This window comes from Miscanthus floridulus, chromosome 11, assembly GCF_019320115.1.
Source record: "Miscanthus floridulus cultivar M001 chromosome 11, ASM1932011v1, whole genome shotgun sequence".
NCBI classification, from domain to species: Eukaryota; Viridiplantae; Streptophyta; class Magnoliopsida; order Poales; family Poaceae; genus Miscanthus; species Miscanthus floridulus.
Genome location: NC_089590.1, coordinates 77,212,399 through 77,273,393, shown reverse-complemented (window position 1 = coordinate 77,273,393; position 60,995 = coordinate 77,212,399). Strand labels below are relative to the sequence as shown.

Here is a 60,995-nt window from a genome sequence, read left to right as displayed (position 1 = left end):
GTCAATATTTATACCCTAGACAAAATGTGAGTCCTAGAGGACTATGATTTACAAAGGAACTTCTAAACAAACTTGGAAACTTATGATTCCTTACCCTAAACTTATAGATTCCTTTATTATTACAACTCTCATCTTTCCGATCGGTCCTGCCTGCCATCTTCTGTTTTCCCGAATGGAGTTACCGCCTTCTAGAGTAACCGACCGCACAAGCATTTAGCCGACCGCTTGTTTTGTTTGCCGAACACCCTTCTTCCCGCATGTGGGTCTACCTGTCATCTTCCAGAATCGACCAAAATCTAGTGTTAACACTTTTGCTGCGCATCATCACGCTCATGGTAGGCCTGGTCGTGCTCTTGAAAAGCCTGGTCACGCTCCTCGCGAGCCGTGCCATGTTCCGAGCGAAGCCTCTCCATGGTTTGGAGCAGCTCATCCCACTCCTTGCGTAGCTAAGCGACCGTTGCGGCATCTAGGCTCACCCTCTTCTCCAGGGCCACGAGTTTCTCCTCGGACCCTAGCTTTAGATCTCTTTCCTTCTCAACCTCGCCTAGAAGGTCAAGGATCTGCTGGCGGGTCTTGGAGTCCCTCTAGAGCAGCTCATCCTGCTCCTTCCTAAACCTGGTGGCTTCTTCTTCATCCTTTCACAACCTCACTGATAGGGCCTCGAACGCCTTCTCGGCCTCATCAGCAACCCGATGGGCCTCGACCACCCACGACTAAAGATTGGCCACCTCCTCGGCGAGGGGAGTTAGCTCGGCCACCCTCTGCTAGGCGACAACAAGCTGAGTGGCCACCTCCTCGTGTAGCTATGTCTTCTCGACAAGGCGGTCCTAGGTCTCCTTCTATTGACGAAGGAACTGAGACTTCCCCCAGCTATGAGCTATGAGAGACTACGGAAGACGATGATCAGGATACAAAAAAATAGAAAAAGGAATATAATGGCAAGAAGCATGATGAAACAATACCCCGCTAGAGGGAACAACAACATCATGCAATGCACCCATGGCGTGGTTCAGGGCCTTGAGCACGGACGTGATCCCCATGTTGAGGCTCTCCCGCTCTATGCTCTCGGCGGTGGCATCAAGGGTGAAAAGCATCGATGCCAGATCCTATGGATTTGTCCACAAGAGCAAGGGCTCACCCCACACAGGCGAGCCACTGCCCACCAATGTCAGGGCCAGGGACGACTCTCCACCGGCTCTAAGCGCCGCCGACCCCTATCGTCGTAAACTCCCTGTCGGGACGATATCCGCTCTAGTGATGGAAGGGGTCAGCGATGCGGATGCCGACCCCTCTCCTAGCACCACGACTCCTGGGGACCCCTCGGCCGTGTCCCCCCTTCATTTAGTCCATGCTAGGCGCCATCGCTTGGGCCGCCGATGGCACAGGTCATGTCGGTGCCTCAGGCACCGCTGCGGTTGCGCCCGGCTGTGACCCATCTGTCACGGCCACCGCCACCTCCACCTGCATCGATGGGGTCATAACTAGCTATGCCACACCCACCATGGTTGGCAGCCCCATATGTCTCACCGTCGGTAGCAGTATCACGGCCGTCATCGGCTGCTCTACGACCTTTGAAGGCGCCCCTTGAGCCCCTGCGTCCACCCGTCCTGCCGAGGGCACGGGTGCCACCATGGGCAGCGCCTGTCCGGTCGGCGACATGGTCACACTAGCGCCATTCCCACCCGAAATGGGCTCGGCACCAGCCGACGGCTGCCACCTCAATTGGAGGGCGACACTTTTCTTCGACGCCAGCGCCAAAGGATTACGCTATCTGCCGACGCTGCAAGGGACAAAAAGCATAAGTCATGATAAAATCTGACTAAAATAGGAAAAACCGAGGAACTGATAACTCAACTCAGCGCCATCAGGCGACATATGTGTTTGGGGGTGAACCCCCTGACCCTCGCTCTGCCTCGTCAGAACGAGGCTATTTTGAACCCGTCCTCGGCTCTAGGGCAGAGGGACTCGCTCCCCTTGGCTCTTGGGGCACGACAGCGGAGCCGCCCACCTCTGTTGGCACCTCAGGCGTGATGGTAGAGCTGCCAAACTCCCTTGGCTCCTAGGGTAGGCCGACGGTATGGTCCACCTCTGTCGGCTCCCTAGACGTACCCTCCCCTCCGTGGAATGGGAAGGGTCTCGACGTCTGCAAGGATGAACTGATACCTGTTAGTGCATCCTCGTTCTCTAGGTTATCCCACTCGATATCATCGGCTACCTCATCATCGTCTCCTTCGTCATCATCGTTGTCAGTGTCCTCCCCTTGTTCTTGTGCCTATAGATTCCGCTGCTTCTTCCTCTTCTTGTCCTCCTTCTCCTTCCTTAGGCACTCACCCTCAGCGTGATTCGCCGTCCTCATGGCCGAATCCCTCGGCAACGGTGCTAGGTGATCCATGAGGATGAGATCCCTCGGCTGGTCCCGACCCTCTCAAGGTTAGTATCAGGGGTCAAGAAATCAATAGAAGGAAAGTCAAGGAAAAGAAGAACTTACAAAGATGATGTAGCCCGACTCTGGCCGCATTAGAGGATGCCCCAGCACCAGGTAGACAAAGTCGAGGGAGGCACCCGCGTCATCCCACAAAGGCTCCATCGCCTCCTTGATGCGTTGTGCAATCTCGGAGTTGGGGAGCGTCCCCTTGGCGAACGCCGTTCCATCGAACGATTCCTCAGGCGCCATCGCATATAGTAGGAGCACACGCGTCATCAATGGTGCCACCCTCCTTGCGTGGTAAGTCCCGATGACGCCCGACCCCTTCAAGCCATTCTCCTTAAAGATTTGGATAGCGGCGATGTGGTCTCGGATCTTCTTCTTGTCCTTCTCTGGGATGCTCCACTTCCTCCACGACTCCAGGGTCTCTTCGATCCAGCGCCCGATGAACTCCGATAGAGGGGCAACGGCATTGTTCTTGAGGTAGAATTACTGCGAATGCCACCCCTTGTTGGACGTCGAAAGCCACATGGACCGGTACTCATCGACCCGATTATTCCAAAGTTGGATGCCAGCGCACCTCATCGGCATGTGCAGCTCTGGCCTGCCGCTTTTCTCCCTCTTCTTCTAGAGGTCGACGGTGAAGAAGTGCCTCCACAAGTCGAAGTGAGGGCTGATTCCTAGGAATCCCTCGCACAGCGCGACGAACGCCGCGATGTGCTGGATCCCATTGGGATTGAGATGCTGCAACTAGATCTTGTAGTAGTGCAGCAGCCCTCGAAGAAATTTATGTGCGGGAGTCGTGAGCCCATGCTCGTGGAAGTGGGCGAACGACACCACATAGCCGTCGAGCAGCGACGACAAATGCTCGTCACCGGGCAGCAGCCACTCCTCAGCCGAGGTCCACGTGTGGAGAAGACCGCGATGGATGAGGCCCTCCATGCGTTGGGAGGTGATGTCGGAACAGCACCATGGATCCATTAGAGATGGGAGCGAATGGATGCGAGCTCAACGGCGGCGGAGATGCAGAGGCAGGAAACCTAAGCGATGGCGGTGGCGGCAAGGATGCAAGTGTGCGTATAAAATCCGGAGGGCTAGCCCTTTGGTTTTATAGGGGCGACGGGTGTGAGGAAACCAACCGTCCGCCTAGATCTCCACGCCTGCCATGACCTACCACCACGTCTCAAGTGTGGCCTTGTGGGGAACTGCGAATCAAGTGTCTTCTACGGAAATCATCCTTATTGTGATACCATATCCCAATTGACGATATGGGTATATATACATAATAGTATAAAACCCTTTATAAACCCTAGAGAACTTCAGTTTTTTACGAAAGTGGGACGATAACCATTCTGAGGGGACGATAACCATTCTGAATAGACCTTCAGGTACACTGTAAACAACATATATTTTTCCACCAGCAATTTTTTGTGCTTTACATTAGATCTCTTATCTCTAACTCCGTGCACACAACTTAGTAACTTACAATCACACGATAGCAAAATAACATCTGCATCGAGGCATGGATTGTTGTCATTGCATCTCCCGCTGGTTCCACTCGAGTATCGCTGAACGAAGGGCCCTGTTCGGCACGAGAAGGCTGTGCTCGAGCTTGAGGTTCGTCATAGGTGATGTGTTATGCCCACTGTCAAGCCAGCCTCTAATAGCCTCACCCTCATAAGTGAATCCATCTGCGGCAATGTAAGGATCGTTCATGGTCTCCTGGCCACCATCACATTACAGCTGGTAAGTTTAGACATTTCGTTTTAAGTGTTACTATGTGGCAATGACAATTCTTTATATTTAAAAGGGCATGCATTGAAAGCATCACAATTTTGACACCGCAACCGTGCCATGTTTCCAATTCAGTATATTTAATTGTTAATCTTTTGCTTCTTTTTTTATAGTTTAATTAGCTAACACTAAAACTAGTATATGCTATAGGATGACTAAAGTATTTTCATGGACCATATGGTCAACAGATCATGCATTTGATACTTGGTGATTGGATATCGGTTGAAGATATGTTATGCCTATTGTTTACCTGCAAGATTGGACATATGAAGTATGATGGGATGCAAGTGTCATCTGATGGAGCTGTGCATGACAGTGGTCGTGCTGTCATTGAAGCTGCCTTCATTAGGGGCTCAACCACTTTCCACACATCCACTGTTAGATTTGGCCTTCGCCTCCTACTTAACTCAGCACATCTCAAGGCAATATGCGCAAGTTGGTTAGCTTGTATGAAAGGCCAACTTCCAGCAGTAGTATCAATGATGGAATGCAGGTTTTCTTTCTCAATGGCATCTTCCACTATTTCGGCAATCCTTTGAGGTTGTTTCCCTGTCAATAGACGCATGATGATAATGCCAAGGGAGTACACATCAGATAGCGGTGTCAGTTCACCAGTGGTCAGAAATTCAGGATCCATATAAGAGAAGGTTCCTCTTGGGTTTGTTGTTCGGTAAAGAGTTGTGCTGCAGGTGTTTGTCTGTATCAACAGTCGAGAAATTCCAAAATCTCCTAATTTGCTGGAATAATTGGCATCAAGAAGAATGTTGTCTGGCTTTAGGTCACCGTGAACCACAGGGTGAGGTTTGTTTGAATGAAGGAAAATGAGAGCAGAACACATCTCTCCAATTATTCGAGTGCGGGTCTGCCATGTGAGTGGTGGCGTGTTGTTCTTGCATGCTAAGCAATCTTCAAGGCTTCCATTTGGAAAGAACTCATATACTAGACCAAAAGCTTCTGGGCATGTACCAATCAGCGTGACAAGGTTTGGATGCCTTACTGTGCTGAGAACAGAAGCCTGCAAGGAATCAGTTAGAAGATTATCATACCAATGCAAGTCACACTTCCTTGTAACAGAAAATGTAGTTTTCATACAAAAATGATTACTTACCTCTTGATGGAATTCTGATTGCCCCTGCATGCTTTCTGGATGTAGCAACTTTATAGCTACTGTTGTATTGCGGAGGAAACCTTTATAGACACTTCCAAAACCACCTTCACCAACCTTGAGCATTGGATCGAAGTCTTGTGTTGCTTGCTGCAGCTCAATAAGAGAGAACTTGGTGTTTAGTGCTTCAGATGGTGCAAAAACTCCCTGCCGATTCTTTTCATGTAGTTCAGCGGCTTCCCTTATGGCAACATCTCTTTCCTGTTGTATCCTGTCACAATCTGCTTGGAGCGCTTCTAGTTGGTGTTTGTTTCTTGCTAGCTTATCTTCATTATCTTTAACATACAGCTCGATCTCACTTATTTGTTGTTCTAGTGTGACCTTCTGTTCATTTGCATTGTATAGTGCAGCATATGCTTCTTCTTGCTGTCTTCTCATTACATCAATTTCTTGCCTCTGTCTTTCATGCATTTCCTTGAGTGCCTTCTGCTGCCTTAATTCATTCATATAAGATTTTTCCAATTCTTTGGTCTGCAAGAACACATATTATTTCATTAATAAACAAACATTCAATCTGGATTCTGGACTAGCATAGTGAATGAGCAAAGCCTGTACCTTTTGAAGAGCTGATTGCAGTTCTCTTTCAGCATTTCGCCGTTTATTGCATTCTTCTTGCACTTCTTTTTTCAAAAGCTGTATTTCAGTGAGAGTTTCCTTAAGTTTATCCTGGGCCATTAAATTTGATGTATCAGAACCTATATGCCCCATTTAGGACTATGAGATAACCCCCACTTTATATCTCAACAGTAGCACACAGAACATACCAGGTCATGTGGTGTTGGTGAAATATGGTCGTATGAGTTGTCAGTTGAAAGATGCATATTTGATCCAACTTCACTTATGTCATCGTGCTCAACCACTGCTGTTCTAGAGATACTGGATGCCCCATCATTTGGTGAAGAACTGGGATCAGAGTTCTGCGATCTGCCTGAGTCAACAGAGAAGTCCTCTAAACTCCATGGTCTCCTTGGCTTGCAATTGAAAGTGGACTCAACATCTTCAAATGATTGAAGCAGTGTATCACCAGTTTTTTCGGATAGAGAGCAAGGTACATCTGCTCTTGATCCTCCCATATCATTCGCCATACTTACATTTGAGCTTGACGCTTTGTTCTTTGAATCGTGGATCATCATTGATCTCATTTGGCTAGAAATGTTGAATACTGGTAGTGGTGCTGTGTTTTGTGATGCTGGTGCTGCAGGTGCGTCTGCATTGCTGCCCCTGTCAAATTGACAGTTAACAATAACAACGAGGTACTATACTTGTCTGAAAAAGAGAGTTGATAGCACACTGTAATATGCTGATGTAGATTAATGATGAATCACTATATATATCCTAAACGGCTAGACACAGATAGACAGCACAAGAGATAAAGAGTAACTTAATTTAGGTGGCTTACTACCAACCCATCTCAACCTTACCTGATAACAATTAGAGATCCTTTGCAAGTAAACCATATCTTGCATGGTGAATCTGCTCTCTCCATTATCTTCAGTGCTGTTTTGGATGTTGGTGCTTTCATTGTCCTAGGATTAGATAACATTTGTTAGGTTGGCAATTAAAGGAACTATAATCTCTTAGCGAACCTTTTCTTATTCTTTGCACTCAAAGTTCATAAGATGGGTTTTTAAAACAAATGGGAACCTTCACATCAGTTTTCAGCTTTTGTATCCATAGAACTTTTGGAGTACATTAAATGCTAGATTTTAAACTATGAGCTATCAGGGAACTGCCTGCCCATCCACATTTCTATAGTTGACAAATCGTTCTTTACTAGATGGGAAGCTACTCTTGCAGTTTTGGTTACTCAACTGCTAGATTTTAAGAAGCTTATCATAATTTGGATAAACATCATACCTGGATCCTTTAATGGCTAGAGTCCTCTATTGTGGACAAATGGCAGATGCTAGAACTGATGGAACTAAAAATTTGAGACCCTACAGATGCTTGAGCCTTACTTTGAATATTTTTTGTCTGATGCGGCTCCGACGACAAGCTTTTTGATCCCATGTAAAGAAATAAGCTCGATGACCCCATTAGCTATGTCATCATTTTGAATAGCTACTATGTCGCAATTAACCTGGTACAGGAAAAATTTTATGAGCATTATGCAATATGTTCCTCAGCTCTTAAGATTCCATTCCGGTTCTTGTTCTCAAAAAAGAAAAAAAAAATTTAGATTCAGTTAACAATGACAAATAAGAGAACGTAAACAAACACCTCCAATCGCCTGCACATCAAAACATATTCGTTTAGTTTTTTCTCCATCTTTTCTCTCTCATGCTGTCTGTATGCACGGAGTTCTTGTGGTCTCATTGTGCTGTAATGAACACTTGCCCCTAGCCCCACTGGAAAAACATGAAATATGTTTAAGCAGGAAATATATGAAGTATTGCAATAATAATAGACTATGAAAGTTCTATCAACCATGAAAAAAAAAGCTTTAGTGTAGGAAGGTGTTTTTTTTTTACTTGAAGGTGTTTTGGCGTTTCATAGTGTAGGGAGGAAGTATTTACAGGGCAGTTACATGAGGCCAAGGCCCGAGTGAGAAAAAGAAGCACAAGATGAATTAAGGCACTTTCAAAATAAGCTGGAGAATTCGCCGTTTACTTTGGGCGACGTTCCTAGTTCAGATACTTACTGGTTATCATTTGGGCAGGAACGTGGACGTGAGCAATGACAATCCGGGACCTGGAGGCGTCCCTGGCCAAGTTCTGCAGCGCCCACACCAAGTTGCTCTTGCCGTGCTTGAGTTCTTGGGGGAGAGCAACGAAAATCTTGTCCTCGACTGCGACAAGCTGGCTCTCCGCGGCCTCGCCGGTGTTGCACGCAAATCTGCTCGCCGCCGTGCTGAACCTGTGCTGATGTGCCCTCTCCGGTGTCGTCTGTCCCCTCCCGGTCCTGGCATTCTCCATTTCGGAGCTTGCTCTGAGCAGGAAAGGTTTGCAGTCACGCGGTGCGCTGCATGGATTATAATGCTGCTCTCCAGGACCCGAAATTAAATTCACTGCGAAGACTCAGACGTTACAAACAAAGGCGAGGTTGTAGCATCACTAAAAATCTTCTGTCATAAGAGATCACTTTGGTATCTTGGTGACCGTATCTTCCTTGATGACCGGATATTCATGGCCTTTGGTACACTCTTCTGGCTGCGAAGTGAAACTACTGGGAACGTGCATAGGTGAAACCACCGAGTACTCTTCTAGAAGTTGTCGTCTAACGCGATTGTTTCGATGTAAAAATGCTCAGCATATTCTGAGGTTGCATTTGCTCCGGCTGCTCCTTCCTCTGCTGCAACTTTTTATATATCAAGAACTTGAACAATCACGAGATTCTTGGTCGTTTCTTTTTATCAGGTCTGCCTGAAATTCATCTAAAAAGGAGGCCAGTCTGACATGGAACCGGTAGCAAGAGGCATGAGCCTTGCCTAGGCCCACTTCTCTTGCTAGGCCGGCCCAGGTCACAACTCAAGCCCATGCTAGATGTGAGGCCCATTCCCTTGCATGGACCACCTTCCAGTCCGTGCCGTGGCCCACAGAACCGTTCCGTTCAGTGAACACAATGGCCGCCGCCCCCGCCGCCGGTTTTGCATATGCTCTCGTTCAAATTACACACCGTACCCACCGTCACCGACATGGTGTACCCGAGTGCCCCGTGCCCCACTCTTCATGCACTGGACGCTAGCGTAGGCCCGGCCTCCGGTCTCCTCGGCGTCGGAGAGTACGACTCGACAAATCGGCAATAGACGCAGACGCAGGCGACCAATCACCAATGGCAACGCGCCGGCGGCTCGACGGCGTCGAACAATTCGGGCAATCGCGCGATTCCAACTTCCAACAGCCGCCGTGGCTGCGCGCGCCGCGCGAGTCTACTTTGCCATCCGGTCATCCGCACCGAACCTGCCAGTGAACTGCAAACCTACCTACCCCTGGTCACCGGCCTCAGGTCTCCGCCCAGGCTACAAATGGAGCTCCACAACTGCGCGGCCCGCAGTTCTGCGTCCCCCTCTTCTGGCCACGGCGCGGTGCCATCCCCGCACCTCCTCTCCCGTCACGTGAGTTACTTTGCTTAAGATCATGAGTTTTTGGCTGCACGCTGTTAGGTTGATCTCCACCTTGTTGACCCAATGGCTATTTAAGTCCTTAATCCGCGTTCTGATCGGAGACGTACAATCGGTCTCCTGGCTGATGGCCCCTGTCGTGGAGCGCTATTAATAGGAGGTGGGGGCTAGGACTCGAGTTACGAGGTTCACCGCAGCCGTCAGCGCTCCACCATGTCCTAACCCTAGTCTGATCGTGAGGGTGTGCTTGAAAGGTTCTAATATAGCTAGAGGGGGTGGATAACATATTTAAAAAATCTACAAACCAACTAGAGCAATTTGATTAGTATAACAAATAGCGAAAAGTAAACTTACTCTAGCTCTACAAGAGTTGCAAGCCACCTATCCAATAATTCTAGTTACTATGATCATTAGACACATAATTTACTAAGTCACTACTTACTAAGAGCCCTCACACTTGTTACACTAAAGAGCTCAGCTAAATGAACTTAAGCTACAAAGCAAGCTCTTAATTCTAGCTACACTAAAGAGTTTACTACAACTAGTTTACGGGTATGTAAATGAGTAAGGTAATTATACCGCCGCGTAGAGGAGTGAACCACTCACAAGATGAATACTAACTCAATCATCGGGAGAATACCAAAGGACAAGAGACAACCAATTTTCTCCTGAAATTCACGTGCTTGCCAACACGCTACATCCCTGTTGTGTTAACAAACACTTGGTGTTTCGGCGGCTAAGAGGTGTTGTACGAACCTCATCCACACAATTAGACACTGCAAGAACCTATCCACTGAAAGGTCCTAATATGGCTAGAGGGGGGGTGAATAGCCTATTTAAAAATCTACAAATCAACTAGAGCAATTTGATTAGTATGACAAATAGCGTAATGCAAACTTGCTCTAGCTCTACAAGGGTTGCAAGCCACCTATCCAACAATTCTAGTTGCAATGATTACTTAGGCACACAAACTTGCTATGTAATTACTCACTAAGAGCTCTCAACCTTGCTACTCTAAAGAGCTCAACTAGATGAATATAAATAATAAAGCAAGCTCTTAATTCTAATTACACTAAAGAGCTTGTGTCAACTAGTTTGCAAGAATGTAAATAAGTGAGTAGAGTGATTATACCGACGTGTAGGGGATGAACCAATCACAAGATGAATATATAGCCAATCACCGGGAGAATGCCAAAGACAAGAGACAATCGATTTTCTCCCGAGGTTCACGTGCTTGCCAACACGCTACGTCCCCGTTGTGTCGACCAACACTTGGTGGTTCGATGGCTAAGAGGTGTTTCACAAACCTCGTCCACACGATTGGACACCGCAAGAACCGACCCACAAGTGAGGTAACTCAATGACACGAGCAATTTACTAGAGTTACCTTTTGGCGCTCCGCCGGGGAAGGTACAACTCCCCTCACAATCACCGAAGGCAGCCACGAACAATCACCAACTCGTGCCGATCCTTCACCGCTGCTCCAACCGTCTAGGTGGTGGCAACCACCAAGAGAAACAAGCGAAATCCGCAGTGCAACACGAATGCCAAGTGCCACTAGATGAAATCACTCAAGCAATGCACTTGGATTCTCTCCCAATCTCACAATGATAATGGATCAATGATGGAGATGAGTGGGAGGGCTTTGGCTAAGCTCACAAGGATGTTATGTCAATGAAAATGTGCAAGAGATATCCCTTGAGCCGGCCATGGGGCTATAAATAGAGCCCCCATCAAATAGAGCCGTTGTACCCCTTCACTGGGCAAAACACGCTCTGATCGGACGCTCCGGTCATACCGACCGGACGCTGGCCCTCAGCGTCCGGTCACCCGATGGACGCCACGCGTCACCAGCTTCAAACGCTGTTCGTCAGATTTCAACGGCTACGAAGTTGACCGGACGCTCCGGTCAAAACTGACCGGACGCTGAAGCCCCAGCGTCCGGTCGTTTCCAGTAAGCTCCCCGAGGCATATTTTTTCGACCTGACGCGTCCGGTCCACCTTGACCGGACACAGACCAGCGTCCGGTGCTCAACCCTAGCGACTGTGCCGTCTGACAGCTCGACCGGACGCAGCCCTTCAGCGTTCGGTCGCTGAGTGACCCAACGTCCGGTCAGTAGACCGACGCCAGCATCATTTCGACCAACTCCATTTCAACTCTAACTACTTCACCCTTACTCAAATGTGCCAACCACCAAGAATTTTGCATCCGGCACAATAGAAAATAGACATTTTGCATCCGGGACCCAAACCCATCTCAACCCTGCAAACACCTTGCGCACATGTGTTAGCCTTTTTTCACAAATATTTTCAAGGGTGTTAGCACTCCACTAGATCCTAAATACATATGCAATGAGTTAGAGCATCTAGTGGCACTTTGATAACCGTATTCCGATACGAGTTTCACTCCTCTTAATAGTACGGCTATCTATCCTAAATGTGATCACACTCACTAAGTGTCTTGATCACTAAAACAAAATGGCTCCTACATTTTATACCTTTGCCTTGAGCCTTTTGTTTTTCTCTTTCTTCTTTTCCAAGTTCAAGCATTTGATCATCACCATGCTATCACCATTGTCATGATCTTCGTCATTGCTTCATCACTTGGAGTAGTGCTACCTATCTCATAATCACTTTGATAAACTAGGTTAGCACTTAGGGTTTCATCAATTAACCAAAACCAAACTAGAGCTTTCACCCACAAGTGAGGTAACTCAATGACACGAGCAATCCACTAGGGTTACCTTTCGGCGCTCCGCCGGGGAAGACACAAGTCCCCTCACAATCACCGGGAGATGGCCACGAACAATCATCAACTCATGCCAATCCTCCTCCACTGCACCAAGCCGTCTAGGTGGTGACAACCACCAAGCGCAACAAAGCGAATCCCATAGCAAAACATGAACACCAAGTGCCTCTAGATACAATCACTCAAGCAATGCACTTGGATTCTCTCCCAATCTTACAAAGATGATGAATCAATGATGGAGATGAGTGGGAGGGCTTTGGCTAAGCTCACAAGGTTGCTATATCAATACAAATGGTCAAGAGAATGAGCTTGAGCCGGTCATAAGGCTTAAATAGAGAGCCCCCATGAATAGAGTCGTTGGCTCTCTGTTCACTAAAAATTCAAGGCGACCGGACGCGCTGGTCAGATCGATCGGACGTAGGACCCCAACGTCCGATCGCGCGATGTACTCCACGTGCCCCCTGCTTCAAACATTGATCACCCGATCTCAACGGTCATCAGTGCATTTAAGTTGTGACTGGACGCGTTGCTTGAAAGTGACCGGATGTAGGACCCCAGCGTCCGGTCGTTTCCAGTAAGGTTCTACTCGTGATCGGACGCGTTCGGTCATCACCGATCGGACTCACTCAGCATTCGGTCATTCTCCCTCTTCTCTGTGCGCCGCCACATCAGCATGACCGAACGTTGAACAGTGTTCAGCCTGTGTTCGGTCACATGTGTCCGGTCAAAAGACCGAGGGCGGCCTTCATTGTGCGCCACTGACCGGACATAGACCCCAGCGTCCGGTCACTGCATGACCAGCGTCTGGTGCACTCTGTGAAACCCTATCTTTTCTATATAGGGCGTCGGTGGCACCGTCGGACTGTCCGCACTCTATGGGCGGACACTCCGCTGGTGAAGTTTTGAACCCTTGCTCCTAAGTGCTAAACACAATGTGTATCACCTTTGTGCATGTGTGTTAGCATATTTTCACAAATATTTTCAAGGGTGTTAGCACTCCACTAGGTTCTAAATGCATATGCAATGAGTTAGAGCATCTAGTGGCACTTTGATAACCACATTTTGATACGAGTTTCACCCCTCTTAATAGTACAGCTATCAAATCTAAATGTAATAACACTCTCTAAGTGTCTCGATCACTAAATCAAAAAGCTTCTAACAATTTAACTTTGCCTTGAGCTTTTTGTTTTTCTTTCTTCTTTTCTAAGTTCAAGCATTTGATCATCACCATGCCATCACCATCATCATGTCATGATCTTCATTTGCTTCACCACTTGAAATGTGCCACCTATCTCATAATCACTTTGATAAACTAGGTTAGCACTTATGGTTTTATCAATTTACTAAAACCAAACTAGAGCTTTCAGTGCTATGAGCGACGGAAAGCTCCACCGCCTTCACCGCTGCCTCCAGACCGCACCTACACTCTTGCCTTCTACGAGACCCTAGCGAGCGCATCAAGCTATTGCTACTTCCTCACCGGTGCCATGGCATGACTTTACTAGGCGAGGTACATCATCAAGTTCCCTATCTAAGTTAAGTCTTTACCCGCTAGATCTGCACCTAGAGGTCCTTCAAATCCTATCAATGGTATCAGAGCGAGGTTGGTGTGCAGATCTATTTTGGGTAGTCTAAGTTTTAGCATTTAGAAGAAGATGAATCAGAACGAACGAATCCAGTCGAGTTAAACCCTAACCCTAGAATATGAGAAAGGAAAGGAAGGGGTTTTCCTACCTAGGAACCGCCCACAACATCACCACCATCGGACGTCGCCTCGACGCCGTGTGGGAAGTCACCCTGAGCCGCGGTGGGCATGAGGATTCACCGCCGTGCGGTCTTCGCCTTAGGCTCAGGCCAAGGAAACCGCCCAAGGGTCGCTCGACGGTGACACGAGCGCGCGCGCCGGCGAGGGGCCCCGCGGCAGCGCCGCTTTCCCATCGCCATAGCATGGGAAGATCACCCAAGCCTCCACCGAGCCATGCACATGTGCTCAGGGCGTCGTCGCTAGACCGCTCAGCGGTGACATGCTCACCTTATGGTGGGCGCGCGCACCGATGAGGGGACCGGCGGTGGCGCCGTCATCTCCGACCATCATGGTTTTTTAGAGAGAAGGGAGAGAGAGAGAGCAGCATGGCGAAGAGAGAGAGAGAGAGGCAGGAGAAGAGAATGAGCTCTAGGGTTCAGGGGAGCAGTGGATGGTGTTTTTGTTCTTTCAATCTGGGCGGATAGCTGTCGATCACGATGAACGACTGTGAATGCACGAGCTACTTTCGGCCTAGGCGGGTTGGAAGAATCCTGGCCCAGGCCCAGGTTGCGATGTTGGGCCACGGTAGAGGGTGGCAGCGCACTAGGTCGTGTGCGCGCGGGTGGGCTGGCGAATGGGCCGTTGGGCCAATTTTCGCTGATAACACAGAATTGTAGCAAAGCTTTGGTTTTATATTTTCAGAAGCAAATTTTTTGATGATTTTTGTCTAGTTTAAATCTCTATCAAAATTTGAACCAATGTGATAATTTTTTGGAGAGTAGATTAGTACAGTAAAATACTTCTGAAAAGTAGATAAAGAAATTTTCCATGTTTTCGCTGCAAAAGTTTAATGTTTATTATCTTCTAATTAAATTCGAACCAACGAATTTAATTTGAAGAGCAGTTATATTTATTCAGTAAATTATGATTATGTTTACCCTCTAATTAAATTAGAACCAACAGAAAAAATTAAATTAGAGGAGTAGTCCGATTTGTTTATGTTAAATTATGGTATTGTTATTTTTTCTAACCAACGTTGATGATAATAATATTATAATAAGTTTAAAGTAGAAGTTTAAATCTCTGATAAATTTTACACCAACATGGTCAATTTTCAGAGAGTAGACAAAGACCAAGAAATGCTTCTGAACTAATAGAATGTATTTTATTATCGTGTTTTCGCTGCAATAAAGTTGATTATCTTCTAATTAAATTTGAACCAACGAGAAAATTTAATTTTAAAGAGTAGTTATATGTCTTTCAAATTAATTTATGGGTTTTATGCATTAATTCTATTTTCTGTCCAACGGTGATATAGAATTGATGCAGAAGTACCTTGTGTGTTTTAATTTTAACCGAGATCACTCGGCTGCAATGCTAGGCTATGTGAATGAAAAGGCTTGAGTCAAACCAGTTCATGACTATTTTTGGGTTGTTAGTTTACTAATTTTTTTATTAAATTAAAACCAACGGGAAGATTTAATTGGAAAATGAAGTATAAGTGAATGTTTTATGATAAGAGTTGCAATAAGTAACATGCATGTCTAATTTGACCAACGTTGGATTAAGCATGCGTATTTGTATATAGATTTATCCCGCATGGTGAGATGTTTGGCATAGTACTTATGCTAGTCCATCCTGCATGGCGGGAGAAGTTTTTATGATGACTCATATGTTATTGTATCCCGTATAGCGAGAGAAGTTTGGGTAGCTCTTATGCTATCATAGTATTGACTATGGCACAATAGAAATGTACCTTCATGGTCAATACTAACCAAAGGATAAGAAAACGATGCAAGCGTGACTTGCAAAAGTACTGCTAATAAAAGACCTCGATGAGTTCTTGAAGTGAAATGAAGAAAGTGTACTCCTATACGGATCAAGAAATAACTTTGTTTGCATGACGTAATCATGTGAATAAAGTAAGTTATAAGTGTCGTCTCGTTCACAGTTTTTCTAAATAGTTCTCGAAATTATGGTAGCAAAGTTCATGCCATATTTCGAGTGAGAGGAATAGTAAGATCAATTAAGAAAGATACTCTTTATTAAGAGTGAGATAAAGATTAATTAAGATGAATGTGACTGTCGAAGGAGTACAACGGTCACAATAATGATACCCCTAAGCAAAAAACAGCTAAATTCCTGGATTTTTTAAAGTTTCAAGAGGAAGATAGCGTAGTCATCATCAAAGATATTAAAGCGGTGTTTAAAGTGCCACATAAGATTTTAACAGATTAAACCTAAATAAAAAATTAGAAGATACACTATCTTTATAAAAGATGGGATGATCTGGGACAACACGATATATAGAGACCTATGACTTGAAGAGAAGCGGGACTACATGCCAACTTCAATGATTCAAAACAATAAATTTCTCGATACCTATTGATGTTGTATGACTTATACAACACTTGTTGTTGGCTCTTCAAAGAAGATGAATAATGTAAACAAGAATCTTGTAATACAGGAGCCTGTAGAATCAATTGCCTCTTGACAATAAAGAGCAACAACAGCCCCACATGAAAGTGCTAGTAGTTGAGGCCCTAGAAGGTCTCAAAGAATTAGTAAACCAGTTTTTTGATGACTATAAAGTCTATGTTAGTGATTGTCGGGTTCATACACCCAGGGTCCCTCGGGGACCGGCTTTCACGCCAAGGCTCCGCCCAAGAGTCTAAAATGATAGACCGGAAGGGTGGCCCAGTCACCAACCGAAAGGCCTGGCCGAAGAGGAACAATGCCCTCTCGTCGGCTGCTTCGGCCCACCTCTCCGACCAAAGTGTTCGCTTCGGTTCCAGACGCCACCGGATGGCCTCTCCGATTTGGAAGGCCTGGCCCCAAACACTACTTCTAGCTCCAACCCTACGTCTCCGACCGGGGGATCATAGGAACCCTTCTCACCGCTCTTCTCCGACCAGCGCACTTAGAGCCAACTACAGCCATCCAACCGGGGACGCCCGCTCGGTAGGAACCAGAAGACATGTGGAGAAAGGCAAGGCAAGGCTCATAAGTCAAAACCATTATACCAGGGACCATACCCTGCATGGAACAGTACTCTGTAGCCACCCTGACATAGATAGTATTATAGGCACCGACATCTCCCTCTATAGTATTGTAGGGGCCGCTAAAACTCCTATACGGTAAGGCCCTCCACGTGCCTCTAGACATCGATAGAGGTATGGGCACCAGGATTTACCATACTGGGTGAACATAGCAAGACTCCTCACATGCCTCTAGGCATTAAACAGTATTTGTAGGTACCAACGTCCACCATCCCTGAAAAAGGCAACACGACCTCTCTGCCATTCTACAGTAACATCAATAGTGTTGTAGGCACCTACCATTATCTTGTACCCGCTGGTGTGGGCAACAAGGCTCGGTAGGCGTGTGCAATAAGGCTCGGTAACATACGCACCCTTTCCTTCTCACTTGTAAAGCCATCCCCTTCATCTATAAAAGGGGGCCCTTCTTAAAAAAATAGGCATCGATCAAGTTCACTAGCTCACAACCACAGAACCACCGGGTTCGTACCCCGAGCACACGCTTGAACACTTAGCTCATAGCATACCTCCTATCACTCTTGGCCCTTCCAACTAGAGCCGACCGGACCTCTTGTATACCCCTTCTTTCTCCTTCTCATTTGTAACCCCACTGCAAACTTCGAGCACCTGGGCTCAGGAATAAAGTCATCGACTGACCCCGACTAGACGTAGGGCACGTTGCCTGAACCAGTATAAATCCTGTGTCATTGAGTGCTAGGCCACCTCCGATCACAACGCATAGCAAAACTATAAATATTCACTAGTTGGTCACTTTCTGTACCGACAGTTGGTGCCATCTATGGGGAAGACGTTGTACGTTCAACACTTTTTGGTCATCGGATGGCCCACTTTTCCGCCACCCTTGCCATGGTGGACTTGGGTGATACGATTCGCTTTGGCTCACTGGAGTTTTCCGCACTCTCACCTGCTAGGATGCGGGTTCCACCCATCTTTGAGCCATTCCAGGCCTTCCTCTTCGGAAGCCTGAACTTCATCACTGTCTGCTCGGCGTGCTACATCTCTACGAGGAGGCTCACATCCCGGCACCCATCGGAGGAGCACCCTCCATCAATTCCGAGACGCGTGGCTTCGATGGCGCAGCATCTACGCTTCTTTTTGAGCAAACTCCTTGCTCAAACCCCGTTGTGAGTAATATATACGCGGTTATTTACTTACTATTCTCTATCTTCCGCCGATTACCCGGTGGAACCCCATTGTCCCCAACGCAACCGCCATACGGCCTCATGTTTTCCACGGATGCATACGCCTGGGGGCTCCGAAGGATGCCTGCGCCACCCCCTCTCGCATCCAAATTCATGAGAATAGCGAGCTATGCTCCCACCTATTTCCTTGACCTCATGGATGACATGACAAGAGTGATGGCTCTAGCATCGGCGACATGGCACCTAGCCACTGTTTGTCCAAGGAGTGCGCCATGGCGGACCCTCCGGGACACCCACTGGCAGAAGCGGAGTCCTCATGGACTCACACCTCTCTAGACCCTCACGTGGAGATCCCCGAGCTCACACTTGAGCATGGGGAGGAACTACGACAACGGTGGCTGCATCAGCCACCAACTGCACCGGCACGCCCAGCGCACCACACTGCGCTCCACGTGCATAGACTGGCGAGTGATGCCTAGGGGCGCACCCATTAGATCCAGCACAACACCATGGATAGGGGGAACGATCCCCCACACTTTACTCGGGCGAACCAGAACATCGCCGCCGCGGCAATGCTTTTGCACGGCCTATCTGAGCCAAACAACCCTCATGAACAGGCGATCCACCAGAACCTCTAGGCTCTAGTGGAGACCGCCGTAGTTCAATAAGCAGAGTGCTCCATATCACAATGCCAATACGCGTCCTCGCTCTTCGCTTGGGGAACAAGAACACGGCAGATGGGTCAATCCACCCGATCGCCGCTATAATCGCCAAGTGCAGCACAAGAGGCCACACTGGCACCTCATCTTGACCCAGCGACCGCTCTACACTGACCGCTTGTATTCGCACGGCTCGGACCGAACCAAGACACACGCAACAGCAACCAGAATCCTAGCCCTGATGGCCCGGGACCACGGACCTTTGTCCAAAACCCCCAACAAACACCGCTCCTACCATGCTCCGATGGAGGCTAAGGCAAGGGCAAGGCCAAGCATTGGGATTAGGACAAAGGCCCCTTCACATAGAGGGGAAAAAAGAACAGAAAGAATCACCGCCGACCGACCAACTCCGCGTTGGTCACCACGGCTGATCATGCAGGCATGCAGCCCCAGCAGGGCCCTTATGGCCACTTTCATGAGCTCATGGAGAGCCCATGCACCAACCACGACTACCTTGTAAAACACCTCTACAAGGACTACCAGCTCCTCAAGCACCTTCTACGGCAGGCCGGCAGGCCAAAGGAAGAAAAAGGAAGGAGGCCGCAACCAAGAAAGGGGACATAGCAGGCTAGGATCCGAACGACTGAAGGACAAAGTGATCTAACTATTGATGTTTCACCATCGATAGCCTTCCACGAGGGTGCCCGGGCAATTTGTTTGGGCTTCAGCGTATGCAGAACTCGATGGTTAACGCAAGAGACGGTCAATTTATCCTAGTTCGGACCCTCGACCATGATCGAGTAATAGACCTATGTCCACTCGACGTTAGCCTTTGCATTGGATTGATTGTCAAGTGTAGCGTTATATAAGTCTCTTCTCTAGGAACTCCGCCCTCCTTTATATAGTCAGGAGGCTAGAGTCCTAGTCGGTTTACAATAAGAGTTCCTAGTAGGATTACAGAATAATACTACTACTAAGATTACATGGAAAGAATCCTAGTTAGACTAGATCTTCTCCCTTCCCTATGGGGTATCCCGTGGGTCCCGTATCGACAAGCCCCCGAGCACTTTATGGTTGAGCTCTGGAAGCCTCATTTTGTTCTTTCAGGTCTTGCCGAGCAGGAACAAGCGTCGTCCGAGTGCTTTAGTGAGTGAAATTGTGTAGCGCTTCTTGGGATCTTCGAGTGGTGTGTGCTTTTTTGAAGAAAAAGTGCATCCATCTAGGTGTAGCCCTCGAGCCTCTTGCTATTTGGAACAAGGAGTTGTAGGGTCTTATCTTGAAATTGTTCTGATTCTTCATCGAAGGGCTCCCGAGCATATACCAGGGTTATTTATCAAAAAGAACTCAGATATAGCTCAGTCCGGGTTCTTTTTGTTATGAGGCCTTGAAGTGGTCTGTCTTGAAGAAGTCTTCTTGTTGATGTGTGCTTTTTCGAAGAAAAAAGTGCACTCACTAAGTGTAGCCCCCGAGCCTCTTGCTATTTGGAACAAAAAGTTGGAGGGTCTTGAATCTTATGTTGTTTGAAAACTACTATATTGAAGAAGTCTTCTGAGTGATGTGCGCTTTTTTTTGAAAAAAGTGCACTCACTGAGTGTAGCCCCCGAGCCTCTTGCTATTTGGAATGAAGAGTTTGAGGGTCTTGAATCTGAGTTGTTCAAAGAACTGAAAACCTCTCCTGTTGTGACCCCCGAGCGTATATCTAGGTTCTTTTATTCAAAAAGAACTCAGATGCAGGGTCTTAGTATATTCTCTGGTAATCTGCTATTGTCAGATGTAGTTGTATGGTGGTGGTTGAGTGTAAATGATGTTTGTTCACGAGTTGTACAGTGTTGGTATATCCTTTCAAATATGCTCGTCCTTGAGTACTGTTCCTTCACGCCTAAGTCCTCTTTCATTGATTTCTGTCTTTTCACTATGTCCTTTGTTGGTTTTATTCTGTTGGTGCTCCTGGTCCATGTGCACCGCTTCTTTGGTCTATAAATACCATCCTGGTGTGCTGTTTTGATTCATCGAGCATTTTGTTGTGTGGTCTGAAATCTCTGTAGTCATGAGTATGATAGTTTGTGAAGTAGAGCAGCCCCGAGCGTATCTTGTAGATCTTGTATATCTTGTCATAGCTGGAGGGAGTCTTGTGATAGGGATTAGAGGTAGACTAATCTCGCAGTGGCATTGTACCAGGAGGTATGTGGCGGTAGTTGGAGGAAGTCTTGTGATGTGGGATACGTTCCTTCATCTAGTAGTTCTGGGTAGATCCCCCTTGCCTACCCTGCGACTGTTCGGTGCAGATCAACGCCTAATCCGGCATCACATCAGAGTTGGGTAGATAGATGCCTATAGGCCTTCCCTAGTCCATGTTGTCCCACCGTGCTGCTGACTTCCGCCTCGGATGTATTGTGTTTGTCCTTTGAAGAAAACAGTGTAGCCGAGTGCGGTTTATTCTACCGAGTAGCAATTTGGAACACATAGTCGTTCCAGAGCCTAGTTGTGTTCAGGTTCCTTTTTGCTACCTTGCTCGTTGTAGTACCGAGTTCGTTGGGTCTTGTAAGATGTGTAATCTTATATTTTTTTGAAGCCATTTATAATGAAAAGAATCTTTTCTTCTGAGTTGTCATTCTTTTTTCTACTGATGTCCTGGTTGTTTATAAGATTCCTGAGTTCTTTCTATAAGAACTGAGTTCTTGTGTTCCTTGTGAGGTAACCCTTCGTTGCTTCATGGTTGATGAGTTCTTTTTGTAGCAATATGATAACTCTACCGTGGTGCTAGATGGATAAGTCTAAAATCTACCCGTTGAACTGTACCCTTGTGTAGAAGTGTGTCATCCGTCATTTTAGCTGTGTCAGTTGTGTTGGGAAATGGACCGTTGCGTTCTCATGTCGTGTTTAAACGGGCCTAGTGGGTCGACTGGTTTTATGCCACCAATATGATTCCTCTTCTTGTTATTCATTCTGGTTCTGGTCCCGTGGTTAACGACCGATGGGATAAAAATCTCCTTATGATGGATGAGCTCCAGGCTATCAAGCCTTTTCTTGAGAGGATATGTACTCTGAAATAGCAAGGCTTGACCAGCTTTGGGATCATTTCCAGTTTTCTTCGCCACCGTGTTCAACCTCTGAAGGAGCGAGAGAATTATGGTTTTGAGTACTCTGGGGCGGAGGACCCTTCTCGTATGGTCCCTGCCCTTGAGTTGACTGATGAGGAGGTGCTCGAGCGCCTTCAGAAGATGTTGAAAGGAGTAAGCGTCATCCTGTATGCTGCACCTGAGTATTGTGCTAACAACCCGCCTCCTGCTGTGAGTTGTGTTTTCTTATGCGGGTACTTTTTGTATTTCCTTTGCTGTCTCCACTTTTTGCTTAATCTTTCTCGTCTGGTTGTTTTACTCTTTTATAGGAATTGGGGCGTAACTTTGTTGATCTAATCCCCCTTGATGATCACCCTACCATGGTGGAGACTAGGGAGAATCTTGCTAGGGCATCTTTAACCAGTAAGTTTCAAACCACCACGATGTTTCCTGGTGTTTCTTTCGTAGTTCTTGACGCATATGTAGAGTATGTTCCTTGTCCAGTTCCTCGAGCTCCTCGTAGTGTCGAAAAAAGGGGGTGAGTGTATTGTTCTTCTTCTAGTTTGTCTGCTACCAAGAAGTCTCGCCAGTCGAGTACTCGTCTAGGTACTCAAGTTTTAGATAGCGTGCTCCTAGGTGAGCATATTAGTATGTTTTGTCTTTTTGTTGTTTGTTTTTGCCTTTAACCGAGTATTTTTCTTCTTTTTTAGATGGCGCTGTGGTTGCCATGTTTGAGAGTGAGGAAGATGAGGATGATGATGCGGCCCTTGGTATGCGTCGGTGAGTTGCTTTCTTGTTTTTCTATTGTTAAACACCTCTTTTTGTTCTGACTTTGACCTTGTTCTCTTGTAGTAAGCAGTCATCGAGCTTGAGTTCTTCTAGGGCTCCGGTACCAACCACACCACTCCTGTCATAGGGTGGTGGTGATATTTTTGCTGCTATAGTTCCCCCTCTAAGGTCTTCTATTGGTTTTATGAAGAAGAAGATAACTAAGTGAGTGAATCCTCATTCTGTTTATTTGCTTTTGTTTTCCTTTTTTCTAATTCATATTCTTATTGTCGAGTTTCCTTATCATCTTGCAGACCCTCGCCTTCCCTTAACCCTCAGTCGACCTCTTGTCAGTCTTCTGGTTTGCCCCGATGTACTAAGTCTCAGGATCCTAAATGTATGGTCATCGAGGTGGCTGTGAGGGAGATAGGGTTCCCTAGTGATCACGCAGCTGCTGATTTGCTAGCTCTGGAGGTGACCGTGGTCGTGGTGGTGGAGCCATCTAAGGAGGTAGCCGAGGCTTCCCAGGGTACGGCCCTGGTCTTGTCTTCTTTGCCTAGGTCGGCTTCTCCCTCTGCTCCTCTTGCTAGTGGCGTTCAGCAGTTGGATGATGATGTGGTCCAACAATTCGATGCCACTCATCGGTTGTCAGAGCTGACCGCTGCATGGGGAACCTTTGCAACTTCTTTTGGGGAAAACTCCAGGTAAGTTTTTCTAAAGTTCTTTCTTTGGATGTTCATCTTTCTTCTGTTCTTATGTCTTGTTTCTCTCTCTCTCCTTTGTTCAGTCTTTTTCTCGAGATCTTATCAGCTTCTTTTTCTCGTCTGAAATTGAGAAAAAGTTGTCTTCTGAGGTTAGTGCCCTAAAAACAGAGCTTGACCTCTGTCGGGCTGAGATGGAGACCGAGCGTCAGACGCACCAAAGGGAGGAAGAAGCTCTCTATGCCTAGGTGGTTGAGGCAAAAAAGTGGAGGGATGTTGCTGTCCAGGAGGCCTTGAAAAATGTGGAGGCCATGAAGAATGAGTGCAATGGTATTGCAGGTTCTTTTTGTTTCCTTTTGTATTCAGATTTCCCTTTCTGCTGACTTGTTTTTTGGTGCTTGGTCTAGCTCTCTGAGTTGAAAAGCAGAAGCTCTCGGAGGGTATTAAGGAAATGAAGATACTTGTTCACAATAGTCACAACAGGGCTGAAGAGGTAATTACTCGTGCAGAAGAAGAACTCATGCTTGCCAAGTTGATTAGGTGTGGAGCTAATAAGGATCTTGTGCAGGTCTAAAAAACTATTGAAGTCTTGAATGGCAAGTTGGCGACGGCTACTGAGAACTAGAATGCTTTGTGGAAATCATTTTGGTCAGTAGCCAATCTTCTTCGGACTCCAGCAGATGATGGTCAATCTTGGGCTCAGTTCATTCCTGAAGTTCCGACTCATTTCTAGGAGTTCATGAAGAGGTGCGCCCAACTATGTACCAGAAATGTTCTTGCCTAGGTCCGGGTTCTTGCTCTGGAGGTGCCTTTGTCCAAGATTGCAGAGGAGGCCGAGAGTCAAGAATATCTAGATGCCATTGAAAAGGTGGAGCCTGAGGTCGAAGACTTAGCTAGGAGGATTGTGGATAATCTTAATATTGATATTTCTTCTCCTGATGACGATGCTTGATGTAATTGACCTTTGTACTCCAGCCTCTGTAATAGGGTATTATACTTCTTTTTGAATGAAGATTCTTTATTTTTTGCTGATGTCTTCTTTGCCTAGATGTCTTTGATTTTGTCAAGTGCTTGTCACGCTTTCGTCTACGTCGTGTAAACAACTCGGTATTTGTAGATCGTTGTCTTGACAAACTTTCTTGATTTGTCGAGTGCTTGTCTGGCTGTCGTGTAAACAACTCGGGTTAAGTGGATCTTTGTCCTGACAACCTTTTTGTTCTTGTTATTACTAAAAAGACCTTGGACCAGTGATCTCAAGTAGACTTAGGACCAGCGATCTCAAGTATCTTCAACTTCTTCTTTTTAGTTTTCTTAACTCGAGATGTGGCCATCATCTGGCTCTTTCCCTGGTTGTGAAGACATCTTAGGATCGGTTTGGGTGTTAGCTTATTAGCTACCCTCATCGGGGGGCTCAAGCATCTTTTCAGCTCTTTTGTTCACAACCGGTATGCTCAGGCATAATTTTAGCCATTTTGCATTTTGGTTCAGGTGTTAGCTTATTAGCTACCCTCATCGGTGGGCTCAAGCATCTTTTTTAGCTCTTTTGCTCTCGGCCGATATGCTCAGGCATAATTTCAGCCATTTTGCTTTTCAGTTTGGGTGTTAGCTTATTAGCTACCCTCATCGGCGGGCTCAAGCATCTTTTTAGCTCTTTTGCTCTCGGTCGGTATGCTCAAGCATAATTTTAGCCATTTTGCTTTTTGGTTTGGGTGTTAGCTTATTAGCTACCCTCATCGGTGGGCTCAAGCATCTTTTTCAGCTCTTTTGCTCTTGGCCAGTATGCTCAGGCATAATTTCTGCCATTTTACTTTTTGGTTCGGGTGTTAGCTTATTAGCTACCCTCATCGGCGGGCTCAAGCATCTTTTCAGCCATTTTGCTTTTTGGTTCGGGTGTTAGCTTATTAGCTACCCTCATTGGCGGGTTCAAGCGTCTTTTTAGCTCTTTTGCTCTTAGCCAGTATGCTCAGGCATAATTTCAGCCATTTTGTTTTTGGTTCGGGTGTTAGCTTATTAGCTACCCTCATCGGCGGGCTCAAGCATCTTTTCAGCTCTTTTGCTCTCGGCCGGTCTGTTTAGTGAAAACAACTCGGGAAAAGTCATAATAAGACATATGTTATCGAAGAACGCCATCTTTCTTGATCATGAACGTTTATATGCTTAGTGAAAACAACTGGGGGAAAGCCATAATATGTCGTCGAGGAACACCATCTTTATTGATCATGAACGTTGATCTCTTGTGGCTTGTATATATATTCTTCCTTGAGTTATTTTCATGCATAGAATCTTCTTAGTTGGCTGATGTGCCATGTATTATTGACTTCTTTTCCATCTTCAGTTATCAACTTGTACGTGCTTGGTCCGGTTACTTTTGAGATAATAAAAGGACCTTCCCATGGACTGAGTAGTTTATGGCGTTCGTCAGTTTTTTTGTATTCTTCTTAGTACTAGGTCTCTGATTTGGAGTGATCGAGGCTAGGTATTTTTGTTGTAGTGGTGTCTTAAACCTTGGAGGTAACTGGCTGATTGAAGGTAGCGTTTACTCTAACTTCTTATGTACTATCGAGTTCTAATCTTCGGGTGTGTTCTGCTTCTCCTTCGTCATATTGTTCTATCCTTGGTGATGTCCAGATCAAGTTGGCAGGCAGTATGGCTTCTGATCCATAAACTAGGAAGAAAGGTGAGTATCTGATGGCTCTGCTTATTTGAGTTCGTAGCCCCCATACTACTTTGGGTAATTCATCAATCCTTTTGGATCCGTAGTCCACTAGTTCTTCATACAATCTTGGTTTTAATTCGGCTAGTATGAGTCCGTTAGCCCTTTCTACCTATCTGTTGGCTTCTGGATGTTCAACTAATGCATAATCTATGTTGAAGCCGCAATCCTGTGCCCAACTTTGGAATTCTGTAGCTGTGAAGGGAGAACCCAAATCTGTGATGATTCGATTGGGCATGCCGAAGCGGTGCATAATGTCTTGGATGAACTCGACTGTTTTGGCTGCGCTGTATTTTGCGAGTGGTTTGTATTCAATCCACTTAGTGAACTTGTCAATTGCTACAAAGATGTACTTGAAACTGCCCTTTGCTTTCTTGAGAGGTCCTAATTGATCCAGCCCCCAGCAGGAGAAAGGCCAAGTGGGTGGGATGCAGATGAGATTGTGAGCTGGTACGTGAGCTTGTCTTGAGAACATTTGACAACCTTTGCATTTTCTAATGAGTTCTTTTGCGTCTTTCAAAGCGGTTGGCCAGTAGAATCTGGTGCAGAATGCTTTGTCGACTAGTGTTCTTGAAGCGGCATGATTTCCACAGCAACCTGAGTGTATTTCGTCTAAGATCTCTTTGTCTTTTTCAAATGAGACACATTTTAGGAGTACTTCTGATGATGCGGCTCTTCTGTATAGTTTGTCCCCTACTAGGATGTAGTTCTTGCTTTTGCAAACAACTCGGGTAGCCTCCGCTTTATCTGCTAGCAACTTATTCTCTTTGATGTAATCGATAAAAACTTGAGTCCATGAGGTGGTGATTACCAAAATCTAGGTGCTTTTAGCTGGGAGTTTAGGGGCTATCTCACCGGGTTATTTGATAGAGGGAGCTAATAACTCCTCTATGAATACATCAGGTGGGACCTTCGCCCTGTCAGATCCGAGCTTGGCGAGGACGTCTGCTGCAATATTAGAATCACGCAGGACATGTAGAATTTCCAATCCTTGAAAATGTTTTTGAGTTTTCGTATTTCAGCACAGTAAGCCCCATGTTTTCTTTGGTGCAGTCCCAATCTTTGTTGACTTGATTGACGACTACTGCCGAATCACCATATACGAGTAATCGCTTGATTCTAAGGGTAATTGCCACTCGGAGCCCGTGGATGAGGGCTTTGTATTCTGCTTCATTGTTTGTAGCTTACTATAATATTTGAAGGACATACTTGAGTTGTTTTCCATCTAGAGAGATTAAGAGAACTCCTGCACCGACTCCGCCTAGCTTTAGTGATCCATCAAAGTACATCTTCCAATGGTCGAGGATGGTATTTGATATAGGTTGTTGAATTTCTGTCCACTCGGCAACAAAATCGGCAAGGGCTTGAGATTTAATTGCCTTCCGTGGGTGAAATCAATATTGAGGGCACCAAGTTTAACTGCCCATTTAGATATGCACCCTGTTGCATCTCTATTGTGTAGGATGTCTCCGAGTGGAAAATCTGTCACCATGGTAATCTTGTGGCTTTCAAAATAGTGGTGAAGCTTGCGTGAAGTGATCAGGAGGGCGTAGAGTAGTTTTTGCACATGCGGGTACCGGATTTTTACTCTGACAGTACTTCACTAATGTAGTATATGGGGCATTGTGCTTTATATACGCGCCCTTCTTCTTCTCTTTCTACGACTATCGCTGTTCTGATCACAATAGAAGTTGCCACAATGTACAACATTATGTCTTTGTATTTCTTTGGAGGTGTGAGAATGGGTGAGGAGGTGAGGTATGCCTTAAGTCTTTTGAAAGCTTCGTTGGCTTCTTCTGTCCACTTGAACTTGTCCGTCTTCTTTAGTAGTTTAAAGAAAGGTAACCCTTTTTCGCCGAGTCTTGATATGAAACGATTAAGGGCCGCCATGCATCCTGTTAGTTTCTACACATCTTTGACACTTCAAGGAGGGCCCATCTCTATTATGGCTCAAATTTGCTTGGCGCTGGCTTTGATTCCATGATGACTGACCAAGAATCTGAGTAGTTGTCCTGAAGAAACTCCGAATACACACTTGTTTGTGTTCAATTTCCACCTCCACCTTTTTAGATTTTCGAAGGTTTGCTTGAAGTCTTCAATTAGTGTGTCCAGATTCTTTGTTTTTACTACTATGTCATCCACGTATGTCTCTACGTTTTCACTGATCTAATCACCAAGGTATGTTTGGATAGCTCTTTGATATGTGGCACTAGCATTCTTGAGTCCAAACGACATGGTCTTGTAGTAGTAGGCACCGAATGGAGTGATGAAAGATGTCTTACTCTGGTCTTGTTCCTTTAATGCGATTTGGTGATATCTTGAATAACAATTAAGAAAGGATAATAGGGCAGATCTTGCTGTTGAATCAACTATCTGATCAATACATGGTAGCCCAAATGGATCTTTTGGGCAGTGTTTGTTGAGATCTGTGTAGTCGACGCACATGCGCCGCTTGTCCATATTCTTTTTTTATACTAGAACTAGATTTGCTAGCCAATCTAGATGAAGGATTTCTCTGATGAATCTAGCTGCCATTAGTTTTGTGATTTCTTTTTTAATTGTTGTCTTCTTTTCGAGTGAGAATCGTCGTAGCCGTTGCTTCATAGGCTTGGGGCCTTCATTGATATCAATTCTGTGCTCAGCCAACTCTCTTAGGACACCTAGCATGTCGGCCGGCTTCCAAGCGAAGATATCTTTGTTGTCTCGAAAAAGTTGGTGAGCGTGAGTTCCTATTTTGCCGAGAGGTGGGTGCTGATTGTTGCCGTCTTGGAGGGATCACCGGTGCCCAAGTCGATTTGCTTGACGTCGGCTTCTTTTGGTGGTGCGAGGATGCTGGGCTTTTTAGCTGGTATCTCTAGTTCTTCTGGGCTCATTTCTGCGGCAATAGTGGCTATTTCTTTTCTACCATTGGCGGTTTGTGCTTTGGCTGCAATTTGAATTGCCTGAACATCGCAGTCAAAAGCGCGCTTCAAATCACTTCGAAGGGAAAGGACACCGTTAGGCCCTGGCATCTTAAGCAATAGGTATGGGTAATGCGGTATCGCCATGAATTTTGCTAGTGCTGGGCGCCTAAGGATTGCGTGATATGATGAATCGAAGTCCACAACTTCAAACTTGAACTCTGTTCGGTAGTTTGAGGGATTTGTCCAAGTGGCATGGCTGTCTTGCCGGGTACTATCCCATCAAAAGGGGTGCTCATTGGTGTAATCATCCTGGCAAGTTGTAGTCCTATCTTCCTTAGCGTTTCTGAAAAAATGATGTTGAGTCCGGCTCCCCCATCGATTAGTACTTTTGTGATAGTCATACTGGTGATAGTTGGATCTAGAACCAGTGGGTAATGGCCTGCGTTTTCTACGTTAGTCTATTGGTCTTCTCTTGAAAACTGGATTGGATACTGTGACCAATTGAGATATCTTGGAGTAGCCAGTTCTGCTGCCATGATAGTTCGTAAAGCTAGCTTTTCTTGATATTTGCTTCTGGAATCTAGGGCTCCAGTGAAGATCACTGCTACTATCCCCCCTAGATTTTTGGAATCCCTTGTCTTTGTGGTTGTCTTCATCTTTTTTTCTAATTGTCTTCTTTGGTGTTTACCTTATTATATTTTCTTGTGTATCGATCGTTGAAGGTGTAGCAATTTCTGATGGTGTGATTCCCTTTAGGGTGCCAGATGCAATGCATGTTTTCAATGTCGTCATACCTTCTAGGTTTGGAAAACTTCCTTGATTTGTTAGCCACCGCTACGGTGTTGTCTGGTCCACGTTTTCTTTCTTAATGTCTGATGTTTCGATGATTTCGCTTGTCCAGGTTATCTTGGTTGTTTCTATCTAGGAACGTATCTTCTCCTCTACAGTAATCATCTTTTCTACTGTGCATCTGAATTCTTCATTGTTTCTTGGATTTTCTTTGCAGAAGTCCTGAAATTGCCACCTAGCCATGGTTCTGTGAGAGAAAGCTTTGATTACTTCTCGTTCAGTGATGTCATGTACTTGAGCACATAGTTCGCCAAATCGTCGATAGTAATCTCTGAGACATTAACCCCCTTTTTGCTTGAGTCCTTTTAATTCTACATGGGTGATGGGGTGTGTAATGATACTGGCAAAATTTTCACAGAAAACTCTTTGCAAGTCCTCCTAATTTCTGATTAACCCTAGGTTTAATTTGTCGAACCATTGGAGGGGCATGGTTTCTAGGGCCATGGGAAAGAACAAGGTCTTGATATCATCGTCTCCTCTAGCTAGTTCAATCGACTATGAGTAAATCCTAAGCCACTGCCTTGGTTCGGTCTTACCATCGTACTTAGAGTGGTTGGATGGCTTGAACTTGTGAGGTAGTCGTGTTGAAGCAAGTCTATTTGCAAAACAGGGGAATCTATCGTGCGTTCTGGCTTCTATGTATTCTGATTCAGCACCTCCTTCTAGCCAACTATTGTCTTGGTGAGAGTAGTTCTGCATGGCTGTCTGAATAGGTACTTTGCTTCTGGTCTTTCTTAGTTGTTTGACTCAGTAGTTTTGACTATGGTCCCTTCTACTTTCTCTGTTGTGACTTCCACTTGGTCCGAGTCTCTCAAAAGTGAACTTCCTTTGATTTTGATCTTCCTATCCATGAGATGTTGACCTGGCAGGTAGTCTTGAGCAGGTCCTTCCATCATGTGTCCTTAGGGCTATTGATTGGAGAAGGTCCCAGAGCTGTTCCTGTTTTTCACTGGGAAGTGATGTCGCTCCGAGTTCTTCTAGTGCTTCTCGGATCCTATTATAGGGTGTATTCGCCGCGTGTCTTTCTTTCACTTCTTGTTTTGATTTTCTTCTATTGTACTCAGCTAGATCTGACTCATATTTGACCCAAGCTTCCTTGCACTGCCTAGCACAATGTTGGTGTCCTTGTTTCAATTTGTTTCTTCTTTCTCTAGCCTGCTTCTGATTCTCGGTCTCACCATCGTGCCCCTAGATAAACGGTGATATGTTGGACTCAGATTCATCCGATGACTTGATGTTAGGTGCTTCTAGGGGGACCAATGGTGATCGAGGACGTCAAACCATGAATACCTCTCATGTGTGAATTGTTCTGTTATCGACGTTGGTTTCCATACTGTCAGAGTCGTTGATAATTTTAGTAGAGGCTTCAAGGTCATAGATTGAGTCTCCTTCTTGGTAGGGTAGAATTGTTGTTGTCGTCGTGCCGACTAGTCGGGTACCACTATCCTTAGGAACAGAACCTGGCCAGTGGACGATGCAGTCTTAAGATGTTATAGTTAATACGAGACCTTCCTGAGCTCCTTTTAGTGGCATTCTAAGCACCGGATCGAGGGATCCTTCGGGCCATGCCTGATAAGATTTTGCCATGTTATGGAGTCCGAATAGAAAAGGACCCAACTTCTTGAAAGGACTCTGAGTGTATTCCGAGCTAAATTCTTGATAGACCGAGGTCGCGTTCTGGAACCCTACCGGAAAAGAACTTGGTTTCTCGAAAGAACTCGAGTAAGACTCCATCTCGGATGCGGAGCCTGAGTTTGAGTCAGATGCGTAAAGCCGTGAAATCTGAGTTGGATCAGATGTCATGAGCTACGTGAATCCTCGAGCGAGTTGATCTGTTGTAGTTGCTGAAATAGGAAGGTCCTCATGGTGATCCAAATCTTCGAGGAGATGACTTTGGAGTTTGCCATCATTGCCTACCTTGTAGATCCATGAACCAAAGATGAAGGTTGATCCCATCAAGAAGATCATGTTGTCGAGGTCTGTCGAGCTCTTGGATGCAAATTCACCAAAAGCCCCTACCTAGCACGCCAGCTGTCGATGTTTCACCACCGATAGCCTACCATGGGGGTGCCTAGGGTAGTTTGTTCGGGCTTCAGCGTATGCAGAACTCGATGGTTAATGCAAGAGACGGTCGATTTAACCTGGTTCGGACCCTCAACCATGATCGAGTAATAGCCCTACGTCTAGTCGGTGTTAGCCTTTGCGTTGGATTAATTGTCAAGTATAGCGTTATCTAAGCCTCTTCTCTAGGACCTCCGCCCTCTTTTATATAGTCAGGAGGCTAGAGTCCTAGTCGGTTTACAATAAGAGTTTCTAGTAGGATTACAGAATAATACTACTACCAAGATTACATGGAAAGAATCCTAGTTAGACTAGATCTTCTCCCTTCCCTGTGGGGTATCCCATGGGTCCCGTATCGACACCGACCAGACATGTACCGACCGAAGGACGACAATGACGCCCATCTCTCCAAACTACTAGAACAACTATATTGTTTTTCCTAAGCTTCAATATTACCATTGTTTACTTAGTATATGCTCCTACAAAAGCACCCCGACCCGAACACTTTTCGGCCCAGGGCACTCGGGGGCTCTACTAGGGTACACTACTATCATTATGCTTAGATGACTACCTCCCTGTTTTGTTTACATATGGTGAAATTACTTCCTACCCAACCAACGGGATAGTTTGTTCCTTAGTTTTGCTTTACGTAGCTTTGCTTTAAAAACATTCCAACCGATCGCACCCCGCCTTTCCCTACGATTACGAGCAACCGAGCCTTGCGGGCCATGCCCCGGGCTCCCAAGGTCGTGGCCTACGAGACAAATGGGCAGGTACAAGAAAGAAAGAATAAAAAACAAAATTATGCTAACAAAAAACTAAGGAACAAAAGGGAACAAGCTCCCCCAAATAGAGCAATTCCATCGCAGAAAACAAAACTGACTGTAGTCATTAAGCACATAGTAATATTTACACAGGGGCTCCCCCACAAACTTAAACTTCTACCTTCACTAAACTATTTATATTTTGCAAGCTATTGGACCAGCTCGATGGCATCTGCTATCGGAGCAACCGACGGAGGCGCAGGCTGCTCACTCCCCGGTGACACGACATTCAGCTCGGTTAGAGCCAGGGCAATGTTTGCCTCTGACCTAGGCTTCACACCATCTGCAAACTGGGCAACGTCTTCTTCGTGCTTGCTTCTGGCCATGTCTTCATGATGGACGTCCCCACTGGGTAGAGACTTGCTCCGCCACCGACCTTGCGTGTGGTAGCAAGCCCTCCCTGATCGACTGGATGTCCTCCATGCTCAAGACTTCATTATACCCACTGTAGATGGCAGCAAAGTCCAGGTTCGGATGGTGCGTCGCCACTGATGTTAGCACCCCTAACGCCTCGTAGAACATTCCGCTCCTGATAAGGTCCCAAACCGCATCCAGGACCTTCGCCAGCTGGACTGTGGGTGCGCTAGTGCTGGGCGCTGACCCAAAGACATCCAAGAAGACAAGCTAGGCAACACTGCGGATCTAGTCAAGATCCCCCTCAAGAGCACGGCGCTCTTCATGGGACTTGGCTAGTTCCTCCGCATTCTGGCTGAGGGTCGCCTTGATCGCTTCTAGGTCCCGCTCTAGCGTCTTCACCTTTCCACCTAGCTCTAAGAGAAGAGCAACGAGCTCAGAAATAGGCTAAAGGAAAAACCAACAACAAAGAACAGAAAAAGCATGTACCAACGCGGAAGTTCTCAAGGATGGAGAAATCCTCCACCTACTGGGCCGCCTGCTCGTGCAGCCGGGCACTCACGTCCTCCATCCCCATCACCCAGCCCTAGAGCGCGAGCACCTCTTGGTCTGCCTCTGACCAGGCCCTCCGCTCCGCCTCCAGGGCCTTCCGTGCTGACTCTAGGGTGCCCCGCTCTGACGCCAAAGTGCTCCGCTTTGGCTCAAGGGCCGCCAAGGCCTCCTGAAGTGCCACCTCAGTGTTTGCTAGGGATGCTTGCAACCCCACCTCAGTCTTCGCCTGGCAGGCCTTCGCCACCTCAAGCCCTTGCTCGGCGGCAGTCACCCGCTCTACTGCATGCTGCCCCTCTGCTCGTGCCGTGGCCGCCATGGCCGCCTAGTCCTGGGACTCACGGCAGGTGGACTCCACCTGATGCTCGAGCTCGGCCATCCGAGCGTGTTCCGTCTAGAGGAAGTGAGACTTGCAGGACGACATCTCCTTTAGACTCTACAAAAAATAGGTGCGCTAAGGCAACCAAAAAAAGGTTCAAAGGTCGAGGACAAAGTATGGAAAACTCACCACCACGGCAAGCTACAGGTCGACCTCCACCAACTGATGAGCAAAACTAACCTACCTCTGGGTGTTTCCAAGCTTCTCGGACAGGTTGGTGAGCTCGAACACCGCAGCATGCCCTTGCTCCCCAAGGATCTCCCAGAGCTGACGCTCCTAGGAATCCCAAAGGACAAACCATGCCTCTATTTGGTCCTCAGGATAGGCCCACTCTAGGTCACCCTTCGGCAGCACGCTGGAGGGCCCAGCCTCTGATTAGACCACCGCTAGCTCTCGCAGCGACACCGGTGGACTTACCGTGATATCCGCCTCATCATCAGACAGAATGTCCACCACTTCATTCGTGTGGACCACCACCAGGCGTCCTGACTCCGTCCCGGCCACACGTTCCTCTAGCACCTTTGGCCCCGGCGGCAAGGATGAGCCAGACGGCCCTTCGCCCGGCGATGACGGGAGCTCGGTCTCCCTCTCCTCTTCTGCCATGACCAGTGGAGAAGGGGCCACGAGGGTTACTTCTGATGTAGCCCCCGCCGTCAGCACCAGAATCACCACCAAAGTCAACGCCGTCGCCGTCGCTATGGCAGCAACTGCCCCCGAAAGGGAAGGGTTCACCACCACCACCCTGCTCCCCCCATCGCTCACCACAACACGCTGTAGGGTGGGCCTCTAGGTCTCTTGCATGGGAGTCGAGGTGATGCTTAGCCCCATCATCCCTCGGCCGCTAATAGAAATTATAGGTAAGTCACACTCCAAAAAGACTCAACCAGCAAAAGATTGAAGAGCAACAAAGGGAAACACACCGAGAGGTGAGAGGCATGACTCTGAAGGTAGGCCCTAATGATGAAAGACCTGCAGGACGAGGACCGCTCCCAGGCTACAACCCATGCCCCCTCGCTTCAGATGGGGGCGGAGTCATCCTAACCGGCTCCTGCCCAGCCTCTGGGTTGCTACGACCTCCGGCTTAGGACTCCCTGATCGGAGCAACAGGCGAAGCATCCGCCAACTCCAAGTCACGTGACGTACGGCCACCAGTCTGCTCCTCGGACCACCTAGCTTGCTCAACCACATCTGCCACAGGCGATGATGGGACCGACGACACCGCCAAGGGGCGCGGTGACTGCGTCCGTTTTGCCGCCCGTCCACCAACGGTGTCCGCGCTCGCCGCACGCTTCCTCAGTGTGGGAACCACTGCATGCCGCGCAACCTCATGCTCCTCACCAGCGGACATCGCCGTAGGGTCACGACGCTCCACTGAGGTCACAACGACCTCCCGACTCTCCTACTCATCGGAGAAGACCATGCTATCCACATCCGTATGATCATCTGATGCAAGTTCCGACTCGACATCGCTCCTATGTTCCCCGGCCTTCACATGTCGGGTGACCTCCCGCTCCTTCTCCTACTTCCGGCGAACCTCCCTGGTTTTCTTCTTCTTCCTAGCATTTGCCGCCTCCTTCTGGGTGGCCTGCCGGGCCGTGCCCTCTGGTCCCTTAGGAAGGTGCAGCCAGGACTTGTACTTTTCAAGCCCCTATGGAACAGATGACCCAAAATCAAGAAATAGGAAAAGCAGAGGAAGAGACACGAATGAAAAAGAAGGGATCATACTAGTCTGGATACGACCGAGGCATTGAATGGTATGGGTTTCCCCATAATTGTCTCCTTGGGCCTTAGCTGTAGCACCTAGCCTAGGTGACTCCAGACCTCGTCGTCTGGCAGGTCCTCCGGCGACGCACGATCCAAGTCTGACTAACTGCTATACCTCCACATTGGCCATGTCCTCTCCGCCAACAGCGTAGCCCGATGACGGTAGAGGGTGTGGAACACCCGCACCCCATCAAGCCCCGCTTAATGAGCCCTCGGAGCTCCTCCTCGATGACTCCCACCTTGTGCTTCTCTGTGTGGGCGCAACCCCATGACCAGCTATCCCGCTTCTCCGGCCTCCCACCAGTGAACGCCGGGAATGGCGCCGCTATGCGGATTCCTGATGTAAAACCACTCCCCGTGCCACCCCCAGTCGGAGTCATAGGGGGTGTACGCGGGGTACGAACCTCCCGCGCTCGGCTTCCTCTACAAGGCGAAACCTCCCACCGGTGTGGTTTTGGCCGAATTCCCCACCGTCAGGGTCCTCCCGGAGAATAGTCGCCGGAAGAAATCCGTGTGTGGCTCCATCCCAAGGAAAGCCTCGTAGACGGTGATGAAGCCAGCGATATGCAACACCCCCATCATATTAAGGTGCTATAGCTCTAGACCCCACTCATTAAGGAGTCTACGCAAAAACCAGTGCATGGGGTATCCCAACCCGTGCTCATGGAAGGTGAGGAAGCACACCACCTCGTTGGGCTGAGGCTGCGGAAACTCCTCCCCACCCATGAACCCTCTAGTGTGCCACCTCCTGCAGTGGCAGAAACCCCTTCTTGACGAAGGCCTCCAGCACCGACTTCCTCACGGTAGACGACCTCTAGTCTAACATTTTGCTCCGGGATTGTAAGAGGATTGGTGAGTTCTTCTCTTCCCCTCGCTCTCTCTCCCCTTTCTTTCCTAGAAACCTCCGCGGCTCTCAGGAATGCTCACGGCAAGAAGGAAGAGGGAAGGCGATGGCAGACGAGGAACAGGCAAAAGAACAGGGTGAAAAAACCCTCTCCCTTCTCCTACTTAAGGAAAAGGAAACAACAGTTAGGGAAGGCCACACTGATCGGGGAAGATAGAATGGCGGAGCGAGGAATTCTCTCTCTCTCTCTCTCCCATTTAATGCAGATAAGACACGCCCTGACCGATGAGACGTGCCCTACGTGACAGAACGGCTCCTGATCAGAAGGGACGTGGCCTGGCCATGGGCCACCACTACTGCACGACCAACCACTACAGCACGACGGGCATAGGAACCGAAGCGCCACCACACGCGGGCAGCTCCCCGCTTCCCCAGGCCAGACCTAGAGGAGCCCAAAGCGAAATCTTCCGCTGGAAGAAATCATTCGACCCCCTAAGTTGAATGAATCACTCAGGATAGACACCGAATGATAGGTAAGGAAGCAAAGGGGCACCCCATGTAGGCCATGCCGACTCCATCACAAACGATGAGCATGGGTCCTAGTTGGACATTTCCGACTAAAGCTCTCTGAACCTCGTCACTCAGGTCATCAAGGTCCTGGTCAGACATTTCCGACTGAAGCTCTCCGAACCCCGTCACTCAAGCCATCAAGGGGCTCACCCACGGGCGACGAGCATGGGTCCTGGTCAGCCATTTCTGACTAAAGCTCTCTAAACCCCATCACTCAGGCCATCGAGGTGAGCGTGTGTTCATTAATACAAAAACTATTCACATAAGGACTCACCCACGATTGACGAGCGTAGGTCCTAGTCAGACATTTCTGACTGAAGCTCTCCGAACCCCATCACTCAAAGACATCAAGGTGAGCACTACCAACCCCCTCTATTTCCTCATAATCAATTCATACATCCATACATGCATTCATTCCATATGCCTGAACCTCCTGGATGTTTCTGGCCCTGAACCGCCCAGGGGCTCGGAAACTAAGCATTGCACGTGCAGCAAAATGCATCACAACATTCTGTGTTGTGTCATGAAGCGGCGGTTGCCTCATTCGACATGAGCAACCAACAGAGCTAGGGAGAAAAATGTAGATGAGCCCTGTGCAGCCCTTGCTCGGTCAGACAGACCAGGTCATCTCAACCTTCTCATTCGATCCTAAACCTCTCGCGCAAGCCCATAGAATGTCCATCGAGGAGAGGCCGTTAGGCCACCTGGGTCGGTCTCTGGAACGACCTAAACATCTGCCGGGTTACAGGTAAAGGAGTAGTGGAATGTCACAAGAGGGCTATGCTGACCTCATCACGAACGACAGACTCGGATTCCACTTGATCATACCCGTTAGCAAGCTCACTGAGTGACGTCGTTCGAGCCCGAGTGATCAGGACAGGCAACAAGACTCGGCCCCTCTAGTTGTGAGGAACCGAGGATGGGGTAATGCACACAACTCACACCGACCCCTACTAAGGCCCAATAGGGCTCGGGGGCTCAAGACAAATGCCAGGGACTATGACCCCGAACTCGCTAGGATCCACGACTCCGACTCACCCGGTCCCATGGTGCGCACCGACACCAGGATCTGTGAGCACCACCTCGTCTGATCTATAAACTAACCAACTAACTACACTTCCAACTGTGCTAAAAAACCAGGGACCATGACTCCGAACTCGCGTCGACTCCGAACTCACATCATTCGGCTACACTTCTGACTGCGCTCCAAAAAAATCTAGGTTTGTGACCCCAATCTCGCCCCACGACTCTGACTCGCTCGATCCCACGGTGTGCATCGATGCCAGGATCAGTGAGCACTGTCTCATCCAAAACATGACTGACTCCCTCGCTCGATCCCATGGCACGCATCAATGCCAGCATCAATGAGCTTTGTCTCGTCTAAGACTAACTCCCTCGCTTGATCCCATGGCATGCATCGATGCCAGGATCAGTGAGCACTATCTTGTCCAAAACATGACTGACTCCCTCGCTCGATCCCACAGCACGCATCGACGCCAGCATCAGTGAGCTCTATCTCATCCAAGACCGACTCTCTCGCTCAATCCCATGGTGTGCATCGACGCCAGGATCAGTGAGCACTGTCTCATCCAAAACACGATGGACTCCCTCGCTCGATCCCACGGCATGCATTGATGCCAGGATCAGTGAGCACTGTCTCATCCAAAACATGACTCTAACTTGCTCGATCCCATGGAGCGCATCGATGCCAGCATCAGTGAGCCCTATCTCATCCAAGACTGACTCCCTCGCTCGATCCCATGATGCGCATCGACACCAGGATCAGTGAGCACTGTCTCATCCAAACCACAACTAACTCCCTCACTTGATCCCACAGCGCGCATTGACACCAGCATCAGTGAGCTCTGTCTCATCTAAGACTGACTCCCTTGCTCAATCCCACAGCGCGCATCAACGCTAGGATCAGTGAGCACTGTCTCATCCAAAACACGACTGACTCCCTCACTCGATCCCATGGCGCGCATCGATGCTAGGATCAGTGAGCACTGTCTCGTCCAAAACATGACTCTGACTCGCTTGATCCCACGACGCGCATCGACATCTACATCAGTGAGCTCTGTCTCATCCAAGACAGACTCCCTCGCTCAATCCCATAGCGCACATCAACGTCAGCATCAGTGAGCTCTATCTCATCCAAGACTGACTCCCTCGCTCGATCCCACAGCGCGCATTGACGCCAGGATCAGTGAGCACTGTCTTGTCCAAAACATGACTCCAACTCGCTCGATCCCATGGCGTGTATCAACACCAGGATCAGTGAGCATTGTCTCATCCAAAACACGACTCTGACTCGCTCGATCCCATAGCCGGCATCGATTCTAGGATCGGTGAGCCCTGTCTTGTCCAAAACATGACTCTGACTCGCTCGATCCCATGGCACGCATCGACGCCAGCATCAGTGAGCTCTAACTCGTCCAAGACTGACTCCCTCGCTTGATCCCACAGTGCACATCGATGCTAGGGTCAGTGAGCTCTATCTCGTCCAAAACATGACTCTGACTCACTCGATCCCATGGCGCGCATCAACGCCAGCATCAGTGAGCTCTGACTTGTCCAAGACTGACTGCCTCACCCGATCCCACGGCGCGCATCACCGCTAGGATCAGTGAGCTCCGTCTCGTCCAAAACCCTTGACTGACTCTCTCGCTCGATCCACGGCGTGCACCGACGCCAGGATCCACAAGCTCCCTCTCACCCAATCTCTCAAAACAACTAAAAACCGCCTCGGCTGCACAACGACGCCTTGGTCGACAAAACTCCATCTCAAAGCAAAAAAACTCCCCCACTGACAACATAGAAAACCCCTCAAACGGTTCTGCCTGAACCACCCGGGGGCTCGGGGGCTATACCCGCGGGTGTGCTCGCGCGCACCCACCGGCAAGACAAAAATCCCCCGGACGATTCTACCCGAATCACCCGGGGGCTCGGGGGCTCCTGTCGGGTTCATAAACCCGAGGTTCCTCGGGGACTGACTTCCACATCAGGGACCGACCTCCACGCCAAGGCTCGGCCCAAGAGTCTAAAATGATAGACCGGAAGGGCGGCCCAGTCACCGACCGAAAGGACTGGCCGAAGAGGAACAACGCCCTCTCGTCGACTGCTTTGGCCCACCTCTCCGACCAAAGCGTTTGCTTTGGTTCCAGCCACCACCGGATGACCTCTCTGATCGGAAGGCCTGGCCCAAAACACTACTTCTGGCTCCAACCCTGCGTCTCCGATCGGGGGATCACAGGAACCCTGCTCACCGCTCTTCTCCGACCGACGCACTCAGAGCCGACTAGAGCCATCCAATCGGGGACGCCCGCTCGATAGGAACTAGAAGGCATGTGGAGAAAGGCAAGGCAAGGCTCACAAGTCAAAATCACTGTACTAGGGACCATACCCTGCACAGAACAGTACTCTACAGCCACCCTGACATAAACAGTACTGTAGGCGCCGACATCTCCCTCTATAGTATTGTAGGAGCCGCTAAAACTCCCATACAATAAGGCCCCCCACGTGCCTCTGGACATCGATAGCGGTATGGGCACCAGGATTTACCATACTGGGTGAACATAGCAAGACTCCTCACATGCCTCTAGGCATCAAATAGTATTTGCAGGTACCGACGTCCACCATCCCTGAAAAAGGCAGCACGACCTCTCTGCCATTCTATAGTAACATTAACAGTGTTGTAGGCGCCTACCATTATCTTGTACCTTTCGGTGTGGGCAACAAGGCTTGGTAGGCATGGGCTACAAGGCTCGGTAACATACATACCCTTTCCTTCTCACTTGTAAAGCCGTCCCCTTCATCTATAAAAGGGGGGCTTCTTAAAAAATAGGCATCGATCAAGTTCAGTAGCTCACAACCATAGAACCGCCGGGTTCGTACCCCAAGCACACGCTTGAACACTTAGCTCATAGCGTACCTCCTGTCGCTCTTAGCCCTTTCGACCGAAGCCGACCGGACCTCTTGTACACCCTTTCTTTCTTCTTCTCGTTTGTAACTCCACTGCAAACTTCGAGCACCTAGGCTCATGAATAAAGTCACTGACCGACCTCGACTGGACATAGGGCACGTTGCCTGAACCAGTATAAATCCTGTGTCATTGAGTGCTAGGCCACCTTCGATCACAACACACAGCAAAACTACAAATATTCACTAGTTGATCACTTTCTGCACCGACAGTGATGAAATTCAAATAGAGGGTGATCCCACCTCATTTAAAGAAGCCATGAGAAGCGTTTACTCGTCTAAATGGCAAGAAGCTATGGAAGTTGAAATAACTTCGATGAATACCAGCGAAGTTTGGGACTTAGAAGAAATTCCTAATGGAGCCAAAACAGTAGGCTATAAATGGGTCTACAAGACAAAATGTGACTGTAAAGGGAATGTGCAAAGATATAAAGCATGAATTATAGCAAAAGGCTTTACGTAAAGAGAATGAATAGATTACGATGAGAGTTTTCTCTCTAGTCTCATGCAAAGATTCTTTAGAATCATAATAGTCTTATTGGCACATTATAATTTAGAGTTACATTAGATGGATGTAAAGACATGCATTCCTCAATGGGGATTTGTATAGAAACGTTTACATGGCACAACCCAACAGTTTTGTCGTGGAAGCAAAAGAACATATGGGATGCCGCCTGTAGAATCCATTTATGAGTTAAAACAAGTCTCTATACAGTAGTATTTGAAGTTGATGAAACAAAGAGAAAGTTTGGGGTTTAAAGAAAATGAGAAGGACAATAGCGTTTATGCGAAGTTCAAGAATGAAAAAAATCTTTTTCCGCATCCTGTGTATAGATGACATCCTACTCACTAGTAGTGATGTTAATCTGCCATTGGAGAAGAAGTACTTGTCCTCAAGTTTCAATATGAATGATTTTGGTGAAGCGTCATTGGTTCTAGGAATTAAAATTCACCGAGATAGAAGAAAAAGTGGTATTAGGACTATCGTAAAGGCATACTTAGAAAAGATTTTAAAGAAATAAAGTATGCATGCGAGTAACCCTACACATGCTCCTATAGTCAAGGATAATAGTTTTGGTAGCTTTTAGTGTTCTAGGAACCGATATGAGATCGATCAAATAAACATGGTTCCATATGCTTTAGCTGTTGGAAGCTTAATGAATATACACGTAAAAACTTACCCTAACGTAGCTTATGTATCCGGAATATGTTTGCAGAAGTCCTATCCAGATATAGATCACTGGAATAGGGTTAAGCATGTCTTGCAATTTTTGCAAAGTATCATAGGCCTCATGCTGAGTAAAAAAGAACAAGTACTCTCAAATAGTTGTGGGTACAAATATTAAGTTTTGGCGAGATGTGTAGTGAAATCCATATTAGTTGCTAACACTCGCAGTTGAAGTATTATTGTGGAAAAGCTCCAATAAAACAGTTGTGGTGTCATCAATGATGCATACCATAGTATAGCTTGTCATGAAGCTTCAGGAACAGGCAAAAGTGGTTAAGGGAATATGTACCCAGATTTAACAATGCTAGTCAACAGCAATAACCATTTTAAGTAGTTAACTTCTAAGACAACAGGTCAAGTGTGTTATCAAACACATTGACATTAAGTTATATGTTGTAAAGGAGAAAATCCAGAATCATTTTGAAAACATTGAGCATATAAGTACCAAGCAAGTACTTGTGGATCCGTTTACCAAATGCTAACCACCCAGTGCGTTCAGAGAACACACAGTCGACGTGGGTTTACGGGAAAGCCTATGATTTCTGGATACTAAGAGCCTAGTTGAAAATCTGTTTTAAAACATAGAGGTGCATTGTAGCTATTAATCAAATGACAACTGACCATGACGATGAGGCACGCTCTTTGCACTGACCTGTGATGGAATGGTAAAAAGATAAAGTAAGTTAAGTTTAAGTCATAAGGTGAGATAAGGGGATAATGTTAGGTAGATCTCCACAAAGTTGGCCCAACGACCAATTAGGCCCTTGATCCGCGTCCTGATCGGAGGCGTACAGCTGGTCTCCTGGCTGATGGGCCCCAATCGCGCAGCGATATTAATAGGAGGTGGGGGCTGGGGCTCGAGTTAGGAGGTTCATCGTAGCCGTCAGTGTCCCACCATGTCCTAACCCTAGTCCGATCATAAGGGTGCGCTATAATCGACGGGAAGCTACACCGCCTCCATCACTGCCTCCAGACCGCGCCTGCACTCCTGCCTTCTCCGAGACCCTAGCGGGCACGTTAAGTTACTGCTACTTCCTCGTCGGCACCATGGCCGTGACATCACTAGACAAGGTACATCATCAAGTTCCCTATCTAAGTTAAGTATTTACCCGCTAGATCTGCACCTGTGGGTCCTTCAAATCCTATCACACGCGTCCGCTCCCCGTATCATCTGCGCGGCCGGCCGGTTCTGACGCGACAACGTTAATCCTGCAGATTTGGAGCCGATTGGCACACTGCACTGTCTCCTCCACACAATCAAGCCCTGTTGCTAGGAGTCGATTCTCTACTCTGATGACGACTGCATACAAGTATGATGCGACATTTTTGGGTTTTTTTAATTGTGTACCTTTTGCTTTGGGATAATGCACTAGGCCTAGTATTAACTAGCAAAAAGGACTGAATAATATTTTAGTTTTGCAATGGTGATACAATTGGAAATTTGCCGCTAACGTTTGCCCCTTGGTTATGACTGCCACTGAGTGAATGAGACGCTGGTTATGGGTCCAGTACTCCAATGGTAAATTTGAGAATCCCAACATTTACGGTTGCAATGTTAAGGGGGATCCATTCATGATGTATCAGTACTACCCTAAATTACATAAGGTAAAACTAGGTGGGAAAAACAGAGTTCTGCAGAACATGTAGTTTACAATCCATTTTCTATGATGAGGTACACAAATTGTCAGCATAGATCATAAGCATGTTAAGCTTATTAAGGAAAGAAATGAAGAATCAACTTAGTGACTAGAAGTTGTTATAGTACTCAGTATTCGCAGACTCGCAGTTACAAACAGCTGCAATACTTATTATCCTGTTGATGTTTCAACTTCATTATGGGTTCATTTGTTCATGGGAGTTGCATGTTTCAGCACAGAGCCCCCGGACCTAGCTGACTTCAATTGGGATGCTCTTGGGTTTCAACTGGTCCCAACGGACTTCATGTATTTAATGAGCTGTTCTTCAGATGGGGTGTTCATGAATGGTAAATTGGTGCCATATGGGCCAATTGAGCTGAATCCAGCAGCCGCAGTGCTGAATTATGGTCAGGTTTGACAACTCTGCATATCAGTTCAAGAACCATGGTCCTTTTTCAACATTATGTTGATATGCTCTAATATGGTTATGAAACTTCTTCAGGGGTTGCTTGAAGGTCTACGAGCACATAGAAAAGTGGATGGATCAATACTTTTCCGTCCACATGAAAATGCACTGCGGATGAAAATTGGTGCAGAGCGGTTATGCATGCCTGCACCAAGCGTAGAGCAATTCCTAGAAGCTGTGAAGCTAACTGTTCTGGCAAACAAGCATTGGGTGAGGACGTTGGACATCTCTTGTTGAATAACTATATGTGATGCATCTCTCATGTCTCACCCATCATGTTCTCCATTACAGGTGCCGCCTTTTGGTAAAGGTTCTTTGTATATCAGACCACAGCTAATTGGAAGTGGGGCTATCCTTGGTGTGGCACCTGCCCCACAGTACACATTTATAGTGTATGTTTGCCCAGTTGGGCATTATTTCAAGGTCAGTGATCTTATCTTGTTTCTTTTCTACTTACAATTGGTGTTGTATTTTACTATATCTTAAGAACTGTCTTGTTTACTTTCAGGATGGTCTATCTCCAATCAGCTTGTTAACTGAGGAAGAATACCACCGTGCTGCACCTGGTGGAACTGGTGATATAAGTCCCCGTTCGCTTCGCTGAAAAAATAAGCTAAAACATTGTTCCGGCTGATTTGTTGTGAGAGAAAACACTATTCTAGCTGAAAAGACAAGCCAAAAAATACGAATTATAAGACAAGCGAACAGGGCCTATAGGGAATTATGCCTCGTAATGCGCAAATGTGATTTTTCAAAGCGTTCTCCTGGTTCCTCATTTTACTTAAATTTCAGTACCCTAGAACAGGGTTAAGAAAACCAGTGTTTTTCTTATAAAGAAATCTGATAATGAACATCATCCCTTCAGGTTGCTGTGTTTTGAATCTGAAACACATTTGGAATTTTAAAACCTTTTTTAGCCCATTTAAATCCAGTTTTTTGCTATAAACTTGAACCTAGAGAGCTAGTTCAAGAACACTGTCCTAGATGACACATTTTGATTTTGGTTTTCTACATATGATTTGGCTTTCCACTGTTTGTCCTATTTATTTATGTTCGCCTCAACCCTCAATTTATATAATGCTAGCGCTGTGCTGTTTAATGCAACCTTCTTGACATTAATTAGGTTTCCCTTGTGTATATAAATGTATAACTTGGTTTCTCTGGTTATAGGATACACATATAACAAATAAACTTGCATTGCGTAATGCAACCTTTCGTGTTGAGAAACATTAGCACATTTATGTGCGGTTCTTGATAAGTGATGCACGTGTCCAGGTTGTCAGTGCTCAGAGAAAGGCCATTCTGATGTTCTATACTTAGATCCGATCCATAATAAGTTTGTTGAGGAAGTTTCTTCTTGTAATATATTCATGGTGAAGGTATGTATGCTAAACTTTGTTTAGGTGGCTCATCTTTGCAGCTGCATCTAGGACAATGAGGGCATAAAGCACATTCGACCAATCTCATGATAATATTTTGGAGGGAGTTTAATTGTGGAGTCTTAACAATGAAGTTGCCACTTGATTCTAAGTATATCTGTGTAATTTACTAGTCATGTCTTGGACAATGATACAGTGAGCATTTTGGTGGTGTTCTGTGAGCAAATTGGAAAACGTCCTATGCATACTATCCTCAACAGTTAGCACTCTATTAAGTTGTCTACAATAATTAAATAAATTAGCTATCAGTTCAGAATTTCTACAAAATGCATAGATGGTATTAGAGCTGTCATCACTTTTTCCTGGCAGGACAATGTTATTTCTACCCCACTGTTAACGGGAACAATTCTTCCTGGAATCACAAGGAGAAGTGTGATTGAAATTTCTCAAAATCTTGGATTTCAGGTAACTCAACAGGCATAGGCATCCTTCTGCTCATGCTGAATTTGTATTGATGGCATTTGACATCTAAAAGTCTTTTCCTTTTTCTCTCACTGTTTGTTACAAATATTTTTCAGGTTGAGGAGCGTCCAATCACAATAGATGAACTGCTTGGGGCTGATGAAGTCTTTTGTACAGGAACAGCTGTTGTAGTGTCACCTGTTGGGAGCATCACTTACCGTGAAAGAAGGTAAGTACTTCAGCCAACTAGTTTTGCAGTAGTTGTGCTATTTGAGTGTATGAGGAAATGCTGACACTCCACTTAAGTACTAGTCTGAGTTATAAGTGCCTACAAGCAACATTTGAAGAGACACAAGAGCATTATGGACCTTCATTTTCACTAAATAGTTGGTACAGACATATGTGTTCCAATTATCTGACCACTATGGTTATCGTTGATCCGTTTTCATATAAAAACCTGGTTGCTAGCCTAATTCAACACTAAAGAAAAAGTGTTAGCTCTAAACCGGCGTTCCTGGCGCCCGGCGAGCTCGCGATGACAATCGCAGGAACACAGAAACACTCAAACTCAAGAATACTTGGAACTCATATTTTGTGCTACCCAAAAACCGCAGCGTTTTCTGATCTTCGTTTCTCCTTTTTATTGTGCAATACAAAGAGCAAAGCTCTTGGTGGCTGGCCGCACACCACGCTCACGACGTGTCCATCCCCACGTCCGTGATGTTCATCCAGAACCAATCGCCCAGGTATGTGCGCGAGCTATTCTCGCTGCCACTACCTCCTATGTGCACGGCGACCACAAATCAGTGCTCGTGCGCATGCAGAACTAACTGAATGACAAAGCAATTAACTGAACTAAGTGAATCCTATGAACAAGAGTTACTAACAAATCTCCTCCTAAGTCTTGTTCATGGTCTGTACATCAATGACGCTGATTTTGGAGCGCAGTTCACAGAACCTTTCTCGCCCCAATGCCTTCGTCAGAATGTCTACAAGCTCTTCAACTGTCCCAACGGACTCAAGCTTCACCCTGTTCTCCTCGACACATTCCCATATATAATGGTACATCACATCTATATGCTTACTACGGTCATCGAAAACTTGGTTCTTACTCAGCTGAATTGCAGACTCGTTGTCGATCTTCAGTGTGATGGCCCTACTCTTCTCGCCTTTGAACTCAGCAAGAAGTCGAGCCAACCAAACACCCTGGCAGGCTGCAGTAGTGGCTGCGATGTATTCTGCTTCGTAGGAAGATAAGGCCGCCACTTTTTGCTTCTAGGACTGCCATGTGATGATGCTGGAGCCGAGGAAGAAGAGAACTCCTGTGGTGCTCTTCCTTGTATCAACATCACCGGGCAGATCACTGTCATTGTAGCCAGTGAGCCATGCCTCCTTCCCCCTCTGGTAATGACAGCCGAAGTGCAAGGTTCCAGCAATGTACCTCAGCACCCTCTTCACGGCCACCATGTGTTCCGTAGTCGGGTTCTCCATGAACCGACTGATGTACCCCACCGAGTACGCCAGGTCCGGTCTTGAGAGTACTAGGTAACGGAGGGAACCCACAATGCTCCTGTACTTTGTGGCATCAACAACAGGAGCAGAGCTGGACTTACTAAGCTTAAGTCTGGACTCCATGGGGTGTGACTTGGATTGCACCCAGTCAGGCCGACGCCTTCCAGAATCTTTGCAGCATAGGCGCTTTGACAGACTGTGCTGCCACTCCCCATCTGCGTCACCTCCAGCCCGAGGTAGTAGCGTAGAAGCCTGAGGTTGCTCATCTTGAATGTCGCCTTCATTTCCTCCTTGAAGGTGCTGATGTCTCGTGGATCCCCTTCGGTGATACCAGATCGTCCACATAGACGCCCACGATGAGGCGGCGTGCGCCCACACCGTGGAGGTAGACAACATGCTCCGATGTGCTCCGCCAGAACCCGAGCTTCATCAGGGACTCATCGAGCTTGGAGTACCATGCTCGTGGGGCTTGACGGAGTCTATAGAGGGCCTTGATCAGGTGGAGCACCTTCATTTCTTGGCCCTTCAGCATGAACCCCGATGGCTGCTCGACGTAGACATCCTCCAGAAGCTCACCATTCAGAAAAGTGGACTTGACGTCCATACGGTGGACAACCCACCCTTCGCTTGCAGCGAGCGCTAGCAGCAGCCTCACGGACTCCAGGCGTGCCACCGGGGTGAATACTTCATCGAAGTCGATGCCCTGGCGCTGGACGTACCCCATGGCGATGAGCCGGGCTTTGAACTTGGTGACAAGCCTGGCTTCATCCCGCTTCGTCTTGTAGAGCCACTTGAGGCCGATTAGACACACCCTTGGTGGTGGGTCAATGAGCCTCCAAGTGTCGTTCGCCTCAATAGAGGTGAACTCGTCAAGCATGGCGTGGCGCCAGTTCTCAAGTTCCAGTGCCTCCTTGAACGATGCTGGCTTGGCCTCGCTTGCCAATAGTAGCTGCTCCTCCATCTGCCGTGCGGCGAAACCCGGCGGTGTGGCTGGCCCGAGCACATTGTCGATGACATGGTACCGAAGTGGGGCGTCGTCGTCGTGGTTTGCATCCAGCAGCTGCGACGCGCCAGCACCTGGTGGTGACACAAACTCCACCGAGTCCGTGTCCTGTAGTGGGGGTGTTCCCGGTGTCGTGCTCCTAGTACCTTGCACTAGTGAGGCGTGGGCTGACAATGCTCTAGGCGTCTGTTCCCTGTGCCATGAGCAGGTGAAGCGTGGACTGATGACGTCGGCGAGGCCAAAGGTGTAGCAGCAACTCCTGCCGATGAAGTCGTGCTCGATGTCGTTGTCGTGGTGGTCGATCCAGGCAGTGGCAGGTGTTCAACGACAAAGTCGTCCACCTCACCGCACTGGCCCTGGGTCTAGAGCCACTGTGCCGCCTCCTCGAACACCAGGCTGTGGCTTACGTGCACGCGGCGGGTCACCGGGTCATACACCCGATACGCCTTGGAGCCAGGTTCATAGCCGATGAAGATGGTGCGCCTGCTCCTATTGTCGAGCTTCTTCAAGTTTGGCGTTGCTACCTTCATGTGTGCGATGCAGCTGAACGTGCGTAGGTGTTGAACGCTAGGGACGCTGCCGGTCCAGAGCTCATAGGGGGTCTTGCCACCCACACTCTTGGACGAGGATCGGTTGAGCAGATAGACGGTCGTGGTGACCGCCTCGCCCTAGAATTCGCCCGGGAGCCCCTTTGCCTTCAGCATGCTCTGGGCGGTCCCGACCATGGACTGGTTGCGGCGCTCGACGACGCCGTTTTGTTGAGGGGAGTACGGCACCGTCAACTCGCGATGAAGTCCTAGCTCGGCACAGTACTGTTCGAAGTCTTTCGCTACGAATTCTCATCCTCTATTTATGCGGAGTGCACGAACCAGCTTGCCCGACTTGCGTTCCACAGCTACCTGGATGCGCTTGATCGCCACGGGCGCAGCATCCTTGCTGTGAAGCAGAGACAGCCACATGTACCGGGAGCAGTCATCGACGAGTAGGAGAAAGTACCGATTTCCACTCAGTGTCCGCGGCATGATAGGTCCACAGAGGTCGTCGTGGAGCAGCTGCAACACCTCCGATGAGTGCCCAAGGGCACGCTGCGAGAACAGGGACCGCTGATGCTTGCTGGCTAGGCAGGCTTCGCACACCTGCTCCACCTGGGTGAGCAGGGGCAGGCCGCGGACAAGGCCATCCCTGCCCATCTTGCGCAGCACGGCGAAGTGGAGGTGGCTGAAGCGGGCGTGCCACACCCAGGCTTCCTCATCGCCCTACGCCGCCAGGCAGACCGGCCGTGTGATGTCGATGTCGAGCACATAGAGCCGGCCTGGGTTGCGGTGAATCTTGGCAAGGAGATGCCGCTCCTCGTCATAAACCCGCATCACGCCATCTTCTACCAGCACTTGGTACCCGATCTCGTCGAGCTGGCCGACGGAGATGATGTTGGTGGTGAGGCGGGGCAGGTAGTGGACGTTGGCGATGGTGCGGTGCTTGCCGTTCTTGTAGGACAGCAGGACAGTGCCGATCCCCTCGATGCGGGCGATGGAGCCATCCCCGAACCGAAAGGAGCCGGTGACGCCGGTGTCGAGGCTAGAGAAAGCCGCCTGCGCCCCGGACATGTGGTTTGACGCGCCCGTGTCCAGGTCCCATCGCTTCGGGTCCCGGTCGCCGGATTCGTCGAAGGCAGCGGACACCTTGCTCTCGGTGAAGTGGAGCTGGCTATCGTGGCGGATCGGCAGCAGGGTCGCCGCACTCGTCTTCGGCGTCGGCGGCTCGATTTGGGGATAAATCCTATCCTCCTGCTCATAGCCAACCGCAAGGAGTAGAGTGGGCTCGTCATCCTAGGCCACATGGGCCTGCTCTACCTTCTTCTTGCTTCGACAGTCCTTGGCCCAATGGCCTTTCTTCCCGCAGGCCTTGCACGCGTCGTCGGGGATGGTTTGGCTCGAGTTCGAGCCGGCCCGTGAGTCGCTGCCGCGACCGCAGCCTCTTCCCCGATGTTTGTTGTGGCCACCAGAGCTCGATCCGCCATGGCCAGAGTCCTTGTCCCGCTTCTTGTAGCGCTCCAGCCACTGCTCCTCCGTGAGCAGTAGTTTGTCGGTGACGTTCTGGGCCAGCGACGGTTTGTCATCGGTCGCCGCCTTGAGCCGCCCAGTGACCTCCTCGACGGAGAGTGTGTCGATGTCGAGGAGGGTCTCGATGAAAATTACGAGTTGCTTGTACCTTGGTCGAGCGACGCGGAGGTACATGGCCACCACCTTCGGCTCCGGCTCCGAGTCGCCGAGGATCGCCAGCCTCTGCACGATGTTGGAGAGGCGTAGGGCAAAGTCCTCGATGGACTCCCCGTCGCGGAACGTGATCTGCTCATACTCAGCACAGAGACTCTACGTCGTCGACTTCCTCACGCACTCGTCACCAATGCGCATCGAACGGATCGCCTCCCACGCCTCCTTGGCTGACAGCTTGGTCGCCAGGGTGGGCACCATCTCCGGGGTCACGCCGGAGCAGATCGCCTCCAGCGCGGTTCGGTCGTCGTGGAACTCGCCGTCACCAGACTCGATGATGTCCCACAAGTGACGCGTCTAGAGCTTCAGCTTCATCAACAACGACCATGAGTCGTAGTTGGTCTTGGTGAGTTGCGGCCAGTTGCCGAACCCGTTGGTCTCGCGGATCACGCGCTCGATCACGACCTCGCGTGGACGGCGCGTTCGTGAACGGCGGGCGTCGCGGGTCCGCGAACGGCGCGACGACGAGTGACTTGAAGACGGCGTGCGCGGTGGAGTTTTGCTGCCGGAGCCACTACCCTTCTCCTTCGTGCCCGCCGGCGGCGGCGAACGGCCTCGACCCTTCGGCAACGTCATGGCGGCATGCTAGGCCCTCTCTCACAGCTCCGATGCCAATTGTTAGCTCTGAACCAACGTTCCTGACGCCCGGCGAGCTCGCAATGACAATCGCAGGAACACAGAAACACTCAAACTCAAGAACGCTTGGAACTCAGATTTGGTGCTGCCCAAAAACCGTAACGTTTTCTGATCTTCGTTTCTCCTTTTTATTGTGCAATACAAAGAGCAAAGCTCTTGGTGGCTGGCCGCACACCACGCTCACGACGTGTCCATCCCCACATCAGCGATGTTCATCCAGAACCAATCGCCCAGGTACATGCGCGAGCTATTCTCGATGCCACTGCCTTCTATGTGCACGGCGACCACAAATCAGTGCTCGTGCGCATGCAGAACTAACTGAATGACAAAGCAACTAACTCAACTAAGTGAATCCTGTGAACAAGAGTTACTAACAAAAAGAAATGTGCTCCTTAATTCGATGAAATAATTGTTGCGCTTTCATGAAACCTGAAACCAATAAATGCTCATTGTTTATTGATTCCCTGTCCATTGCAGAGTGGAGTATGGGAAGAAGCAGGAGGCCGGGGTCGTGTCTCAGCGACTCTATGCTGCATTCACAGCTATCCAGAAAGGTCTCACGGAGGACAGCATGGGATGGACGTTTCAGCTAACTTAGCTGCTTCTATCACATGCTGATTCAGCTCTACAACTCTTATTTCCGTTTCCTCAACAAATCTCAATTATATCAACAGCCATTTGTCGTGCAGCGCGCGCGCACATCATATCATTACTCTGGGATCAGAGGTATTGGCCACACTGTTAGTGTGTAAATAAAGTGGATCTATCTTGCCTGTGTAGCCGTGTCCCAAACCATATTCCTCGGTCGTATTTGGTTTATAAGTCATGACTTATCAGCCAACGAACAGTATTTTTCTCTTACACCAAACCAGACCACCATACTTTCAGCCATGGCTTATAAGTCAAACTAGCCCAAACGAACAGGGCGTGCCATAAACACTGTGTACGCATATGGCTCTCTGATGTAGTGGTGTGTAAATTATTGACATTTGGATTGCTGGGGCATAGGCAGGGCTATGGGGCGTGCATTCAGGATCATGCCTGGTTATTACATTTCGTCAGGTTACAAGTTGCAACACGGCAGACATGAGAGCATGTTGCCAATAATGGCTCCAGGAGGCAGAACAGTGAACAGAGAGCCCTGCACTTCACTTGTACGTACACCTGGGGCCATCTGGTCTCTAAAGTACAACCATAGGAGCATCATCAGCGCGTGATGACGCACATTGTCAATTCATCAGGAACCTTAATCGTCAGCTCCATTATGTCACCATGAACAGCAGGTCAGAGGCGGCCTAGCACTAGCAGCTTTAATTTATTTCTCTCTTGTGCGTTTCCTGGACAAACCACCACCTGTTGAATTGTTGGCGACGACGCATCACGCCATGAGAGCAAAGCTTAGCTTACCTGCTACTGTTTCTGACCTGTGAAAGGAGATTAGCAGTTGCATGGAGATTGGACTAGTTAGTGCGACATCAACATCTTAACAATCAGTTCTTCCAAGCACGGAAGGCGACAGTTCCATCTGTGCTACTACCACTTACTACCATGAAGTATTCGCCTCCAAAGCTGAGGAAGCCATCGCCATGTTTGTTTGGGCTTATTTGGCTGATAAACTATGGCTAAAAGTACGATTGACTGATTCGGTGTGAGAAAAAAAATGTTATTTATTGGTTGAAAAAGTACGGCTTATAAGTCAAAAGCGCAAACGAACGTGGCGCATGTCATGTGTTTTTTAGCCGATCGGTGAGTTTTTCACTATAGATGGCCATCGGGCCGTGCCGGCCCGACGCGGCGTCGTGCCTCACTGGGCCACCGTGCCGGCTGTGTCGTGCCTATGGCGTGCTCGTGCCCGGCCACTGGTCCAAGGCACGGCCCGTGGGCCGTTTGGCTGTGCCGTGTCGTCCGTTGGGTACGACCATTTTCATCGGGCCATGCCGGCCCATAGCCCGGCTCACAACTCATAACACAAGGACAAGGAACAAAAGACAAGATTATATCATTATATGAATATGAGCTGTTTTGTGCAATGATGCCCCATTAAAAACCTTTCTAGGTAAAACTCACCATTGTGAGAAACCCTAGAAAGGAAAAAAGAGTACAACCAGCTCTAAAGTGTCAAAGTCTTAGTTCTTCTATCCTATTACAATAGCCAACATCAGTGGCAAAGTTATTGTGACAATGTGACTTAGTGAGTTCACAGCAGCAAAAGTTCTATCCTATTACAATAGCTAACTGCCAACATCAGTGGCAACATTCATAGTGACTCACTGTCTCACTCTATCGTCTGTCACACCAAAAGTACCTGCAAAATTGTACAGAAGCAAGCAATGTTAGTGAACTTGAATGTAAAGAAACAATATGGAACTTCAAAGTTTCAGTTGAGTGAGTGACTACCTCTCCTCTTCTCTTCTTCTTCTTCTATCCACCACCAGCAGTACTGCCGCTGCCGCTGCCTTCGCCTTGTTCATCGAGGAAGAGGTTCTTGAATGCCTCCTCCAGGTCCAGGTCCTCAGGTGTATGTTGTTCCCTTCTTGCACCTTGCTCCCAGTCCTTGATGTAGGTGAGCATCTCCACATGCTCAGGCAACAAGCGCCGCCGCCGATTTTCGAGTATCCTGGATGTATAGCTGAAACAAGACTCGGAAGAGACAGTAGATACAGAGACAAACATGATATCTCAAGCCATAATAGATAGGATTGGATAGGTTAGCTTGTGGTCACGCCACCAGAGGAGTATGTCAAAGGATTCCTCATAACATGTGACAGGGTCACTGTCCAAGTAAGCTTTGAGCTCACTGATAGCAGATGGAGTAGATGAAGATGAGGGAGAACCGACAAGGGATTCACCAGGACCTCCAAAGATCCTTCCCCATGCCTGTTTTGTCTTACTAGTATGAGCTGAAGGCACTGAAACCCTCTGAGACCTAACTGCACCAAATTTCTGTTCATACTTGGCAAACAATCTATACAATTTATCTTTCACATCACCATAGTATACACTATAAATGCATCCAGTTGCCTTACCAAGCAATTCAAGCACATTAAAGAACCCTTTCATCTTAGCTCTAGGATCAAGAATGAATGCATATGAATAAATCAGTGGAATTTTCTCCCAATATTTAAAAAATTTAAGCTTCATAGGAGTAGCAATCATTCTAAAATTAGCATCTCTTTCAGCATTTTGTAAATGCTCAGCCATGTCAAGCATATGGTGCAAAACAAGTGGAGCTGTGGGATAATAAACACTAGACAGGACAACAGTGAAATAATAGAAGAGTTCCAGGAATATCATTATTTGTTCAGCAACATACCAATGCTGTGCAGTCAATAAAGTAGAACCATAATTAGAGGTAATGAACACATGAAAGACTTTCTTGTATGGCAGCAAGTGTTTGAGCATCAAATAAGTAGAATTCCATCTAACATCCATATCCAAGCCAAACTTTCTAGGTCTAAGACCCTGAGCAGTACAGTAGTTCTTAAACAATGCAATTCTTTGATTAGAGGAATTTAAAAAACTTATTGCAGTTCTAAAATCTTCAGTATAAGGTTTCAACCTCTTCATGCCAGATTTAACAATCAGATTAATGATATGGCATGCACAGCGCTGATGCACAAGCAAGTACTGCACCTTGTTAGGATCATCTCTTGTAGGTGCAGAATAAGAACCCAAATAACCAAAGAACATAGGTTGCAAAATCTCATAAGCCCTAAAATTAGCAGAAGCATTGTCTAGAGACATAGAAAAAACCTTGTCAATCAAACCAAACTCCTCAAACACACTAGAAATCCTATCAACAATGTTTTCACCAGAATGTGAAACATCAATCAGCCTAAGACCAACAACTTTTTTCTGTAACTCCCAATCTGCACAAACATAATGAGCAACAATAGAAATATAATCCTTCTTAGCATTACTAGACCAAATATCAGATGTCAAAGAAACAGAAGATGCGCAGGCAACACAGATTTTATAAGCATAGCACGTTGTTCATCAAAAAGTTTACACATATCTCTAGTGGTGGTCTGCCTAGAAACCTTCTCAAACAGAGGATTATGAGCACGCTTAATGTAATCCTCCTAAGCATGTGTCTCACCTATCCCTAAAGGAAGGTCTAGCCTAGCAATCAAACGACACAACTCAGTGCGAGCAAGCATAGGATCATACACCCCAATTTTTCAAACCATCAGGATTCAGAGCAAGCTTAGACTGGACCATACTAGCATGATTACGTTTTCTCATATAGGAATACATGTGCCGTCTCAAATGGGACGATCTAGCAGTGTATCGTGCCTGACAATGTTTACAGATGGCAGCAACTCGAATTTTATTCTCCTTAATCTCATGGAAGTAATCCCAAATAGCAGAAACTTTCTTACCAAAGGTGGTTGAGGTACCATGAGTGTCAGTGGAGACCTCAACTCCACCATCACCATCGTCGCCATCGAGATCGATGGGCTGGTTGCCGTCACCGAGGTCGATGCCGAATAGACTGGCTGCATCATCATGTAGGTCATCGTCGTCCTTGACTTCCAGCTCGTTGTCCGGGTGCGGTGCCTGGTCCTTGCCGTCGCCGAGGGGATGCTGATCCTCCCCCTACGTTGTGAGGCCAGAACCGCAACCACCCGCGGACGAGCTAGACAGCCATCCACGACCTTGACCTCCAGCAGCTCCAGCACCGTCCCTCAACGGGCGCTTTGGCGGCCTAGCCATGTCTACTCCAGAGGAGGAAGACGCAGCGTCAGGCACCAACCTGCACACAAAGAAGAAGAGTGAGAGATGACACTTGAGAGACAGAGTAGAGAAGAGCAGATCTAGGGTTAGGGAAAGTGATGAACCTGCTTTCCCGGAGCCTGGTGCCAGAGAAGAAGAAGAGTGAGAGATGACACTTGAGAGACAGAGATCAGAGAGAGACAGAGCAGATCTAGGGTTAGGGAAAGTGACGAACCTGCTTTCCCGGAGCCCGGTGCCGGAGATGAAGAAGCCAACGAGCCAGCCAGAGGATGAGACAAACACCGTCACACCGATTAGAATCGACAGCGAGGTGGGGGAGGAGGGAGTGACATGAACATGAACTCACATGGTTCACCGATTCCGAGCGAGAGCGAGAGCCGAGAGGAAACATGAGAGGAAAAGGAGGGAGGAGACGAGGTTAGCGAACTCAGTGCGAGGTGGAGGAGCGTCGACGAGGTCACCGGTGCCAGAGAGGACGGACGACGATGGTCGATGGAGAGCGGCGGCGGCGGTGGATCGCGAATGCGAGAGCGAGAGCGAGGCAGCGAACGAGAGCCGAGAGCAGACGACTCGACGGGAGAGGAATGGGGATTAGGGTTAGGGATGGAGAGGGAGGCAGCACCGCGACGGGCAGCGGCTTATATATGCGGCGGCCGACGGGGTGGGCTGGCTTTCGTGGGCTGCCTTGCTGGGCCAAATGAAGCCGTTGGGGCACCGGGCCACCACCGGGCCGTCTCTTTGCACCGGGCCGTGCCACGGGCCGGGGTGGCGGCCCAGGCACGGCCTGGTGCCTCGGGCCGTGCCGGCCCGGGCCCGCTGGCTAACGGGCCATGCCGTGCCCGTGCCGGGCCAAAACGCTAGGCCACGGGCCGGGCCGGCGGGCCGCGGGCTGCATGGCAAAATATAGTTTTCACTGCAACCTTCTCTGCACCAGCTGGATTCCTCCGTATTTTATCCTTGACGGCACGTTGGAGTAAGTAAGAATCTTCTGACAACCAAACAAGAACAGCGTCAGTGGTTCAGAGATGTGGCCAGTAATAATAAGGCTATGTTTAGTTGGGTGAAATTTAGGAATTTGGCTACTGTAACACTTTCGTTTTTATTTGGTAATTAGTATTCAATCATGGACTAATTAGGCTCAATATGTTCGTCTCGCGATTTTCAACCAAATTGTGTAATTAGTTTTTTTTTCATCTACATTTAATACTCTATATACGTATCATAAGATTCAATGTGATGGCTACTATAACACTCTTTGGAAAAAGTTTTTGGAACTAAATAAAGCCTAACACGTACTAGTACACGGTGGCTACTGACTACTGGCACTAAAACCAAAGGGTAAGTGATCGGTGACGATCGATGCATGAAACAATAGAGTTTTTCTGGGTAGTTGGTGGCGAGCAAAAAGCAAAGGGTCTGTTCGCTAGCTCGTATATTATTGTGGATTATAAGTTAAAATATTATTTTTCTTTCACATCAAATTAGTTAGCGGTATATAATCCATGATCGTTTACGATAAAATGAATAGGCTGTTATCGACCCTGCCTTCGGCGTCGTCCATGGAATCACATCTATCGATGCAACGTGACAGACGCTATCCAATCTAAGGCCTTGTTTGGTTTCTATAGATGCTCCTAAAATTCCTGTGACATCAAATATTTAGATACATGCATAAAGTATTAAATATAGACTAATTACGAAACTAATTACACAACTTGCGACTAATTTACGAGACGAATCTTTTAAGCCTAATTAGTCCATGATTTGACAATGTGGTGCTACAGTAAACATGTGCTAATGACAGATTAATTAGACTTTAAAAAATCATCCTGCAAATTAGCCTCCATCTATATAATTGGTTTTATAATTAATCTATATTTAATATTTTTTATTAATATCTAAATATTCGATATGATATGAAATTTAGGAGGTAACACCCCCTAATATATTCCGGCCGAATTGCCGCTCATATGGTATGGCGCTCCCGGCAGCGGCGAGAGGGAACAGGCGACCTGACGTGGTGCGTGACGCGGCTGCCAGCTCTATAAATTGGCTTTTAAGCTGCCTCTAAGTATTTTTTTTATATTTTAATAGAAGAGAAAAAAAAGCTAGCTTTTAATAAGAGTCAAGTTCTTGCACACATTTTAAGGTGACGTAAGAATATCATGTGGGCTATCCATGTTAAAAGCTCTACTATATACTAGTAAAAGTTAGCATTATTAAAAAAATGGCTTAAAGGTAACTAGCTCTAACTATTTTGGGTGCCTTCGCACTATCCAGAAGCTCACGAATCATGGCGTCTGTATCCTTGTCATAGCCGGTAGAATACCTTAATTAGCTTTATTTGTTCAGGCTATTTCCTTTACCATATATATTCGTATGCATATTTTTTACTCTCTCTGTTCACGTCGTGGAATTATATATTTTTTAAGGATGAAGTATTTTATTGTTTTCTGTTTTTGTTATTTATTCAGGTCTGGTTGTCTGATTCTCAGACGACTTGAATACGACACCTCAACTAGCAGCAGCTGAAACTAGCCCTTCACGAAGCGTGTGGACGGTTACTACCACATAAATCGTCACCAATTCTAAAATCCATTCGTGTGAAAAGTATTGCATGCACCACTCATGCATCGCTGACTAAATCTGTCGCAAAATTATGAAAGCGAACTACGCGGTTGAGAAACGGGAGGTTGAAATGTCACAGCACGTTCGTTTGCTCGTATACGATCGTAAATTATAAACTAAAATAATATTTTTCTTTCACATCAAATCAATCAATAGTAAATAATTCACCATCGTGTCAATAGTAAATAATTCACCATCGTTTACGATGAAACGATACAAAGCTACTTACCTCGATCTTGAGAGTTTTTTTTTTCTTGAGAGACTTGAGAGAACCACCAGCCGACACACACGAAATGACGAAAACGACCACTTCTTCCACGTTTGGACCGGCGCCCGACAGCTCCGAAGGGCGACGTCGCCCTCCGATCCGGCGTCCGCAAGTACGTGGGATACATGAGCACCTTTTCCCTACCTGATGGCCAAATGCTGGAGGAAACTATGTCGCTTGATTCTTGATCGGACGGCTCTGGAAGCACCCACGTGTACCTGGGACTGCATACATTCTACGTATAGCGGTATAGCCGTGTATGGGTGATGTATATTCGGCATGCAGATTTTGTACGTATCAGGTACTTGTTTTAGATAATGACGTGTCAGGTACATAGGCCCTAGCTAGGAGTATGTCGGTATGTGTGTGGTTTTCCAAAAAAAAAAAAGATGTCCGTATATGTGTGTACTCAGAGGACTGTAGCGTCTACGTAACTTGCCCGTACATATATACTGCAACGACCGTAGTTCTTCCAAGAAAGCTAGCTGAAAAGTGCGTATAAAACATCTCTCTGCTCTCTAGGTGAGGTATTATTATAATCGGAAAATGTTCAAGAATAATTTATAATTCTTTGATACCGTACTATTACAGAGATTGGTTTGTGACGAAAAGCGTAAAGACCAGGGGAATTGTTTAATGGTTTGTTATGCATCCAAATCCAACTGATTTCTGGCGAATCTTTTCAATTAGTTGGTTTGTCACATCGATCCTGGCATTTAATTAAGAATTTGACGACGACTGTTGCTAGCTGTTGAGGCTTTCAGTGGATCAGCGCGTGCACTACTATATATGTACAGAGTAACATAGGGGATATCGCAATTAATTCGCCCTTTATTCTTCTGCCGGGTTGATTAGAAATTGTTCCATGAATAATGAAGTGTATCAAGCATTTTAGCCTAAAAAAATACTGCTGCGCTTCTTTGTGGTGTCTTGCAATCCTTTTCACTTCTGGTAAACCAATTGTCAGGCACCATATTCAGAGTCTGGCCACACGAGCTGCAGCCCTGGCGGTCGCAATTCAATGGAGACAGCCGAAACGATCTGAAAGTTAAAAAAGAAAGTCAGAAAGATTGAGAGAAACGTTTGCCCTAACTATTTCAATGGGAAGTGTTCGGCTACATTTTAAGCGGGCTTGTTCGGCTTATTTTTTTCAGCCGGAACACTGTTTTTCTCTCACAACATTCCAGTATAAACAATGTTTCCCGATATGAACAGTAAATAATCCGCTTCAGCCGAACACTCCCCAACTTAATAATCCTCTAGAAACTAGCACCAATGCGCTGCCATCAGAACTTGAGAATATATAGACACATTTGATTTGGATACTCAATCTATTTTGCATACATGGAGTATTCAGCTGAGTGTTCGTGACACACCCTCTCCCTCGTGCACACGTGGCGGTTTCTATGCACGTTTACATTATTATACTTGGAAAAGAAGATATTAGTATATCCATTTTATTTTTCTTGAGGCTTTTAAAAATATTCTAAAAATCAAGAGATCATTTTTATCTGTATTTCCAATTCAGGCCACCCAACTCGCACAAGCATTAATTAATTGTAAAATTTTCAAGGTTGTATTGTATATATGTCGATTTACCGAGCGAATAACATAGCGCTGTCCGTTCTTGTTCTCATCTCCTGTTGTTTCGTCTCA

The 60,995-nt window shown here is 47.4% G+C and overlaps 1 protein-coding gene and 1 pseudogene across 1 annotated transcript; one reads left to right on the top strand and one right to left on the bottom strand.

The window, feature by feature from the left end:
• Nucleotides 1-4,400: 4,400 nt before the first annotated feature.
• On the bottom strand, nucleotides 4,401-6,061 carry LOC136492250 (U-box domain-containing protein 70-like). The gene has a single exon (XM_066488332.1). The coding sequence runs from the start codon at nucleotides 5,829-5,831 to the stop codon at nucleotides 4,401-4,403; it is 1,431 nt and encodes a 476-aa protein (XP_066344429.1). The 5' UTR covers nucleotides 5,832-6,061.
• A 2,957-nt stretch (nucleotides 6,062-9,018) lies between these two features.
• On the top strand, nucleotides 9,019-52,476 carry LOC136493478 (branched-chain-amino-acid aminotransferase 5, chloroplastic-like; annotated as a pseudogene).
• Nucleotides 52,477-60,995: the final 8,519 nt, after the last annotated feature.

Bases quoted from the DNA above. Each gene is read 5' to 3' on its own strand.
- LOC136492250 (XM_066488332.1), bottom strand. From the start codon at position 5,831: ATGAATGAATTAAGGCAGCAGAAGGCACTCAAGGAAATGCATGAAAGA.